This window comes from Mytilus galloprovincialis, chromosome 3 (genome assembly GCF_965363235.1).
Source record: "Mytilus galloprovincialis chromosome 3, xbMytGall1.hap1.1, whole genome shotgun sequence".
Classification (NCBI taxonomy): Eukaryota; Metazoa; Mollusca; class Bivalvia; order Mytilida; family Mytilidae; genus Mytilus; species Mytilus galloprovincialis.
This window is the reverse complement of record NC_134840.1, coordinates 33,534,250-33,606,338: the sequence shown is the minus strand read 5'-3', so window position 1 is coordinate 33,606,338 and position 72,089 is coordinate 33,534,250. Positions and strand designations below refer to the sequence as shown.

Sequence of the window (72,089 nt, the reverse complement as noted above, 5' to 3'; positions counted from 1 at the left end):
CTCTCTATTTGTAACCCTCGAATTAGGCTTTCAAATCTAATTAAAATTAAAACCTTGCTTTCTAACCAATCTATTCATGTACCGGAACGTCAGTTTTTTTTTTTTATTTAGTACGAAAATCTACAGTACCGTTATACACATGCATGTTGTTTGCTTGGAGTCCCCGTCCGAAAAGAAAGAAATAGCCTAACTCCAAGATACTATATTCCTGCATCACTGGATTTTTACCACGCGTGGAGCTTACATTAGAATAAATACTGAATATGGAAAGTGAAACTGCAATTCAAAACATAAAGTCCAAAGGCACAAATAAGAAAAGAAGGTTTTTTTTCGGCAAAGGGTGCCGGGGTTATTCTCTCTGTGTACAAAATATACATAAAAAGTTTGTCACTGCCCCTTTTCTGTTTTATGAGTTCTTACCCTGAGTTTTCAATCTGTTACTGGAGAAAGAAAGAAAGACCATTCACAATTTGTCTTATATTTGTTTTTCTCTTTTTGAATTGAATAAAAAAATAATAAACCTTTCAAATGTAGAGTTCATAAGATAAAAATATTCCCTGTGGAACACCTCCTCTCCCCTTTTTTTGCTCTCTATTTTCAATTCTCGAATTAGGCTTTCCAATCTTATTAAAATTAAAACCTTGCTTTCTAACCAATCTATTCATGTACCGGAACGTCAGTTTTTTTATTTAATACGAAAATCTACAGTACCGTTATACACATGCATGTTGTTTGCTTGGAGTCCCCGTCTGAAATGAAAGAAATAGCCTAACTTCAAGATACTGCATTCCTGCATCACGTGATTTTTACCACGCGTGGAGCTTACATTAGAATAAATACCAGTATGGAAAGTGAAACTGCAATTCAAAACATAAAGTCCAAAGGCACAAATAAGATATGAAGAGTTTTTTTCGGCAAAGGGTGCCGCGGTAATTCTCTCTGTGTACAAAATATACATGAAATATTTGCCACTGCCCCTTTTCTGTTTTATGAATTCTTACCCTGAGTTTTCTATCTGTTACTGGAGAAAGAAAGAAAGACCATTCACAATTTGTCTTACATTTGTTTTTCTCTTTTTTAATTAAATAAAAATAATAAACCTTTCAAATATAGAGTTCATAAGATAAAAATATTCCCTAAGGAACACCTTCTATCCCTTTTTTGTGCTCTCTATTTTCAACCCTCGAATTAGACTTTTCAATCTAATTAAAATCAAAACCTTGCTTTCTTACCAATCTAATCATGTACCGGAACGTCAGCTTTCTTTATTTAATACGAAAATCTACAGTGCCGTTATACACATGCATGTTGTTTGCTTAGAGTCCCCGTCCGAAAAGAAAGAAATAGCCTAACTCCAAGATACTATATTCCTGCATCACTGGATTTTTACCACGCGTGGAGCTTACATTAGAATAAATTCCGAATATGGAAAGTGAAACTGCAATTCAAAACATAAAGTTCAAAGGCACAAATAAGAAAAGAAGGGTTTTTTTTCGGCAAAGGGTGCCGGGGTTATTCTCTCTGTGTACAAAATATACATGAAATATTTGCCACTGCCCCTTTTCTGTTCTATGAATTCTTACCCTGAATTTTCTATCTGTTACATGCCAAGAAATCCTCGCTAAAAATATCAGTCTACCTCCTACTTCACCCATTAGTAGTTAATTATTTGATTTCATTCAACAAATCAATTTATGACCTTCATGTACGTGTCGCTTAGAACACGACCATATACCAAATGGTCAATATTAATCATCCATGTAATTTGCTCTATAAGGTGTTTGCAGAATTTCAACGGAGGCAATTTCTTGGCATGAGAGAAAGAAAGAAAGACAATTCAGAATTTGTCTTACATTTGTTTTTCTCTTTTTTAACGAAATAAAAAAAATAATAAACCTTTCAAATATAGAGTTCATAAGATAAAAATATTCCCTGTGGAACACCTCCTCCCCCCTTTTTTGTGCTCTCTATTTGTAACCCTCGAATTAGGCTTTCCAATCTAATTAAAATTAAAACCTTGCTTTCTAACCAATCTATTCATGTACCGGAACGTCAGATTTCTTTATTTAATACAAAAATCTACAGTACCGTTATACACATGCATGTTGTTTGCTTGGAGTCCCCGTCCGAAATGAAAGAAATAGGCTAACTTCAAGATACTGTATTCCTGCATCACCTGATTTTTACCACGCGTGGAGCTTACATTAGAATAAATACCAGTATGGAAAGTGAAACTGCAATTCAAAACATAAAGTCCAAAGGCACAAATTAGACAAGAAGAGTTTTTTCGGCAAAGGGTGCCGGGGTTATTCTCTCTGTGTACAAAATATACATGAAAAATTTGTCACTGTCCCTTTTCTGTTTGATGAGTTCTTACCCTGAGCTTTCTATCTGTTTCTGGAGAAAGAAAAAAAGACCATTCACAATTTGTTTTACATTTGTTTTTTTCTTTTTTAATTAAATAAAAAAAATAATAAACCTTTCAAATGTAGAGTTCATAAGATAAAAATATTCCCTGTGGAACACCTGCTCCCCCCTTTTTTGTGCTCCCTATTTGTAACCCTCGAATTAGGCTTTCCAATCTAATTAAAATTAAAACCTTGCTTTCTAACCAATCTATTCATGTACCGGAACGTCAGATTTCTTTATGTAATACAAAAATCTACAGTACCGTTATACACATGCATGTTGTTTGCTAGGAGTCCCCGTCCGAAATGAAAGAAATAGCCTAACTTCAAGATACTGTATTCCTGCATCACGTGATTTTTACCACGCGTGGAGCTTACATTAGAATAAATACCGAATATGAAAAGTGAAACTGCAATTCAAAACATAAAGTCCAAAGGCACAAATAAGAAAAGAAGGTTTTTTTTCGGCAAAGGGTGCCGGGGTTATTCTCTCTGTGTACAAAATATACATGAACTAGTCAAAACATTTACTAAATTTTATCATCGGTATAAAGACATCATTCGTAAATATAGCTCAACATGCAGACTTCTTATAAGTTCAGGTATTTCACATCCAATTTTTTATGGAAATATTCTTTATAAAGCACAAAGGTGTCAGTATTCACCTCAGAAACTTAAAAAACCTTTGAATAGACTTATTAAGAAGGGATATAATTACGATACTGTTGTCAAGTCATTAAAGATTGCATATTTTGGCGTTAATATTGAGTCACTGATAAGGTCTTTGCGTCGGAACTAAACACATTTATTCTAAAAACAGTTGTTGGCATGACACGGGTTATGTTCTTCTCATATATGTTATGATGGTATGATACTAAACCCCTAACGGGAAGGATTGTGCCTGATGTACATATGATGAAATCATAATCTTTCAGTCAGTTTAATTGAAGTCTGGAGCTGGCATGTCAGTTAACTGCTAGTAGTCTGTTGTTATTTATGTATTATTGTCATTTTGTTTATTTTCTTTGGTTACATCTTCTGACATCAGACTCGGACTTCTCTTGAACTGAATTTTAATGTGCGTATTGTTATGCGTTTACTTTTCTACATTGGTTAGAGGTATAGGGGGAGGGTTGAGATCTCACAAAAATGTTTAACCCCGCCGCATTTTTGCGCCTGTCCCAAGTCAGGAGCCTCTGGCCTTTGTTAGTCTTGTATTATTTTAATTTTAGTTTCTTGTGTACAATTTGGAAATTAGTATGGCGTTCATTATCACTGAACTAGTATATATATTTGTTTAGGGGCCAGCTGAAGGACGCCTCCGGGTGCGGGAATTTCTCGCTACATTGAAGACCTGTTGGTGACCTTCTGCTGTTGTTTTTTATTTGGTCGGGTTGTCTCTTTAACACATTCCCCATTTCCATTCTCAATTTTATGAAATATTTGCCACTGCCCCTTTTCTGTTCTATGAATTCTTACCCTGAGTTTAGTATTTGTTACACGTCAAGAAATCCTCGCTACAAATTCCGGTCTACCCCCTACGGCACCCTTTAGTAGTTAAATATTTGATTTCATTAAACAAATCAATTCATAACCTTCATGTACGTGTCGCTTAGAACACGCCCATATACCAAATGGTACCGGAGAAAGAAAGAAAGACCATTCACAATTTGTCTTACATATGTTTTTCTCTTTTTTAATTAAATAAAAAAAATAAAAAACCTTTTAAATGTAGAGTTCATAAGATAAAAATATTCCCTATCGAACACCTCCTCCCCCCTTTGTTTGTGCTCTCTATTTTCAACCCTCAAATTAGATTTTCCAATCTAATTAAAATTAAACCTTGCTTTCTTACCAATCTTTTCATGTACCGGAACGTCAGCTTTCTGTATTTAATACGAAAATCTACAGTGCCGTTATACACATGCATGTTGTTTGCCTGGAGTCGCCGTCCGAAAAGAAAGAAATAGCCCAACTCCAAGATACTATATTCCTGCATCACGTGGTTTTTACCACGCGTTGACCTTACATTAGAATACATACCGAATATGGAAAGTGAAACTGCAATTCAAAACATAAAGTCCAAAGGCACAAATCAGAAAAGAAGGTTTTTTTCGGCATAGGGTGCCTGGGTAATTCTCTCTGTGTACAAAATATACATGTAATATTTGCCACTGCCCCTTTGGTGTTCTATGAATTCTTACCCTCAGTTTTCTATCTGTTACATGCCAAGAAATCCTCGCTAAAAATTCCGGTCTTCCTCCTACATCACCCATTAGTAGTTAAATATTTAATTTCATTCAACAAATCAATTTATGACCTCCATGTACGTGTCGCTTAGAACACGCCCATATACCAAATGGTCAATATTAATCATCCATGTAATCTGCTCTATGGGGTCTTTGCAGAATTTCAACGGAGGCAATTTCTAAGCATTGGAGAAAAAAAGAAAGACCATTCACAATTTGTGGTAAATTTTTTTTTTCTCTTTTTTAATTAAATAAAAAAATAATAAACCTTTCAAATGTAGAGTTCATAAGATAAGAATATTCCCTGTGGAACACCTCCTCCCCCCTTATTTTGTGCTCTCTATTTTCAACCCTCGAATTAGGCTTTCTAATCTAATTAAAATTAAAACCTTGCTTTCTAACTAATATATTCATGTACCGGAACGTCAGCTTTCTTTTTTTTATTTGATACGAAAATCTACAGTGCCGTTATACACATGCATGTTGTTTGCTTGGAGTCCCCGTCCGAAAAGTAAGAAATAGCCTAACTCCAAGATACCATATTCCTGCATCACGTGATTTTTACCACGCGTGGAGCTTACATTAGAATAAATACCGAATATGGAAAGTGAAACTGCAATTCAAAACATTAAGTCCAAAGGCACAAATAAGAAAAGAAGGGTTTTTTTCGGCAAAGGGTGTCGGGGTAATTCTCTCTGTGTACAAAATATACATGAAATATTTGCCACTGCCCCTTTTCTGTTTGATGAATTCTTACCCTGAGTTTTATATCTGTTACCGGAGAAAGAAAGAAGGAAAGACCATTCACAATTTGTCTTACATTTGTTTTTTTTTTTCTTTTTTAATTAAATTTAAAAAAAAACCTTTTAAATGTAGAGTTCATAAGATGAAAATATTCCCTGTGGAACTCCTCCTCCCCATTTTTGTTTTCTTCTTTCTATTTTCAACCCTCGAATTAGGCTTTCCAATCAAATAAAAATTAAAACCTTGATTTTTCACCAATCTATTCATGTACAGGAACGTCAGCTTTCTTTATCTAATTCGAAAATCTACAGTGACGTTATACACATGCATGTTGTTTGCTTGGAGTCCCCGTCCGAAAAGAAAGAAATAGCCCAACTCCAAGATACTATATTCCTGCATCACGTGGTTTTTACCACGCGTTGAGCTTACATTAGAATACATACCGAATATTGAAAGTGAAACTGCAATTCAAAACATAAAGCCCAAAGGCACAAATAAGAAAAGAAGGTTTTTTTTCGGCAAAAGGTGCTGGGGTTTTTCTCTCTGTGTACAAAATATGCATGAAATATTTGCAACTGCCCCTTTTCTGTTATATGAATTCTTACCCTGAGTTTTCTATCTGTTACTTGAGAAAGAAAGAAAGACCATTTACAATTTTTCTTACATTTGTTTTTCTCTTTTTTAATTAAATAATAAAAAAAAAAAAACCTTTCAAATGTAGAGTTCATAAGATAAAAATATTCCCTGTGGAACACCTCCTCTCCCCCTTTTTTTTTGTGCTCTCTATTTTCAACCCTCGAATTAGGCTTTCCAATCTAATTAAAACCTTGCTTTCTTACCAATCTATTCATGTACCGGAACGTCAGCTTTCTTTATTTAATACGAAAATCTACAGTGCCGTTATACACATGCATGTTGTTTGCTTGGAGTCCCCGTCCGAAAAGAAAGAAATAGCCTAACTCCAAGATACTATATTCCTGCATCACGTAATTTTTACCAAACGAGGAGCTTACATTAGAATAAATACCGAATATGGAAAGTGAAACTGCAATTCAAAAACATAAAGTCCAAAGGCACAATTAAGAAAAGAAGGGTTTTTTTTCGGCAAAGGGTGCCGCGGTAATTCTCTCTGTGTGCAAAATATACATGAAATATTTGCCACTGCCCCTTTTCTGTTCTATGAATTTTTATCCTGAGTTTTCTATCTGTTACATGCCAAGAAATCCTCGCTATAAATTCCGGTCAACCTCCTATGGCACCCATTAGTAGTTAAATATTTGATTGCATTCAACAAATCAATTTATGACCTTCATGTACGTGTCGTTTAGAACACGGCCATATATCAAATGGTCAATATTAATCATCCATGTAATTTTCTCTATGGGGTGTTTGCAGAATTTTAACGGAGGCAATTTCTTTGCATATTTTTTAACCGAAAAATGCGAAAATAAACTGGTTCTAATCATGTAATTTTTCTCATTTTTCTACCTTAACTGCATTTTGGAATGCTTTCTTCAAATCTCAAATAAAAAATATATGTCACCGTGCTGGATATAAAGATAAACGCAATTAATATTAAAAATTGCGTTCCCTTTTGGTAACCTCGCCTTTATCGCGGCATTTCACGACGTCGCTGGCAGACAATTTTGACGTCTCCTGCCAATTATCTCTTCAATAGTCCAATCGATTTGTGCAGATTTTTGACAAAATTGCTCAGATTGTGGTAAAAGCATGAAATTTGGCATAGTAGTAGTATATGTCATGGACAACATTTTTAGCTATGGACCCAATCTGAAAATTGAAATTGGCGGAAATGGCGGCCATTTTAAAATGGCGGCCGTTTGATCTCAATAGATTAATAATAGAAAATCATGAAAATGATATTAGAAAAGATATTGACATGAAATCTGGTTGATAGAATAACAGTGCTGAATCCAATTGTCTTGTAGAACAAAAGTTTTGGAAATATTACCCATATTGAATGGCGGACATCTTGAAAAATCTTTCTTTTTTTAAGCCAAAATATGTAGTCATTATTCGATATAATAAAAAAAAATGTATTGTGGAAGATATATACAAATGTATTTGTTTGAGCTATATAAACAGGATAAAAAGCTAGTCTAACCCCTCCCCGAGTTATTCTTCTGTTTTGTAGCAGGTACAAAATCATTTAAACGCAAACACGAAGAGGATCATAAAATAAACTATTACTCTGAAAGCAATATTCATGCAACCGCTTGTTCAACATAGAATAACAGTAGAATTTTATTTTATACGTAGAAATAAAGTAAGAAAATATGTGTATACCTGTCGTTTATAATAGTTGGCTGATTACTCATTAACTGGATAATTCGTTTTGTTGATATTTTTCATTTGAAACCACTTTCAAAAACCTTGATTGCAGACATAATGAATTTTATATCATACAAGTAATGTTATAAGAACATCAACTGCTCAAATGTTCTCAATTGACATTAACAATATCTAACAATAAATGAAATGTACATGTACATGTTTTGTCAAACCACACTCTTTTTTGGTAGTCATCTTGAATGATGGCCATTTTAAAAACATGAATTTCTAATATATATCATTATTCGCTAATCTTATTAATTCACTGTTTGCATTCATACTTTTTTTACTAATTTATATTGAATATTCACAAAGAGGCCAGATAAGGCATGCGTTTTGTTTACAAAATTAAGATATCAGTATCAAAATTTCTGTTACTTACACGTTTGCTTAAGTAACTTCTTTTTTAAACAGAAATTACGTATATATTATATAATTTATGACCGAAAGTGTTTTTTTGGAAAAGATCAAAATTATAGATTTTGAAAACACTGGAACTAGATATAAGAAAAACATAATGGGCAATTAGACTGGAAGGAATGTGTTAAACGGCAAGAGAGGACGTGTAAGGGTTTGCAATGCCAAGCAGATACAAACAGAACAGTCATAGACGTTTGAGCTGACAATCACTCTTTTGATGCAAGCATACGAAGATGTTGGGTCTTGAATTGGTTTTCCTTTGGCTCAATTCGAAACAGTTGAATGACGGCTATTGAACTGCAGACGCACTCCAGAATCACAAGGCAAAATGGCACACAAACCTTGTCAAACAAATTTTCAGACCTCAAAATATTTCATCAGCAAAAGGGAAAACATACGTCTGATGTTGAAGATCAGTTGACAATTGAAAGAAAACAATAAGTAACCAGACACTGTAAAGTGGAACTGGATAAAAAAGAACAATGACTGCAATGTATTTTTTTCTGTGGTGATGTATCTGAAAATCTCCATGATACATCAAAATTTTCAAATCGACAAAAATAGGACATGACTGTGCACTTGTACTACAAGACATATTCCTTTAGCCAAAGTAAGAGCTGGAGGTGCCAAATCAGTAGTATCATGCTTGATGATTGATGAAACTTGACAAGATAGCAAATAGGCAGAATAAAAGACACACAAAGAAAGCCAGGTATCCTTGGAGTTGTGCTTTTCTAAATAATGAAATACATTGATGGCACACGGTCCGGAAGAAGTATTGTACCAGTCTCCAAGCTCGCAGATCACGATAAATTGTACAGTAAACGCCTAGAAGATCTTGGAGTTATCATGGAAGGAAGAACTGATACAATGCAGTTAACAAAATTGGAATGTAGCTGCTATAGGGTATCTATAAGCATGCAAGCAAGATAAATTAGTGCTCTTGATTTTCAACAAATGTAATCGTGCAGCTCTGAAACAGACCTAATAAAAAAAGGTAAAAATGAAGGCATAACCATTGCCATAGCAGGCAAAATATATATGCTTGATATTAAGAATAACTTTACAGGGACACTCAATAACAGCTGTTGACACGAATAAGTTCAACAGATATAAGTTTCCTTAGTAAGAATGATACAGGATGGCCAAACATCAAGACACAGTCCAGAAATATCGTTGAGTGGCAGACAAGACTTACCATTTCTCAGCTATAATAGTTCAATTGTGCAACTCGTCGTTGAAAGGATATAACTGCAACTTATCAGTCCTCAGATAGAGAGTAAGATGTAAGATGTCTCAAAGATTGTGGAACTGATTCATTTGCAAAGCCTACATTGAATGTCCCTTTTAACCTTTTTATAGTAACAAGCTCTTCAATCTTTTCTAGTTACTTTGACTCATCATCACGGCTAAAAGACATGGCCTGTTACAGAACTTCCCCAACATATTCGTTGAGAATCCGGAGAAAGACACAACCTTTCATGTGTGCTTGCATATCATCTATGGCAGCTAGTATTAAATTTTTCAGAAGTGTTATATTAATCATTCATTCCATGACAACTCATATTTACTAAGAACGTTTACTGTACAATTTACCAATATCTTCAATTTCAAATATTAAAACAATATCTGTTCCATATTGTGAGCCGTCACTGTTTTCTATTAATTTGGCGAGCCCCATTCCATGGATAACAGATTCTTGACTTTTTTTCTGTGTCTCGAATTCTGTCTAATTGCCCTGTCGTGCAATTTCGAACAAACATTTAGCATGATATCTGCTCCTGAAATATTAATCTTCAGCACTGAGTCTTGATAAAAGAACAATGGTTAGTAGTTCAAGTGACAGTCACGTACTATATTGTCGATGCTTCATGATGATAGTCAGATACCTCATCACTATGGAAAAAAAAATCCTGCAATCATATTGTTCTTGTTAATTCATCACAATTTTCAATCCGTGACTCATCTTAGACTTTTTTTCGTTTTTCCTGACAAAATATATTTTGATTTTAAGATTTGCTTTGACAGGATAAGTACTTTTTGTCTTGTGATTCTCCCATTACATTGCCTTCATCAACTTGTAACAGTTGTATGCTTACAGAAAATGACTGATCACCAGCTCAAAAGTCTATGTCTGCTCTTTTTGTATTTGATTGACATTGTAAATCCTCATGTGTCCTCTCTTGGCGTTACGGAATTCAACATACAGTGGTCATAACTTATATTGTATATATGCATTTTTATGGTAAAAAAGTAACTAAGCCCTACATGCTAAACTGCAATTAGAAGAATTTACGCATATTTTCTAGATACATTTATTAGTTAACATATGCATGCCTTATTTCAGCACTTGGTAAATATATCCTATATAAATAGCAACAGTCATATAAATAAATGATAAAAAAACTAGTTGTAAATGCATATAAAACTTAGTATTAATTCCAAAAACAATTTAGGAAAGCGAATAATGATATATTTGAAATTTACGTTTCCAAAATGGCCACCATTCAAGATGGCCACCTAATACTTCAATAGTCCTCAGTTGATATCATTTGTCATAAAATATACGAAAGTTTATCAAAATTGGTAATGTAATATATTTTTCATATTATTTTTTTTAAATTTTTAATTTTTTGGACATGCTTTCAAAATGGCCGCCCAGAGCCGCCATTTTGATTTTCTGAATTGGGTCCATAGCTATAAATGTTAGTTATGACCTCAACTAACACTCTGCCAAATTTTATGCTTTTACCACAATCTGAGCAATTGTTTCACAAATCGACTGGACTACAAGTTATCTGCGACATTTTAGATGTATATATAATTCTTATAAAAAGCTACCTATAAATTAATAATATTGTTTTCTGAAATAAAATCATGTGAATGATGAATACCTCTTTATATATAAGACCTCAAGACTGACTTTGTAAAGGAGGCTTATTTATCAATTATATTTATTATTTATCAAGATTTTAGTATAAGAAGAGCTATATGTAAAATGAGAATAAGTGCTCATGATCTTAGAATTGAGAAAGATAGATATAGTAAAAAAATACATAGAGAGAATTCAACGTCTATGTCATCACTGCTTATCACATGGATCAAATTCTATTGAAGAAGAGACCCATTATACAGCAAATTGTCCATTATATAATGAACAGAGGAAATTATTATTTGATAAAGTTATCACTTGTTCTAATTTTAAAGAACTACCTAATGATAAGAAATATGTCTGGCTGTTCTCAAATGAGCATTTACCAACTCTCATGTGCCTAGGAAATTACATTATTAAAGATTTAGAAATAAGATCCAGATGAAAACAAAATATATGAAATAATATAATATTTTATTGTTATAAGATTTAATATAATTGCTATATGAAACACATGTTGTGTCAGGCTCCGATCCTGTCCATAACGTTATAGTATGGTATTAGTTTTGTGTTTTGCTTTTTCCAATCATAGTGTGTTGTAAAATGATGCCCTTTATGAGTTCTTGATTAGATTAATAAAATTCTTATCTTTATCTTATATAATAGTGGTCCAATAAAGGTAACAGTAGTATACCGCTGTTCGAAACTCATAAATCGATAGAAAAAAACAAATCCGGATTACAAACTAAAACTGACGGAAACGCATTATATATAAGAGGAGACCAACGACACAACATTAAAATGTAACACACGCAGAAACGAACTAAGCATTAGTCAAAATCCGATGATAATAACAAATGTAACATCAAAACTAAATACATGAATTTGGGATAGAAAAGTACCGTGACACACACAGAAACGAACTATTATATAACAATGGAAATATTCCTGAATTGGTACAGGACATTTTTTAAAGAAAAAAATATTGGGTTGAACCTGGTTTTACGGCATGCCAAACCTACCGCTTTAATTGCAATTTTAAATATAACATTCAAATGACAACAAAACATTATAGGACTACAGTACAAATAAAAAGGAAAACATATTGGACAAAGAATCACACGAATAATAGATAACAAAAGGCACCTGGTTTAAAATTTAATACGCCAGAAGTGAGTTTCGTACACACAAGACTTACTAGTGACGCCAAGATACAAAAGTTCGAAGCCTAAACAAGTACAAAATTGAACAGCACACAGGACCAAAAATTCAAAAAAGTTGTGCCAAATACGGGAAGTAAGAAAAAAATCTCAAGAAAAGTTAATGTTTTTTACGGATTTTAAATTTAAAGACTCTTGGCAATTTAGAACTTGACTTGCAGGTACATGTACTGTATACACTCGTGTATTGTTTTTATACGCGCGTTTGTGTGACGTATTATGGTAAATCGTTGTCCGTCTGTCCGTCCATCCGTCCGACTTTCCGTCCGTCGTCAACATGTCGGAGATTAACTTGAAAACGCTTTTACCAATTTACATAAAACTTTGGGACATTGTTTTTATCTATTGACGTGAGCTCCCTTATGTTTTTGATATAAATATTATATTTTAAATTTCCAAGTATTGTAGTTTTATTTATTGAAAAGACGTTTTGCAGTTTTCGGAAATGCTTTCACCAATTTGCCAAAATAAATGGAAATTGTGTATATCTATTGACATAAATACCCTCCTGGTATTTCTATAAATTTCAGACGTTTTTTACGTTTCCGAGTTATGGGATTTTATTCATTAAAAAAGGGGAAATTTTTCAGTTATCAAACAATTATAACTCAAAAATGCGTTCAGACGTTTTCATGACACTTTGGTGAATTGTTTATATCTATTGACGTAAGCTCCTTTTTGATATATGACATTGAGAAGTCATTGAACTTTATTCTTCAAAAACACGACGTGCCTATCATGCGCTCATTGCGCAGCTTTTTATTTAACTTGTCAGAAAAAAATTCATATAAAGCAGAATCTTCAAACTGCTTAAAGGAGGTTTTTACCAGACAGAGAAATTATACTATAATTTCGAAATTTTTCATAATTTTTCATTTGGCAAAAACGATTGAAAGGATTGAGCATGTTACCTATACATTCCCCATAAGTTTGGGTTAGTTTTTGTTCTTTTTATTCTTCTCCCAACGTTCAACACTATACCCTCCTAAATTAAGATTAAAAAACAAGTCACTTCTTATAGCATTTATAATCTTAACCTATCATATACCTTCTCCTATTTAATGGATTTATTGATTTACTTTTTTTTGGGGGGGAGGGGGCAAGTTGCGATTAAAATCCAAATACTTCATACTCCTCTTATAGCGTAATTGTAAAGGTAAATAACTACATTTATTTTTGTTCATTGTGCGGCGCGTTGTGGGGTACAAAACTATCGGATGTCCGTTCCTTTTTCTGTCCTCCCAGTTTATTAGATTTTTTAATTGTTCAATTCTTGCCAGATTTTATAAAACTTAGACACGTTCGAAAATAAGAACCTATCAGCTACTTCTTAAAAGATTATTGACATTTTGGATAAACTGATTATATTGGAAAATTGCTTTGTATTTGCTGTCAATCCATCATTTATCTAATATATTTGTAAAAAATTTAAAGAAAAAAAGTTAGTTATTGCCCTTTGTAGGATAAAATACGTGCAATGCGGAGGCACTTTGTTCTTTTATTAAAGTTGTATCATTTTGATATAATCGGCATACCATTATTTAATTAACATCACTAAATGAAATTAGTTGTTCCGTTAGGAAATTTACTTCTTCATGTACCAAAACCTTCGGTATCAATTTTTTTTTTAAAGTATTGGTTTTTTGCGCTGTAATACAATGTCCGAAAATTAAATTCAAATCAAATTTTTATCATTAATGATGAATGACTATAAAAATGATAATTGGCATGCATTATGTTATAAAACAAAAAGGTCAGTCATATTGAGATCACTGAACTATACGATATTTTTTTGAAGATTTTATCGGATGGCTTTAAATGTATATATATAGGGAAGAACAAATAATTTGCTTTCCCAGATTTAACATTAACACTGGACACTTTTAATTTGCGAAACACTCATTTGCAAATCCGCCGCCGCCTCAAATAAGAGCTACAATGTCATGAATATAACCAAAATGTGCGGAATTACAAGGGATTCAATTTACTCTTTGATTTCAGATAGAGAGGCATTTGAAAAAATGGTAAAAGTCAACATGGCGGACAGTATATTTAAATCAGCCCAAAATCGAAGGCGGGTGTGTAAAAAGGTGTTATAATCATGCTACTACCATTATATTCGGCACAAACATTTGTTATGTGCTACTTTTGGATATATTTATAGATTATAAGTCTTTTAAAGCCATACTTCCGGCAAAATCCAATATGACAGACGTTGTACTAAAGTAAGCGTATTTATGTGTGGGGGCTATTGAAATGTGTTTGAATGTATTGCTATTGTTATCATATTGAACAGGAACCTTTCTTTGGTGCTTCTGCTGGATACAATATATAGGTTATATGTCTTTTAAATCACATCTTCCGGCAATATCCAATATGGCGGACATATAAATATCAATTTTTAATTTTAATATCCAATTTTTCAAAATGTTAAAAAAAAGTGGGTTTTTTTGCGCCGGTAAAGCCCAGGTCACAACGAACCCACGACACAGCGACACGTGATACGTTCGTCGTGCAACATATTTTCGCTTTATTAAAAAGAAAACAATTCGGCAGGAATGAAAGTTTGGAAAAACATACCGTCTGCCATTTAAAGAGGATGGCTATTCCACCGGAACGAATACGTTTGGTCCTGCTAAATAGGCGCCTTGCTGGACTCCAACAAGAGCAAAATATGGTCCTGTTATAGCGTTGATTCGAGCCCGTGAACAGTATAGGAACCAGTGACAATTATGATATAAACTTATACGAACAACGTCGTTTACTTTTACCAAACTTATCATGACACTGAACAATATTGAAAACAAATGGCAAATGGCACGCAATAAATCTTACTTTCTTTATATATATACTAGTAGTTCGGAGTCAAAAGCGCGAGTGACACACGACTGTTGTGCGACAGTCGCACGACAGTGACACGACAGTAACACGCGCATCCGATGACATGAAAACCTGAAAAAAGGCCCAAAACAACTCACGATTGTCGTACGACTGTTGCACGACCAACTTGCGACAAACCCACAACAGTTCAATTACAATTTTTTTTCTGTCGTGTAATCATCGTGGAACCATCGTGGACATGTCGTAACTGGTGTGACTACTCGATATATATTTTTGACCTTTTGCACGACAGTGCACGACAGTGCCACGACAACTATTTTAAAGATCTTCCACGACAAAAAATCGTACGATCTGTTGTGACCGGGGCTTAACTAAACTTTTGGCTTTTGGCTTGAAGTTAACTACTAATTCACTATTCTGTTTAAAATGTTTTAATACAAAGTTAAAGTATCCTCGATGTAGAGTTTTAGAAAGGTTAGTTACGGTGACCTATAGTTTATAATTTCGGTATCGTTTTGGTAACATGTGGAGAGTTGTCTCATTGGCAATCATACCACATCTTCTTTTTTTTTTATAGTTAAACAAATTAAAGTCACCTAAGTACTAAAACATCTTTGTATACTACAGTAACTAATTTATGGCCGCAAATACATGTTTATTCACAATCCTCACCCCAAGCGCATTAAGCAGTGCACGGGTGACCTGATTTTCTACATTTTCAAAGACTGTGGAATCTTTTCTTGCATCCATAATGAAGAAATTCCTGACAAGATGAAGAGGCCTCACAAAGAGTTGTCCAAAGGGGTTCCCATGGATCATATTTTCCCCTTCGCCATTCATAAGCATCTGGATTAGTTAGCATATGAACCAATTCCAAGCTTGTTACTCATTCACATCCGCCATGATATATTGTACATTTTACATGCTATAAAAGACTAGACCGAGTCGAGGGAATAGCCTCAATTAGTCTTCCCTCTTCCAAAAACAAATGTTTTCTTGCTTCGTTTATGTCATCTGATAATTTGTTCGATCTTACAGTAAAACCCATATTGTTCTATCAATGACATTATCAAATACATATCTGGTGATGTTGGCTGATCAATCATCATTATAAATGCTAAAGTCACATCTTCAAACGCCAGTTATGTCACCAACACAAGTCTTTTTTTCCTTTTTTAGCAAACGTGTTATCCCTCCATGCCTAGTGTACTTGAAAGGTCATGAATAGATATATATCTAAAACTTTTCCCACTCCCAAATGCAAGCCAAAGTTTATCTGCCCCTGTATCTCAAGGAATTATTTTATGAAGTCTTGGATGCTTATGGTAATTATAGCAACAAATGCCTAGGATGTTCTATATTATTCACCAAATGATGATGTGTCAAGTGTAGCACCATGTTTACATGCAGAGGTTGACACTAGAATCATGATGCTTGTATCTGATGCAGTGAAACACGGACTTAAATGAGTCATGAATCGAACAGTCGTTACTGATGATGCTGTCATTACTGTTTCGCTTATCCTTGACATGGGGTAGACGAACTTTGGTTTGTGTTTGGGAGGGCAAACAGCTTTGGATAAATAGCTATACATGACCTTTCCAATGCACATGGCAATGAGTGATCACATGCCTTTACCTGTTATGATACGGTTCTCTGTTTGCTTGAAAAGGAAAAATGACTACGTGGGAGACATTGATGGCATTTAAAGATGTGACTTTAAAATTAAGAATGCCAATTTATCAGCCTTAATCACCGTGGTTTTACTGTAAGATCGCACAAACTTCCAGATGGGGCTAAAGAAGCAAGAAAATAACCATTTGCGAAAAAAGAAAGGCTAATTGAGGCTATTCCCTCAACTTAATCTAGTCTATTACACCATGTAAAACGTGCAACGTAAACTTAAGCAGATGTTTAGGGGTCGAGCTTGGAAATGGTTTTTATACTATGCAGTCCATCCTCTAATGGATAGGGCAGGGACACAGAGAATCAATAGGAACCCTTTTTTTTTAAACTCTTACCGAGACCTCATCATCTTGTTGGGAGCTTTCATATTGTGGATGTAAAAAAAAACGATGCCGCTGTCGTTGTAAATGTAGAAAATCTGGTCTTCTGTGCATTGCTTTGTGTGCTTGTGGTACATATTGTGAATAAACATGTATTTGTGGCCAAATAGTAGTAATTTTAAAAATGATTTAGTGACTTTTGTTTTAATCAATCTATTCAAAACTTTACATCTATGGATGAGGACTCATCTTGGAATTTACGCCAAATTGTTTTGTGTTAATTTTTTATTAAAACATTTAAAACAAAATAGAGAATTAGTGGTTTTGAGGATAACTTCAATAATGCATTTCCCTCAGTTTTAGTTTGTTACCCCGATTTTTATTTTTTGTCCATGGATTTATGAGTTTTGAACAGCGGTATACTACTATTGTCTTTATTTAAAGCGACAAGCACATTTTTTTTTTTTACACTGTGATAAAAGTGGAATATTGAATTGAAATAAAAAATCGATATTTCTATGTCCGCCAGAAAGGTTCCTGAACAATATAATGATAGTAGTAATACGTTAAAACACATTTCAACTTCCATCCCTAAAAAATAAGCTTATTTCATTACAATGTCCGCCATATTGGATTTTACCGGAAGTAGGGTTTTCGAAGACATATTATCTATAAGATATATCCAAAATAAGTACAAAACAATGTCTTTTCCCCAAATATGGTGATAGTTGCATGATAATAACACATTTGACGGGTGCCGTATACGGTGCAGGAAATGGTTACCCTTCCGGAGCACCTGATTTCACTCCCGGTTTTTAGGGGAGTTCGTGTTGTTTATTATTTATTATTTATAGTACGGTGACAAGTAAGGTAAATTTAAAAATTTAATGGACCGAAATACCTCACGGCTAATTTTGGTCTTATTTTGAAGATAAATATAATACCCTTCGATTAAGGCATGTCGTCGAATGCCAAAGTGGTGCAGATTTGTGATAATTTTTGGACAATTTGGACAATTTTTCGGTAGTCCCTCATGATATCTGAGAAAAAAATTCAATGGAAGCAAACTCTGGGGATGCTGTACAAATTCAGCTTGTAATATTTATATCATATTGACATAGATTAGTGCTGTTGATCCCCCTCAGCCAACATTGAAGAAAATGATAAAGATTACAAAAATTATCGATAAAAAATATTCATATTTAATATTCAGCTTTGCAATTCTATATAACAATATATAAAGATATTTTTGGGAAAATTTTGTTAAGATAACACAAGGAATAAAAGGGAAGTTAGTACTGTAAAGTTTACACCCGGTCCATGATTCAATGTAAAAATGATGAAATTCATTATTACTTTTTTAAATAAAAAATAATGTTAAAATTATAAAAATAGTCTTGATGCATAAATGTCAGCATGAACACGATAGTATATGAAGTTTTATTTATAACAATAGGTCAACCAGTGCAAGAGTAATAGCATTTTGAAAATGCTTGACGATGTGCGTCCCCCTTTTTATAAAACAACACAAACAACAAATAATAAAGAGTAAACTTTTGACTTTAACTGTTTTAAGGTAGCACTACAATCTAACAATGATTTTTTTAAGATATTTTTGTTATTACTTAATTTTGAAGTAAGTATTATTCTGCATAGTTTGTAAAAATCCCAAAGTCATTATCATATCACAACAGGGAGTAAATTGATAATGAACTTATGTAAATATAAGCACATGGTTATTAATCTAAATATATAGGCATTTTGGGAGGGGCTTATATGTCAATCATCTGTTGATACCAGTGTCCAGCTGTTAATCCCTTATATTTCATTGTTTTGCAACAAAAAATATTTATATAACATGGAAGTGAACAGAGAAAAAGAAATAATCTAAAGGGAAAAAATATACCAAAAATTAAAAACAAATACTATGGAAAAGAGTGGGAAAGTATTTTTGAAAGCCTCTGACTGCCTGTATAAATTTCTCCTCTTTGGTCTCCTTCATTTGAATACAGTTTTATGCATTTTAACTATTTTTCAGTTTACGTGTAATTTTTCAGTTCCATTGAATTAAAAGATCATGTGGGAAAGTGTGTTTTCTAGAAGACGTTGGTCTTGATCTTTTTATGAACATGTTTTTTTTTATGCACACTTTTAATGTTCTAGCTAATTTTAGACATAGTTTAAATCCTTTTTTTTTTTTAATTCAAAAGAAAATTATTCTTTATATATAGAAAAAAATAATGTTAAACATTGATTATATGCAGCTGGTCAATCCTGTTATTCCTTTATCTTAGACTGTCTGGAAAGAGGTGGAGCTTTGTCTATATTTAATTACTACATCACAGATGTTGGTCTAATCTGTGACGTCAAACTCCCGCCAAATGCCAAATTAGTGTTGAGCAGTTCACATATAATGCAAAATTTACAGCATTAGAGCATCAAAGACACAAAGTGTGTGGTTCTATTGATATAGCAATGGTATCAGAACACTCCTGGTGTGTTCCAAGTGGAATGTTTGTATTTATATTGACTTTATATGGGTTCTAAGGGGAAAATTCAGAATTTAGGTCATTTCTCAGAACAATTTTTCATGAGAATTGTAAGGAAAAAATGAAAATAGAAATTTTATGGGTACCCCCTTTGGCTTGACTTTGATATATGTGATTAAAGGGTGTATTTTCTATAATACCGTTTCCCAGTATTTGGATAATTTGTTTCTAAATGAATTTATAGGTCTCCAAAGATGAAAGGTGAAATGAGGTTTGGCACCCAGCAGTTTAATCAATATATCTTCTTACTGGAGACACGGTTTTGGAGATTGTATAAGGTTGATTAAAAGGATGCAAATAAAGCTTTACTATCATTTGACATGACTGTGCCATTTTCATTGAAGTTGGAAGACCACTGTTTTGGCAATTAATGAGTTATATTTTCAGATTAATAAAAACCAAAAATATATTTATATATAGATTAAGAAAGAGTTATATTTCAGCTTTAAAATGAGTTAAAGATTTTAAAAATCCATTGAGTGGTTTTGGAGAATTAATCTTTAAAGACTGTTGATTGGTGTCAGAAAATTCTGACTGTAGGGCTACCTTAAAGCACTATATATATCTATAAACACGATTCACAGATATTTTGATTAAAATGAAGATATTTATGTATATTTCAGTAGAGGTTCCGAAAGCCAAGATGGAGGTTGGTTAAATCTAGCTCCGGTAAAAAGTATAGTAAACACCTTATTTTCGGGCTTAAATTTACGTTAAAGTTTAATATGATCATCCTGTGGACCCCGGCCCCCGGGTAGCTTGTAGTCCTGTTACCCGTATTACTGCTGGAAACAAAGATATAAAGGAGTTATCATCAAAATTTTCTAGTTTGACCTTTAACCTGACAAAGAAACGTCACAACACTATAGGATTCCAAAAAAGTGCTCACAACAAATTATTATACTACCAAGAGCGTGAACTATTCTCTACTATTAACATTGACCGTTAATTATAACAATCATTGTTATTAATTAAAGATAAAATATCAATTTAAAGATGTCGCTTGAGGAAACTTCAAAACTATTGACGGAAAGTCAAAAGATTTTTAACGAGAGTGATGATGTTAGTATAAATACACCAGTGATGTTGAACATGCTTCTTCGTATTGTTTCATCTATTGACGGCAGACTGAAATCCATCGAAACATCAGTTGAGTCCGTAAAAGATTTGAGGAAGGACCTTCTCCTCATGTCCTCGCATGTTAGAGAACTTGAAACTTCGGTTACAGATATTGTAAAGTCGCAAAAGCAGTTAGAGACTAGTTGCCAAGTGCTAAGCGATCTTTTTGACGATGTCAAGGAGAAAAGCAACAAACGAAACGAGGTGCTCAGTCAACATGCGGCCCAGTTGATCAAGCACTCAGATGAAGTCAGAAAAGTCAACAACGATTCCGAAAAAATGTTGCGCAAAATACAAAATCTTGAAAAACAGTTAGGAAACACCAAATCGAACACGCAACAACATGATACAAGTAAAATACAAACTTTGCAAAATACTGTTCTAGATCTTCAATGTCGTTCTATGAAGAACAACTTAATATTCAAAAATTTGGAAGAACAACATACGGAAGATGTCGAGCAAAAACTCCGTACCTTCATATATGAACAATTAGGTATAGAACACGATATCGAATTTGGTAACGTTCACCGGTTCGGTAAACGCTCTAGGAACAATCCGAGGCCTATCGTGGCGCGTTTTCTATACCACAATGACCTCAAGATGGTGCTTGATAATGCCAGATGGCTAAAAAAGACACCCTACAGTATTCATCAACAGTTTCCGAGTGAAATAGAAGATCGTCGTAGGAAGTTATATCCTATCCAGAAGGAAGCCAAATACTCGGGTAAACATACTGTACTTGTCCGTGATAAACTCTTTATAGACGGCAAACAATATATCCTTGATGAAAGCATGGAACATGATGATATGAGAAGTGATAACCCTAGAAGTGATAATCCTTACAGTTATCGCAATTCTCTTTTGACCACGCCAAAAGATACGGACAGGCCGTACAAAAGGATGAGACGCTAAGATTCATCCCCACCAGTGAATGGCAATGGCGTCTAGCATAGCCATGGAGTACATTATACTACTGAATTTTATGACAATGTAATAAATAAAAATACCAATAGTTGTTTATCTGAAAATATAAACTGTATTGCTAATCCCATACTTGATAATGACAATATACTTGTACATAACTCACAGGTTAAACCTAATGAAAATGATGACCAGTGTGAAAGTAGACGATCATGTGACATAGACAAAAGGTCGTACTTTGAATTGTGTAATGATTTAAATGTAACAGACCATTTTACTGCAGTTGAAATATACAATTTATTTTCAGAAATCATTGCTAATTTCTATTCAGATTTTTTAAATGATGATTTATACGACAGAGATTTAAATAGTTCATATTGCTATGACACTAGTGGTCGTTCACCGAGTGTAAATAGTACCTTTAACAGTAATCATGTCATTAATGATGTTAATATTTTATGTTTAAACTGTTGTGGCATAAAGTCCAGAATGCGATATCCAGAATTTGAAAATATAATTAAAAAGCACGATATCGTATGTTTTGTTGAGACGAAAACGGACGATATTGATGTCATAAATTTTCCTGGTTTTCACTTTAAAATGAAAAACAGAAAAACGGTGACTAGCAGACGATCAGGGGGTATTATAGTTGGTTATACAGAAAATTTAAAGAACATGATAGAAATTAAAGAAACAGATTGTAAATACGTTCTGTGGTTTCAAGTAAACGGGAAAGTTTTTAATTTAGACAAACCCGTTGCTTTTGGTGTTGTTTACATTCCTCCGGAATATACTAAGTATTCATCAGATGAAGCGATAAATCAGATTGAACAAGAATACTTAAAAACGCTTTTCAAATTATTCAAATTATATATGCCTTTTAGGCGACTTTAATGCCAGAACAGGTTGTGATGATGATTTTGTAATTATTGATGAAAATGAACATCGTGATAATAATTTATCTGATTTTATCGAAAATCCCGTTAATGCTCTTAAAGATCTGTCTTTCCCTATTAAACGTGTAAACATGGATAAAGGAAAAAATAGATATGGAAATATGCTGTTGAATTTTTGTAAAGGTAACGGCGTTTTCATACTAAATGGGAGAATGGGAAGGGATCAAAATATAGGGCGATTTACTTGTCGTAATGCCAGTGTCGTTGATTATTGTATCAGCAGTCCTGGACTTCTAAAATCATTTAAGGACTTTGAGGTTTTAGATTCAAGTAAATTATTGTCAGATGTTCATAATCCTATTTCTGTCACTTTTTATTGTAATAAAAATGTGGTAAATGACCATGCAGAAAATGTTGATTGTAATAGTCATGATTATAGTATTAATGAATGGGTGTTTTTATAATGGCCCTGTTATATGTCCAAGGTCTGTAATAATGGTCGAGGAAGTCTGTAATGGCCCGAGGCAACGCCGAGGGCTATTACAGACATCCAAGGCCATTATTACTTGACCGAGGACATTTAACAGGGCCATTATAAAAACACCCATTTCTTAATACATTTATTAACCAACTGAACAAAAGTATATGTGTTGCTGCTAACTTGATGTACTGTCTTACTCTTTTAATGACAGTTTAGTTTGAACAAAATAATTTGTACTTCACCATTATAAAGCTTTAAAATATACCAAACATCCAAGATATTAAGTTGAAAGAGATATGTGTTAAAAAACAGGATGAACAGTGATCCCTTTATATGGTTCTTTAATGTTGGTTACTGGTTACTAAATTAAATAAAACACAAAAAGGTATTATACTCTTTACAACTTAGTTTTATTAACTTTATCAAAAACCCAAACAGGGCTTAATACAGACAAACTGGGCATTAATACAGGGCCATTACAGAAAAAACAGGGCCATTACAGAAAAAACAGGGCCATTACAGAAAAACATGGCCATTACAGAAAAAACAGGGCCATTACAGAAAAACAGGGCCATTACAGAAAAAAACAGGGCCATTACAGAAAAACAGGGCCATTACAGAAAATATGTAATTTTTAATAAACAGTCACTTTTGGCAATAATGCACTTAGTTGGTTAATAAAACACTGTTAAGAAAATAAATAGATGGGACTCTGAAAAAATAAAAGATTTTCAAAATAATATTGATGGTGAAAAAATTGTGGAATTAGAATACAAACTTTGCAATACTGATTTGAATGATGTTAATAAAAATGTAATTAATACATTTATAGGTGATTTATGTAACATTTTTGTCAGGTGTGGACAAGCTACTTTTGGTATCTCTTCCGTAAAACGGAATAAAAATAAAGGTGAAAGTGGAAATAAAAATAAACCATGGTTTGATGTGGAATGTAAATTTGCGCGCCAAAATTATAGAAAATCAGAGATACGATTTAAGTCTAAAAATAGTTGCCAAAACCATTTAGACATGTTAAATGCCGAAAAAGTTTATAAGAAGGTTCTCGATAACAAAAACAGAAAGTTTAGAAATGATCTTTCACACAAAATTCAAAATTTGCGTGGCAACAATCCGAAAGAATTTTGGAAAATTTTAAATAAAGGAAAAAGGAAAAAGCAACCCGATATTGATATAGGAAAATTACACGATTTTTTCAAAAACTTGAACGCTGCACCGGAAGATGATCAAAGTGCGTTTTCCCGACATTGATCCCATGCAAAGTGAGCAGCTAAAGAAAAATATAAATTCGCCTTTTTCGCAAGATGAAATTCTTCGGTGCATTAAGAAACTGAAGAATGACAAAGCTTGTGGAGAAGACGAAATTATAAATGAATACATAAAATCCACATCTACCCAGTTTATTTGTATTTATGAGAAACTTTTTAATATTATATTCGACAAAGGCTTAATTCCACAAAGTTGGCTTATTGGCACTATTAAACCTGTATATAAAAATAAAGGCGACTCTAAAGATCCAAAGAACTATAGACCCATCACTATTGTTAGTTGCTTGGGAAAATTATTTACTGGAATACTAAATAAAAGATTAAATGATTTTTCAGATGAATTTATTATCATACAAGAAAACCAGAGTGGTTTTCGTCAAAAGTATTCTACTACAGATAATATATTTACCTTATATTCTTTTTTTGAATTGTTGAAATGTAAGAAGAAGAAGTTATATTGTGCCTTTGTAGATTTTGAGAAGGCATTTGATACTGTATGGCGAGATGGTTTGTTTTATAAAATGCTATTGAATAATATGAATGGTAAGATGTATAATGTAATATTGAATATGTACAGTGATATTAAATCTCGTATATCATATAATTATTGTAATTCGGAATACTTTGCTTGTGATAATGGCGTACGACAAGGGGAAAACTTATCACCTTTCCTATTTTCATTATTTTTGAATGACTTAGAAAATTTCTTAGTCAGTAAAAATATCACAGGACTTCAAACTATTTCAGAAGATCTGGAAAGAGAATTGGAAATATACTTAAAGTTTTTTATAATTTTGTACGCAGATGACACGGTATTGCTGGCCGAAACAGCACAGGACCTGCAGACTCAACTCAATGCCTTTCATGATTATTGTAAGGTTTGGAAATTGAAAGTAAACGTTGACAAAACCAAAGCTTTAGTGTTTGGTTTTGGACGTTTGCCAAAAAATCTCAGATTTTCTTACGATAACACTAACATTGAGCACCCGATGCAACTGAGGTTATCCTATTAAATAGATCTTATGTTAGTGGGGTTACGTTGTTCAATAGAGGGTATGGTATACCATGTTAACACATGTTAGGGGGTTATTCTATTGAAATAGAGAAACACAGTATTATAGCCATGCTAGTATATGGTATGGGGTTATCTTATTCAAGTAAAATAACACAGCAATGATACAAGTTTTGCATATGGTATGGAGTTATATTGTTCTAATAGGGTAAAACGGTACAACGATGTTGAAGCCAATAATTTTTTTTTATCCTACATCCGGAAATTAAAACTGCGGCCTAAAAACCATATACCATGAGACTAACACGTTATTTGATTTATTATTGTTGATCTTATATTGTTATAGGGTAATTGCATGAATATTGGGGAATATTGTCCCGAGTAGAGTATAGATTATAAAGATGGTACGTTTGATGGAACTTCCAAATATACAGCCGAGACCGCATTCGATCAAAAATCGTAGTTGAAAAGCATTAGAAAATATCGAAAATGATTATTTTTTATAAAGATACGCATCACTCTGAAATCACCTACTTATGGAAAATGTGTGATAAAATTACTTAGATAAGTTCACAATAATTTATTCGAAGGTAAAAAGATAAGCACTGTTCCCTAATATAATATGCCGGATACAATAGAAATACTAATGACCATCATATACTATATGTATAAATGCTTTATTAATAACAACTATAAGAGAGAAGATGTGGTATGATTGCCAATGAGACAACTCTCCACAAGAGACCTAAATGACACAGAAATTAACAACTATAGGTCACAGTACGGCCTTCAACAATAAGCAAAGCCCATACCGCATAGTCAGCTATAAAAGGCCCCGAAATGACAATGTAAAACAATTCAAACGAGAAAACTAACGGCCTTATTTATATATATAAAAAAATGAACGAAAATAAATATGTAACACATAAACAAACGACTCCTGACTTGGGACAGACACATACAAATAAAATTGAGAATGGAAATGGGGAATATGTCAAAGAGACAACAACCCGACCATAGAGCAGACAACAGCAGAAGGTCACCAACAGGTCTTCAATGTTTATTTTCCAATCAAAATTCAAGGTGGCTATAGTGACAAATCTAAATCGGTGACCCCCAATTTTTTTCCATCATATATTGTTCCTCAAATCATGAAATACCTTCACACAATTATTTTAGGGGGAAATCACTGGTAGAACTGAATAAGTTGTTAAAGGCTTTTTCAAAGTTTAGGACTACTTTATCTTAGGAAAGGATTTATGTGGGTGAAATGACCTTGGAAAATAGTTTTATTCCCAGCATTTTCATCAAATGAGCATTTAGTGTTTCAACCTAAATAATAATCTCAAGCTGATCTATTAAAAGATGACGCGGCGACAGTTTTCTGTATGGAAATTTTCGTCAGAAAAGCAGAATGCTAATTTTTATATCATTTTATGTCAGTAATGACAGCTAGTATATCGGAGGTTTCTCTCTAAGCAAGTACAAATTTTCAGAGACAAGTTGTTGTCTCCATGGTTACTTGTAAACAGTCAAGTTTTTGAATGATATACTTATGTCGACCCCCGCAACACACCGTGTTTTGTTTTTTTGGTATTTGTGTTTTTGCTTTTTTGCTTATTATCTGAAACTGAGACTATTATAACACATAACCTCAGTCTTAAAAGGCGAGATCATCGGACTCACCGTTGCACACACTTTCACATAGAAGATCATCAAGTTGAACTATATGTAAAAGACAAAGAAATAGCTCGTAGAACGTTTGAAGAGGGCACAACCAATATATAAACTCAATGATAATGACACTCTCAAACATACTATTACAAATTTAACAATTACTAATCTAGTATAACTGATCTTTAACCCCCCTTTATAGATGAACCATATTTTCATATGTAAAACAGGTGCTCTCTTTATATAAAGTACTGCTTCTCCTTCCACCATTGGGCATCTAACCATAGTTACATGCTCAGCTCTGCTTCAAGTGCTCTCTATTTTACTATCCACACCGATATGTGTCCACACTTGTAAATTTTTAATTTTTTTTCGGAAAATACTCATTTCCATTCGGAACTTAGCTAGATCTACCACGATGTTGATGATGGGGCGCGGCCATTATCTCTGGAACACACAGTAGGTAACCAAACATTTTCAATGTAAATCTATCCTATTCTAAAAGATAAATCCCACAGTTATAGGGATGAAACTTTAACAAGCAATACAAGTACATTAATCAGGAGTAATAGGGAGTTATATATATATAGCTAGTGGAGAAGAAGATAAAATTGTATAAAAAAATCAGTTAATCTATTTTGGAGTTCTTGTCCCCTTTATAATGCTTTTTATCAGTTTTTAACTGTGACCACGATATGTTTAGGAGCTAGGTTAAAAGTTTACTGAGTTGGAAAATGGATCAGCATGACAATATGTATATTATTTTTGACTGAAATTTCGAGAAAAGTCTATAAACCTGTTTTGGAGTTATTGCCCCTGAAATAATATAAATTTCCAGTTTTTTAGCTTTTTCCATGAAAAAATAGGAGCTCAGGTGAAAATTGAACATGTAAAAAGGTTCAACCTAACAAGATGAATATATATCCTAAAAAATTAGTGAATATTTGGTCCAGGTGTCAACTTATATTTGAAGTTCCACTGGAAACTTTGTTATAAACAATGTCATAATATCTATACCTGTAGGAACACATATTCTATACCATTTATTCCGGTCGGAACATATACTGTAATTTTTATTCCTCTGGAAATAATATTCCAGAATATTTTTCCTTTCGGAACTTAAATTTATATGAAGGAACTTCTATTCCGTGACACCCCCTGTTTCGATATAATCTCTTTATCAACTTGTACTATACTTTTATTCACACATTTTTTGTTTTTATTTTGAAAACATTTTTTAAATATATACATTAATTTAAAGAGAATAATTGGCATGTCGGTGATTACCAATGAGACAACTCTCCACAATAAATGACATAGAAACTAATAACTATAGGTCACTAACACTGTACAGCCTTCAACAATAAGAAAAGTCTTTTAAAATGCATAGTCCGCTATGTCATGTATGTTGATTTTTTACTTCTTTTTTTCAGTTTTGGCTGTTATCTGAAAGTTATACATGTTACAGGAGCTTAAAGCTAAACCTGTAAATTGCAAAAAAATATATAAAAGTCTGAATTAGCAAACTGGTGATTTTATTCTTCAGGTGAACAATACAGGCACAGATATAACTCTTCTTTGTCTTTTTAAAAATTGTTGTGTCTATTTTTGATTGCCATATTTGCATCTTCTCCCCCTTTTTTACATCCTTCAATGAATATCATGATTCTTAATAGTTAATTTCTTTCCTTCCATATTAAAATAAGGAGATGTGGTTGATGATTGCTAGTGAGACAACTATCCACATGAGTTCAAATGAAGGGGATGTTAAACCATATACCATGTATACATGTTGCCTTCAGCATTGAGAAAAACTTGTTATACATGTACCATTTGGTTGGCTATAACAGCATTGTACCAACATGAAAAATGTAAACTAATGTGAACTTTAGAGAAAACTTGTGGTCTGATCGATAATAGTTTGACAACCATTTAAAAAATCTGATTTTCATGTTATTATATAAAACATCACTAACATGTTAAATGACAGGGACTTGTAAAACATTGAATGAGTGATATGAGTAAGTTACAGTAATCATGTTCATTGAACAAAAAATATATAGTTCTGTTACCATTCATACATTTGACTGATGAAAAACTTGACAGTAACATTCAGTGAATGGTATAAAAGTTAACAACTACATTTGTATGGGTCACTAGATATATAAGAAGATGTTATATGAATACCAATTAAACAACTCTCCATCCAAGTCACTATTTTTAAAAGTAAATCATTATAGGTCAAAGTACTATAACTTCAACATGGAGCCTTGGCTTACACCAAACAGCAAGCTATAAAGGGCCCCAAAAATGACAAGTGTGAAACCATTCAAATAGAAAAACCAACAGTCTAATCTATATAAAAATCGAGAAAGACTTATGAACCTCATCAACAAATGGCAACCACTAAACATCATGTTCCTGACTAGTAAAGGTGCAAACAAATGCAGCTGGATTGAACGTTTTGATAGGTACCAACCTTCACCCTTATCTGAAACAATCACAACATAGACAGACACTGAACATATGTGTAATGCCTTCAACAATGAACAAAACCCATGCCATGCATAGTTAACTTAAAAAGGCCCTGAAATACAAAACAATGTAAAACAATTCTAAATTACCTGATTTATGTATAAAACAAAATAAATGAAAGAATAGATGTAAAAGACATTTATTTAACCAGGTTTGTTTATTATGTCCAATATATATTAAATATGATAAAACAAAGATTTTTTTACACTACAAACATGTATTTTAGATTTGATGTCATTTATATCCTACATTTGTACATGTGATTTACAAAATTTGATCTTTTCTAGTATTAATTGAGAGTTGTTTACTCGAAACACATGAAATTCAGGAAAGGCACTTTAAAATCTGCTTTATGATAGAGTCTAAGTACGATAAAAGATGTAAATGAGTGAACATGGTGAAAATATAAATGAAAATATTTATTTTTCACTATATATTGGTGGATACCCCCATTTTATAATGGCCTCCCATGAACACCAAGTATGTTTAAATTGATCATCCCTAATACCTAATGGAAAAAAGCATACCTAACCTTTACTTGTTTCAAGCTTAAAATTTACCTCAAAGGAAAATTTACTCATTCAAATTTTATGAAAACATTGTGTTCATACATTAGTTCCACTACATCTTTTAGGAGAGATCTTGAAACTAATTTGTATAAATTGAAATCTTTATCATACATTTCAGGTCAACCTTCTCATTTATATTGGCAGAATATATAATTATTATTAACTGACGAAAAATAAAGGAACTGTTGAAAATGCATGGAGAAATTTGTTGGGCAAGGACAGACATAAAGCTTAACATCAGAAAACCTCTGGATTCTCGGAACTGTTTATCACATTGACATTATCAACATGATCAAATCAGATAGGTTTTAAAAAAGTATATATTGTAAAAGACTTTACACCTTTCACAAAATATCTTACTACTAAAAATGCTAGCAAGTATTGAAATGTTCCTGACACGCAATTATTATCATACCCCTTATCTTGAAAAGATGGGGCATTTATTAATGCACATGATTGTCAGTATGCTGTCTGTCCACCATTCAAAATTTTAGTTTTATGATGATGATTACAGTATCACTTGACCAAATCTGATGAAATTGAAACATCTTGGATAATACTTTATACTGGTCAAGTTTGATTATGATAGCTTTGATGTTTATTGTTCAAGATTTATGACTAAATATGCCCCTTATATAATTATCCACGACCACCTTGAAAGTTTTTTTTAAATCTCTTGCCAAATTTTTTTTAAGTTCTTAAAGAACACAATGCAAGTTGGTTCATGAATGACAGATCAAATTAATTTTGACATTTACTGTTTTAAGAGTTATTACCCTTATTTACCTAAAAATTCAGATTGATTTTGTGTTTCTTGTTGATAATGCACCATTTGAAAAAATCTTTTTTCAATTTTATTATAATTTAACACAAGCATGACAAGTGCGGAAACTTAAAATACAGGTCACATTCAATTGTGATTTTGGTTTGTGGCAACTACAGTAAGGGTGTTTTTGCAACCAGGGGTACCTGTGATCACTTGATCACCTAGACTGACAATTTCGAGTTTCTAGTAAAAACTTTTATGAAATGGATAGTAATTTTTTAGTTTTTTAACAGTTATATTCATGTACATTACAGTTTGTACCTATGAAATGTCAAAAAAAAAGAAAACCAACAATAGAACAAAAGTCCTATATTTCTGTTCATGTATAGTGGAATTTAAACTAAACTACATTGTATCTTCATATACATGTATATATATAACACATGAGGTATAGTCTTACCGGTACTTTGGATACCATGCTTTTGTGTCTTCCACTACTAATGGGAGCTGTTGGGTGTGTGTATGATTAATGGAAGAAACCACCAATCACAACAAAACTAAAATGAAACTTATTTCTCTTATTTTTTTGTGTTTATTTATAAATAAATAACTCCATATCTTAATTTTTTAAAGAAAATCGTAATGTATTTAATAGTTTTCTGAAAGTTGTATGTTTATTGATGGTAACAACTTAACATCATATATGTAAACCAACTTATTTTTCAGGGATAGTAGATTTTGTGTAAAGCCCTTTTCAGCTGAATTAGCAGCAGTTTATTCTTGTGTTTTCAACCAAAATGCTATTGATTTCTGTTAGGAAAGACCCCAATTTTAGTTAATCCTGACAATTTTCATTCCAATTAAATGCCTTCGTTGGGTTGAGCAATATCAAATAACCTAGTGGCTTTTTCTTCCCTGCTTTACCTCTGACAGACAACATATGTGTCTTTTCTTTCTTTCTTAAACTCACAAAAGTTTCAAAAGTAATAGTCTACAAAAATAAGTTGGTGTACAGTTTTGTAGATTTAGGATCTTCTTTAAATTATACATTTATTACACACTTTTTAATTACAGTGATATATTATATAATGGAAAGTTAAAGCTGGAAGTAAGGTGCATACCATGAAAGTACCTGACAAGTGGACTTACAAGATCTGGTGTAAGAACATTTGTGAATTGTTGAAGAAGCACAATAAAAGAAGTCCATGAAGTTTTTGAAGATCTTGTTGTCAGGTTAATTTCAAGCCATCCCTTTCATGCTTTACACATTTGTTTGCCTTAATTGATATATCCCCATTGATTGACATATAACTTGATACCAGCTAAAACACAAGTCACCTAAAATTGGATTGCCATCAAATATTAACTTGTTGAAATAGTGTACATGGCTTTGTGCTTTGAACAATTAGTCCAATTAAAACTTTCAACAGGTTGTCAACTATATTAAGCAAACATATTCAACAAGTGACAAATAATATCAAAAATATTTTAACACCCTCAGCACTTTTATAATATGTACAATATCAGAATTATTAAAATTTATGTTATTTGTCCAATGATTTAACAAAAAAATTTATGAGGTTCAGTAGTTTGATTGATTTGAAATAAGATATCAAATATCAGAATGTCAACTGAAGAAAATGTAGAGAGTGCACAGAAAATTTATAAGAAAATGTAAAGAATGCACAGACAAAATAAGAAAATATATGGATTCACAGAAACAATAGTTGTATAATCATGTATATAGGAATAATAGGTATAATATTAAGACTTCTAATTCTGGATACTTTTTTTTTTTTTTGCAGAAATCAGAGATGTATTGAATAGATTTTAAATCTGACACAAAATAATCTAATAGAATTATTTTATTTTTTTCAGTATCTGACTTCATTGGTAGATGTAATTGAACAGTTTAATAAACCAGCTCCAGCAAATCTAGATCATTGTTCCAATACTCCAGCAAAAAGATTTATCATTAGAATTCCAGGAAGTCGCAACAAATTTATTTTATGGTTTGATCCTAAACACTATCATCATTGCAATTGGTTTAATATTATACCAGGCTCTTGAGTCTGAGGAAAGGAATGTTATTTTCCTTAGTTTACTGTTAAAATAGAGAACCTGAATAATGAAAAGAAGCTTTTTTTTGGCATGTGATAGTAATTATACCCCACGCAACGGGTTGCGGAGGGTATAATGTTTTTGACCCGTCTGTCCGTCCGTCAGTCCGTCCGTCAGTCCTGTTTCTTGTCATCACAACTCCTCTCAAACCACACAATAGAATTTCACGAAATCTTTTCAGATAATAAGGACATACTATGTAGTTATGCATATCGACGGGAAATTGCGATTCAATTTTTTTTCTAGGAGTTACGCCCCTTTGAACTTATTGACTTTAATGTACTACTGCAACAGTTTGTCATCGCAACTTCTCTCAAACCACACAGCAGAATTTCACGAAACCTTTTCAGATAATAAGGACATACTATGTAGTTGTGCATATCGATGGGAAATTGCGATTCAATTTTTTTTCTAGGAGTTACGCCCCTTTGAACTTATTTGCCTCACTATACTGTTGACTCCTCTCGCTTGGAATTTATGTACTACTGCAACAGTTTGTCATCGCAACTCCTCTCAAACTACACAACAGAATTTCATGAAAGCTTTTCAGATAATAAGGACATACTATGTAGTTGTGCATATCGACGGGAAATTGCGATTCAATTTTTTTTCTAGGAGTTACACCTCTTTGAACTTATTTGCCTCACTATACTGTTGACTCCTTTCGCTTGGAATTTAAATTCCCCAAAAATACTGAACAGTAGTTATTTTATTGAAGTTGTATGCTGGGTTTACCCTGCGTCCGTTTTCTTCTTGCCACGCCTTTGGCTAATGCTTTAAGTGGTTTTCATGAAACTTTGATGAATTATTTATTTCTATTGAAATGAGCTACCTTTCGTTTGATAGAAATTTTAGATTTTACTTTTCCTAGCTATGGGGATTTTTTTTTTTAACAAAAAGGGGGATTTTCCTGTTTTCGGACAAGAATTCATAAGTGCTTTGAGCAGTTTCATGGAACTTTGATGACTGCTTTATTTCTATTGATGTGAGCTCCCTTAAGCTTTTTTTTTTATAAATTTCTGATATGAAATATAGGCATTATGGAATGTTATAAATGAGAGGCATATAATGTGCTCATTGCACTGCTGTATATTTAACTAGTTCATTGTAAATTCTATTTCTCAAATTAGGTTTGTGTGTTACATCTTTTTTATTGTTTTTTTTTCTTAAAAGTTCCTCTTGTTCATTTTTCTCTTACTTATTTAATTGTATTTTATTGTATACTTTAAGTTTTTAATCAATTGTAACCTGTTGACTATTTTTTTTAAACATCATTTATGGCATTTAACTATATTTATTGTATATTTTAATTATTTTGTTGTGACGGTTTTTTTGTTGTTGTAAACTTTGATATGTGAGAAACTGTGAGTGAATAAATGTCCGTTGTTTCATTGTCAATGTCGCATGTTTTGTATCTTTAAGTAGAAATCAGGTATTCTTAAAACGAAACATTTATTTAATCTGAACTTCCAACCTCATTTAGTTTCCACATTTATGAAATTTATATCAAAGTTTTATACATGTATCAGCAATGTCTCATCCAAATATATCTGTTTTCAGTGATTGTGATGAATTTTATATTATATATCTGTTTTCTTTAAAATATGTAGAACTAGGTATCTAGTTTTCTTGTATGAAGTAAAATGTTATGTTACGTTAATTTCAAGGTTAATTATTTTAACTTTGATATTTATTTTTTTCACTATGAAATCAAAAATACTTGACATATTGAATATGTTTTTATTATGGAAAATTTTAGTACAATATTTTTTTTAGTTCATGTTAATTAAGTTTATAACAGTTTATTATTATTACTAGTTTACTTAAAGGCACACATTGTATGCAACAAGAGCAACACAATATAGTATACAAAATGATAAATTGGTCAATAAATATGACAAGAGAAGAAAAAACACAACCCTTTTATCACTAGGGGTGGGAAAGAGGTTTTAATTATTTGTGAAATATGGTCAGGATAGTACTAGCATAGGACAAAAAATTTCCAGATAGATATAGTATTAGTATTATATATAGTGTTTATGTACTTTGCATTGAAGCTAATATTGACCTGGTTTTACGAATCAGGTTTGTCAGTTCTGTTCCGCTTACACTTTTCCATTGTTTTGATGTCAGACTATTTCATGGGCAAAAACTCAATCAATACTTATAAGTGTCATATTTTATGCTTCAGTCAGAAATGAGAATTATATTTATTGTTGCTTTAAGGGTATTATATGTGTTAGGATTATGTTTTCTATTGAAGATTTGGGAGTGATGTTTAATGAGTATTTCTGATGGTATATATGCTACGTAGAAATTAAATTTTTAGTTGCCTTTTCAATAAAGCAATCATTTACTATTATGAAGTTTTTGTGTTTGTTGCCAATCTCAAATGGTTTTAACAGCAAAAGCAGAACAGTAGTAAAAAAAAACAAATTGACCACAGCAAGTATTCTAGTAATTAAAGTAATAAGTAAAAAGCTGCTTTGGTCATGATGTTCATAATGGCACCATCTTCCCTATTTTGATGATTAAAAAATCTTGTATTTCCTTGATGTCATTAACAATTTGTGTACAAGTCAAATACAACTTCCAGTTGCTTGTTAACAGTAAAGAATACTACCACAGCAGAGTTGATCAAACAGGATTTTTCTGAATATAATTTCTGAATTTACAGTATATGAAATTAGGGTTTTCAAACCACTCCTTTTTTAAGTGAATGGTTCAAGAATGAATCTTGTAATATATATTATCTGCACATCAATGAAACAAAGCCATGATCAGCTAGCAAAGAAATTAATTTCTCATACAGATAAAATATCGAATAAGTGATTAATGTAGGTAAATTTTTAGGACAACTTACTCTTTTAACATGTTTATGACTGCAAACATTTGCAATCATAAAATGGTATGGCTATTTAAATGATGTTTAAAAGAAAAATCAAAGTCTTTGATTCTTGGGATTATGAAAAATGCTGGATCTAACTGCACATTTAGATTTCGGACCCCATTGGTCCATATTAAAGTCCAAAGGATCCAAATTGTTTGATTTCAACAAATATTTAATATGTGGTGTCCCTCAAGATGCTGAATCTAAAGAGAATTTAGACATTGATTTTTGAATTAACTGGTCCATATTGAGGTCTGAAGGGTCCAAAATTGAAGATAAATGGACTTCATCAAAAATTGAAATCTTTGGATTGTTAGATATATTGAATTAAAACTTGTGTTTAGATTTGTGATTTTGGGCCAAATTTTCAACAAAAAATTAAAATATTGGGTCCATTTGATATGTTGAATCTTATTGTGAAATAAGACTTTAATTTTTGGGCTTACTGAGCAAATTTATGGCAAGCCGTTTTGCTATTTATTATAACTTCATTAAATCTCATAAACTTTATTAGATATCTTATAAAGTTTATAAAATATATAGTTTATAATGTATATTATATAGTTTATAAGATATATTATATAGTTTATGAGATACCTTAAATAGTTTATGAGATATCTTATATAGTTTATAAGATATCTCATATAATTTTTATAAGAAATCTCATATAATTTTCTTTATAAGATATCTCATATACTTTTAAATATATCTTTTAAAGTATTATTAGATATCTTGTAAACTATATTTTTTTTTATATAATATATGAGATGTTTTATAAGATATCTCCTTAAATATACAAGATATCTTATATAATATTACATGAGATTTCTTGAAATTCTAATAAATAGTACGCCTCCGGGTGCGGGAATTTCTCGCTACATTGAAGACCTGTTGGTGACCCTCTGCTGTTGTTTTTTATTTGGTCGTGTGTTGTCTCTTTGACACATTCCCCATTTCTATTCTCAATTTTATTTTAAAACAGTTTGCCATACATATTGGTCCGTTTTGAGGTCCAACAGGTCCTAAAATTAAATTTTGTATGATGAACACAAGGTGTTTTGTTATATTGTGAATCCATGGACCTGTATGTTTCTGCTGAATCTAACCATATATTTATAGGTAAATGAGATAAGATGTGGTATGATTGCCAGCAAGACAACTCTGTTCAAGAGGCAAAAATGTCGCAGTCATTAACAACTATAGGTCAACTTGCAGCTTTTTTACAAGGTTAAAAACCCACAAAAACTGAATAATCAGCTATAAAAGGACACCAAATTACAAATGTGAAACAATTCAAAGGAGAAAACTTACAGCCAATGTATGTTAAAAATAATGAACGAAAAACAAATATGTTAAAACAGCAATAAACGGCAGCCATTGAATTAAAGGCTCCTGACTGGGACAGCCACATACGAAATGTGGCGGAGATGAAATAGTTGGATGGCGCAAAACCCTCTCCTACCATGAGACATTGGTACAACAGCACAAAACAATGCACTATAAAATATAACAAGCAACAACCATTCATTTTAGCTCCTTCCTTACTTGGAACAGGCACATACAAAATGTGGTGGGGTTAAACTAGTTTGAATGCTCCAACATTTCCCCTAACAAACTATATAAAAATCAGTTGGAGAATGGCTTAACTCATCAGATGGGTCAAAATAAAAATATAGAATCTTAACAAAAACACAATGTTTCCAATTTCAAAATTCTTAGACCACACTCATTTGCGGTCAGAAACCTATGCTGTCAAATATTAAATCCCAATTCAAATTAAGAACTGTATCAAGATTAAATGATGTGTATAGTTTCCCCAACTGTTCAGTGTTCGATAAGGAACAAATGTTCCATGGTGCAACGAAGCTAAGTTTTATGCAAAATATATGACATAACCAGTTTACTGTGTATCTATTTACCAGCATTACCATCATTCTAGTATACGCTAGATTGAGTGATCATTGATTGCTTAAGTCCAGTGGCAAAAATTTCATGCATGCGAGACATAGTTTGTTGTTTGCTTTAGTCTAGTGGCAAATATTTCTGCACGTGAGACATAGTTTGTTGTTTACTTTAGTCCAGTGGCAAATATTTCTGCACGTGAGACATAGTTTGTTGTTTACTTTAGTCCAGTGGCAAATATTTCATGCATGTGAGACAGAGTTTGTTGTTTGCCTTATACCAGTGGCAAATATTTCATGTATGTGAGACATTGTTTGTTGTTTGCTTTAGTCAAGTGGCAAATATTTCATGCATGTGAGACATAGTTTGCTGTTTGCTTTAGGTCACGGTCAAATATTTCATGCATGTTTGAGACAAGAAAACTATGCGTACAATAGGTAGGTCGTGTAACTGCTATATTCGGTCTATCTAAAAGAATGGACAGAAAACATATTTTTTTACATTCTATAAGACGGAATGATCTTGTCCTTTATTGAAACTTCGTAATAACTCTGTTACATAGGGTCTATACCCATCGAATAACTTTGTCGCATTGGAGTCTTTTTTAGAGCCTATTTTTATCTAATAAATCAGATGATTCATTGTATAAAAGCTATATCCATCAAATATCTCTGTCTCAGGGTTTATAATTCTCAAATAACTCTGTCTCGTATACCCATCGAATAACTTTGTCTCGTTGGTGAGCGAATGTTGTATAGGGTCTAAAACCCGGCCTCGAAAAATTGGTGTATGAACGTAATATAGGGGCTATATTCGTCGAATAACCCGGTCTAAATGGTATATGGACGTTATAGAGCTTATAGCCATCGAATAACGTTATCTCATAAGTGTATGAATTTTGTATAGAGCCTATACTTATCGAATAACATAAGTTTCATTTGTGTATGAACACTATACAGGGTTTATACTTCTCAAATAACTCTGTCTCAAATACCCATCGGATAACTTTGTCTCGTTGATGTATGCATGTTGTATAGAGCCTTTTCTTAATGAATATCTCAGTCTCATTGATGTATGAACACTATACAGGGTCCATACTTCTCAAAAAGTGTCTCATCGGTGTATGAACGACGGGTTATATAGCCATCTAATAACAACCCTGTCTCATTGGTATATGAACGTTATATAGAGCTTATAACCATCGAATAAAGCTATCTCATTAGTGTATGAACGTTGTATAGAGCCTATACTTATCGAAGGACTCAGTCTCATTGGTGAATGAACACTAAACATGGTTAATACTTCTCAAATACCTTTGTCTCACAGTTGTATGCACCACGTTACATAGGATCTATACCCATCGAATAACTTTGTCTCATTGGTGTATACACGTTGTATAGGGTTTATACCCATCGAATAACTTTGTCTCATTGGTGTATACACGTTGTATAGGGTTTATACCCATCGAATAACTTTGTCTCGTTGGTGTATGGACATTATATAGAGCCTATACTTATCAAATAACTCTGATTCGTTGATTTATGAACGTTGTATAGAGTATATGTAATTATATACCCTTGAATAACTCTGTCTCATGTGTATGTGTATGAACGTTAAATACATTGTAGGGTCTATACACATCTTATAACTCTGTTTCATAGGTATATACAACATGTATGAAGGGTCTATACCAACCGAATAACTGTCTCATTGGAATATGAACTCTAGATATCGAATTGATCGGTCTAATATATAGGTGTATGAACCTTATTTACCCATAGCGCCGTCTCATTGGTGTATGAACGTTGTATAGGGTTTTTATATATCGAATAACTATGTCTCATTGGTGTATTCATGAACGTTATACAGAAAATATACTTATCGAAAAATAAAAGTAATGAAATTATGCATTTCAAATAAAGTTGTCTTTCAGTGCGTCGTTTTACCTACGTTACCACAGTCTAGTAACCGCTAAATTGATTGATTGCTGTTTGCTTTGCGTCCAGTAACAAATATTTCATTCATGTTCAGAACGAGATCATATTAGCGATCACTTCTATAGTAAGGGTAACCTCTAGACTCTGTCCGTCCAACAAACTATTTACGTCCAGTGGCAAGTATTGCATTCATGTTCAAATTAACAGCGAATACAATAGTAAGGTCATATAACCGTAGGACTCCGTCTGTCAAATTGACTAGAAATAAAATCAATTTTCGGCTTCTACTTGACGAAATCATTTTTTGATTTGGTCTGCAGCTTGGTATTAATATTGTAGCCAGTAAATAAGTACATCCGACGTGCAGCCACTTAAATGTCCGTCTGAATACCTTTATATGTGTAAGAACTGTATCCATACCATCATGTTACAAATATATTTTATGAACGATGGTGTCCGCCTGTTTCAATGATTTATTATATACGAAATGAATCCAAAACAATGACATTACTGACTGTATGCAAAAACCACAGAAAATAATCACGCAAGTACCATAGCAAAACTTACAGACTGTACGTAGGTACCACAGACTATACACTACTTAGACCGTATCTAAGAACAACCGACAAAACTTACAGACTGTACCTAATAAACACAGACAATACTTACAGACTGATCTAAGAACCACAAACAATACTTACACTGTATCTTAGAACCACAGACAAAACTTACAAACTACATTAGAACCACAGACAATACTTAGACAGTATCTAAGAACCACAGACTATATTTTCAGACTGTATCTAAGAACCACATACAATACGTACAGACTGCATCTAAGAACCACAGACACTCCTATAATGCTGTATCTAAGAACCACGGACAATACTCAAAGACTTTGTCTAGGAACAACAGAAAAAACTTACAGACTTTTACAGGATCTAAGAACCACAGACAATACTTACAGACTGTATCTAAGAACCACAGACAATACTTTGACTGTATCTACGAACCACAGACAATACTTTGACTGTATCTAAGAACCACAAACAAAACTTACAGACTGTATATAAGAACCACAGACAAAACTTACAGACTGTATATAAGAACTACAGACTATATTTACAGACTGTACATCAGAACCAGAAAATATTTTCAGACTGTATCTAGGAACCAGACAATACGTACAGTCTGTATTTAAGAACCACAGACAATACTTTTATGCGGTATCTCAGAACCACGGTTAATACTTACAGACTGTATCTAAGAACCAGACAAAACTAGCTTACAGACTGTATCTAAGAGCCACAGACAATACTTACAGACTGTATCTAAGAACCACAGACAATACTTACAAACTGTAAATAAGAACCAGACAAAACTTACAGACTGTATATAAGAACCAGAGACAATACTTAAAGACTGTATCTAAGAACCACAGACAATACTTATAGACTGTATCTAAGAACCACAGACAAAACCTACAAACTGTTTCTAAGAACCACAGACAAAACTTACAGACTGTATCTAAGAACTACAGACTATATTTACAGACTGTACATCAGAACCAGAATATATTTTCAGACTGTATCTAGGAACCAGACAATACGTACAGACTGTATTTAAGAACCACAGACAATACTTTTATGCGGTATCTTAGTACCACGGTCAATACTTACAGACTGTATCTAGGAACAACAGTTTAAACTTGCAGACTGTATCTTAGAACCACTAAGACTTTGTCTAGGAACAACAGAAAACACTTACAGACTTTTACAGGATCTTAGAACCACAGACAATACTTACAGACTGTATCTAAGAACAACAGACAATACTTTGACTGTATCTACGAACCACAGACAATACTTTGGCTGTATCGAAGAACCACAGACAATACTTACAGACTGTATATAAGAACCATAGACAAAACTTACAGACTGTATATAAGAACCACAGACAATACTTACAGACTGTATATAAGAACCACAGACAAAACTTACAGACTGTATCTAAGAACCAGACAATACTTAAAGACTGTATCTAAGAACCACAGACAAAACTTACAGACTGTATCTTAGAACCAAAGACAAAACTTACAGACTGTATATAAGAACCACAGACAATACATAAAGACTGTATCTAAAAACCACAGACAATACTTTGACTGTATCTACGAACCACAGACAATACTTTAACTGTATCTAAGAACCACAGACAATTCTTAAAGACTGTATCTTAGAACCGCAGACAAAACGTACAGACTGTATCTAAGAGCCACAGACAATACTTACAGACTGTATCTAGGAACAACAGAAAATACTTATTGACTGTATCTAAGAACCACAGACAAAACATACAGACTGTATCTAGGAACAACAGACAAAACGTACAGACTGTATCTAGGAACAACAGACAAAACTTACAGACTGTATCTAAGAACAACAGACAATACTTACAGACTGTATCTACGAACCACAGACAAAACTTACAGACTGTATCTAGGAACAACAGACAATACTTATAGACTGTATATAAGAACCACAGACAATACTTACAGACTGTATCTACGAACCACAGACAAAACTTACAGACTGTATCTAGGAACAACAGACAATACTTATAGACTGTATATAAGAACCACAGACAATACTTACAGACTGTATCGAAGAACCACAGACAAAACTAATAGACTGTATCTAAGAACCACAGACAAAACTTACAGACTGTATCTAAAAACCACAGACAAAACTTACAGACTGTATATAAGAACAACAGACAATACTTACAGACTGTATATAAGAACCACAGACAATACTTACAGACTGTATATAAGAACCACAGACAATACTTACAGACTGTATATAAGAACCACAGACAATACTTACAGACTGTATATAAGAACCACAGACAAAACTTACAGACTATCTAAGAACCAGACAATACTTACAGACTGTATATAAGAACCAGACAATACTTACAGACTGTATATAAGAACCACAGACAATACTTACAGACTGTATCTAAGAACCACAGACAAAACTTACAGACTGTATATAAGAACCACAGACAATACTTACAGACTGTATCTAAGAACCACAGACAATACTTATAGACTGTATCTAAGAACCACAGACAAAACTTACAGACTGTATCTAAGAACCAGACAATACTTACAGACTGTATCTTAGAACCACAGACAAAACTTACAGACTGTATCTAAGAACCAGACAATACTTACAGACTGTATATAAGAACCACAGACAATTCTTAAAGACTCTATCTTAGAACCACAGACAAAACTTACAGACTGTATCTAAGAACCAGACAATACTTACAGACTGTATCTTAGAACCACAGACAAAACTTACAGACTGTATCTAAGAACCAGACAATACTTACAGACTGTATATAAGAACCACAGACAATTCTTAAAGACTCTATCTTAGAACCACAGACAAAACTTACAGACTGTATATAAGAACCATAGACAATACTTACAGACTGTATCTTAGAACCACAGACAAAACTTACAGACTGTATATAAGAACCAGAGACAATACTTACAGACTGTATCTAAGAACCACAGACAATACTTACAGACTGTATATAAGAACCACAGACAATACTTACAGACTGTATATAAGAACCACAGACAAAACTTACAGACTGTATCCAAAAACCAGACAATACTTACAGACTGTATATAAGAACCACAGACAATACTTACAGACTGTATCTAAGAACCACAGACAATACTTACAGACTGTATCGAAGAACCAGACAATACTTACAGACTGTATATAAGAACCACAGACAAAACTTACAGACTGTATCTAAGAACCAGACAATACTTATAGACTGTATCTAAGAACCACAGACAATACTTACAGACTGTATCTAAGAACCAGACAATACTTACAGACTGTATCTAAGAACCACAGACAAAACTTACAGACTGTATCTTAGAACCACAGACAAAACTTACAGACTGCATATAAGAACCACAGACAAAACTTACAGACTGCATATAAGAACCACAGACAATACTTTGACTGTATCTAAAAACCACAGACAATACTTTGACTGTATCTACGAACCACAGACAATACTTTAACTGTATCTAAGAACCACAGACAATTCTTAAAGACTGTATCTAAGAACCGCAGATAAAACGTACAGACTGTATCTAAGAACCACAGACAATACTTACAGACTGTATCTAGGAACAACAGAAAATACTTATTGACTGTATCTACGAACCACAGACAAAACTTACAGACTGTATCTAGGAACAACAGACAATACTTATAGACTGTATCTAAGAACCACAGACAAAACCTACAAACTGTTTCTAAGAACCACAGACAAAACTTACAGACTGTATCTAAGAACTACAGACTATATTTACAGACTGTACATCGGAACCAAACAATATTTTCAGACTGTATCTAGGAACCAGACAATATGTACAGACTGTATTTAAGAACCACAGACAATACTTTTATGCCGTATCTCAGAACCACGGTCAATACTTACAGACTGTATCTAGGAACAACAGTTTAAACTTGCAGACTGTATCTAGGAACAACAGTTTAAACTTGCAGACTGTATCTTAGAACCACTAAGAACCACAGACAAAGCTTACAGACTGTATCTTAACACCACAGACAATAAATACACAGTATCTAAGAACCACAGACAATTCTTACAGACTGTATCTAGGAACAACAGACAATATTTACAGACTGTATCTAAGAACAACAGACAATACTTACAGACAGTATCTAGGAACAACAGACAATACTTAAATACTGTATCTAGGAACAACAGACAATACTTACAGACAGTATATAGGAACAACAGACAAAACTTACAGACTGTATCTAGGAACAACAGAAAATACTTTAATACAGACAATATTTACAGACTGTATATAGGAACAACAGACAATACTTAAGACTGTATCTAGGAACAACAAACAATTCTTACAGACAGTATCTAGGAACATCAGACAATATTTACAGACTGTATCTAAGAACAACAGACAATACTTACAGACAGTATCTAGGAACAACAGACAATACTTACAGACTGTATCTAGGAACAACAGACAATACTTACAGACAGTATATAGGAACAACAGACAAAACTTACAGACTGTATTTAGGAACAACAGACAATACTTTAATACAGACAATATTTACAGACTGTATATAGGAACAACAGACAATACTTAAGACTGTATCTAGGAACAACAAACAATTCTTACAGATAGTATCTAGGAACAACAGACAATACTTACAGACAGTATCTAGGAACAACAGACAATACTTACAGACTGTATCTAAGATCCACAGACAATGCATATCAGGGTTTGCCATTTGTAAATTATTTGAATTTGCAGTGCAGTTGTCTAGTGTACATTTGCCTTGCATTTTTTATCATCCATATTTAACTCCTTGTTTCGTGTACATGCCTTATATCTTTTATTATTTATATTTTACCAATTGTCTTTTTTTCATTTACAAGTCTTACATCTGTCATTATCTATATTTAAATGAATTAGACTAATGTCTTTATTTATCTGCTTGTAAAGACAGTCTGTGCCAAAAACTTTTTCATTACTAGAAATCAAAACTTGTCCCTATATGACTCTATAAAATTTTGAAAATTTTCTCTAGTTTGAATCAATATTTACTAGTCTGGGTTATCGGACTAGTGGCTAACGGTGCTGACTACTTTAAAGATACAGTAAAAGTACATTTTATAGGCAAAAAAAATCATTTTTTATTTCTAAAAACAAACAAGAGTGCACACGCTGAAATGTCTCATATGCTTTACTGACCATTGATTTTATGGTCTTTTAGATTAAGGTTTCACTACAAGTATCACTGACAATTCATATTTTACATAGATCCTATAAGACACATATGCACATCTAACAACAATAATTCAATATACCAAATATATTTGACCTATTGCTTAATATAGTACTTGAAAAAAGACCAAAACACAACAAACTTAACATTGACCAATGAATCATAAAAATTAGATCAAGGTCAGATGAAATCTGCCAAACTGACATGTTCCCCTTTACTAGTCCAAATAATTATGACGTCTGGCAAGGCTATTTTAATTTTTTTTCTGGGACGCCTTCTCAAGGCTGAAAAAATTAAAATAGCCTTGCCAGACGTCATAATTATTTGGACTACCCCTTTACATACATAACATATAGTTGACCTGCTGCATCCAATATTTTATAAATAATGATAATAAATAAGCAAGTCGGCAAGATATACAAACAGAGACAACATTAGCTCTAATGAGATTTTAACCGACATAAGAATGGATCTAATCACAGAACTTTAAGGTCAAGGTCAAAAGAATCCGGTCTGACTGAAATGTAGATCTTTGAAAAAGACACACTGACAATATCTTAGAATCACAGGCAATTCATACATGTATACATGAAGACTCTTTTTAAGAAAACCATATAATTCACAGATTGTATCCTGTTCTAGTTTTACTTACAAAAAAATAGGTGAAAATAGTAAAGTCATCATTTAATAAAAAATAATTTCACACAAAAAGTCATGCTTAGCTACAATACTAAGTTCAATTCAGGCTTTGTGTTGCACTCAATTCCTTCTGTAAAGAGGAAATGAACTTTAAATATGATAGTTGAAGCAATTTTCTCTCCGTTTTCTATCTTTTGCTGTTTTATTTTCTATATGATGCAAGTTATATTTAAACTCAGTATCTATTACTGGAACAGCCTTCCTTTTAATAAACATATTGGATACAATCAAATCAATCAAAACATGTTTTATTAATTTTATTCTTTATTATAAAACTTTAAATTTTCTAAATTTGTATATATATATATATAGACAATAACTGTTTAGTGTCTTTAAATATCAGCTGTATTTGTACGAGGCTAGGAAACGAGGTGTATGCGAGCTTTTAGCGAGCTACTACACCTGTTTCGAGCCGAGTACAAATACAGCTGATATTTAAAGACACTAAACAGTTATTGTCTTTATCCTGCAATTAATTCTGTATATTGTTTGTGTTTTGAAAGACACAAAAACTAACTTATTTAGCATTTATTTTCGATTTGTAATCCCTTGAGGCCCGCGTAGTAATATCAAAATCACACATTACGCTGAAGACGGGTTCGCAAAAAAAGAATCTCGAATAGTCAACAATAATACATCGCTCAAGGTGAATAATTATTTATTTTAACATAACAACTAATTTCAACAGTAAAAACAAATAACAAAACATTGTCAAATTTGAAACAGAAGTGTACGAGTTGTCCTACGCTTCAGACTTGACATTCACTATTTATAAACATGCATGCTGAAATTGACATGGTCTATTTTGTAACACAATCATACACATTCAAGTTTTGAAATCGACAATTGTCATCGTCATTGGAATGCAACTGGAATACACATTCTGAGGTCACAAAGGTTCAAACAATACTCAGTCCGGCAGTGGGCGGAGCTTTAAAGCGATATCTGTATAGTATACAGATACAGCATAGCGATATCTGTAGGGCTGTATCTGTATAGTAGGACACCCAATTGCAGGATAAATAAATGTAAATGAAAACATTATCATAAATACCTAACAAGAAAATTATCTATAAGTTAGTGACATGCATAAAGCACAATTTATATTTATCATGCATAATATCATGGTACAAAACAAAATAGACAAAAAAGTAACCTATTAAAAAATATGGAGCAAGAGGGCACAAAGTGTTTTTGAGAGATTGTTTTTAATAGGAAGACAAATTCAATAGATATCTTTATATTATATTAATCTTTTATAGACCAAGTAAATTTATCAACAAATTTACAAGTTTCAAAAATTAATAATGAACAAACAATTTATCTTACAAAAAGACAATGTTTAATACATTTTCTTTTATACATTTAAATAATTATGAATGAATTAATTGTGACTTTTTGACTGAGGCTTGTTACTCTAAGTCCTATGGCTTCTTTTTGTTTTTCAACACATATTGTCAACAATCAACAAACATAAATATGATTAGTAAATTCCAGTTTATATATTCATCTAAATTTAAAGTACAATTATTTGCAACAATGAAGTATTAGCATATCATAATCATTATGTATGTTTTTCTGTACATGTATTTATGACATTTAAAAATCACGTTTTGAGGTACATTAAATTATATGATAAACACATCCTCTATGCAATGAAGACAATCCCAATAAAAATACTAAGATTTAGAACTAACCTTTATTATACAAAAAAAATCACTGTTGTGACACAAAGTTTTTTTTTTGTATGGACAAATGATGGAGTCTTAATAATTTGTTTATATTTTAGAAATTTATATTTATTTATGCCAAGACTCTCTAATCTTTTCAGAGAGGCATTCATAGTGGACAGTCCTTATGGCATATATTTTTTTCATAACTAAATATAATTGGGGTGGATTAATACTACACATATCAAGAAATAATAAAAACACAGGTCATACTTACAAGGTATTCAAGAATGACATCTTAATCCTAAGAAATAAAAAAACAAAACAAAGTAACCTTACTAAAAACCTTCAATAGTTGTCAATGGTACTCACGTAGGAAAAGGTATAAAAAAAACCAATTACAAGATATCTAAAAAGGAGCAATTACAAAACAGATCGGTATATTAGAACAATACATTACATAAATTTACATAACTCTATCGTAGTGGTAAAATATCAAACATAAGCTCAAAACTAAGTGCAATAAAACAAGTCTTCTCTGTTCTTTAAAGCCATTCTTGCCATTCACTCTTTGACACTTGTATGGCAAGCACTAAGAAGTCTTGATAAACCTAAAATAGAATTGTTTTCATGTAAAATTCACAAAAACTGGTTCAATTATTGAAAGAAACATACATAATAAAATGGAAAAAAAAGTTGAACTGTTCAGATCACATTCCAGATAACTGACTTTTCCAAAGATATATTAAGTCAAGTTGGAATGATGTCTTAGTTCTGGTTTTAGGCATGTTGCAAAAAATCTCTTTTTTGGTTTAAAATATTTTACAAAGTATAATGCAATATTATATGACTGGAACATCTTAAGCTCGAAAGTTGGATCAAGCTATCAAAAAATTAAGTGTGATAAAGTGTATTTAAATTAAAAAAAATATATCCTTTTAAAATAAAGGGCAGATAATTACATTGATTTGATAGGACACTTTGTGTTTTGTATTTATTTTTAAAGAACAGAAGGCTGCGGCCCCCTATTTTATTTGATGTTTCAAATGTTCTTATAATAAGTAATTCTCTGATTAAATTTAAATGTAATGCAACTGGGTGAGTATCACAACAATAAAAACTTGTATTCTAGTTACTAAAACATAGATATGTTAAGACTCCTGATTCACCTGTACTTTTGTGGAGATCTAACTTCGTAATATATGTAAAGAATATAACAAGGACTTTTGTGATCCTAGTTTGAAACAAGAGTGAACACAGAACAGCATGGATAGGATTTGCCATTCTGAGTGTATTGCATAAAACTGGGAGTCAACCCACTAAAGGATACCCCACCCCCATTCCAATTCATCTTCTGAAATATTTCAGACCAATATGATTTTCCTTCATGCACATTCCCAGGCGGTGTACTGCACTTGATATAAAATTTCAACAATATCGATAAAGCAGATAAGGAGAACATCCACTTATCTTACTAAACACTGTTGCATTATATTGCAACATTAAACAATCAAGATCCATTTCCCCCTTAAAATATTTCAGACCAGGATTATTTCCTCCATATACATTCTCTGGTGGTGTCAGTCTACTGTGTTAATTTACATCAATATCCATCAAGGCAATTAAACATAGTTGCACTTACAGGTCCTGTTGCCACTTATTGCAATATTAAACTAATTAGGTTCAATTATCTCCCTTGAAAATTATTGGATCTGGACTATTTCCTACAAACTAAGTAAATTCAATTATCTCCCTTGAAATATTTTAGACTGTGTAAAGTTTCATCTAATTGGTACATACATTACGGAGGAGTTAAGTTTACAAGACATATGAAACAGACAGACAGACAGACAGAGTGATTCATATAGTGGCGGATCCAGAACTTTTCCTAAGGGGGGGCTGACTGACCTAAGGGGGGGCCCACTCCAGTCATGCATCAGTGATTTCCTATATAATCAACCAAATTTTTCCCACAAAAAGGGGGGCCCGGGTCACCCAGCAACCCCCCTGGATCCGCCTATGGATTTGCTGAAAGTATTTTTGAGTTATTGTCCAATAACTGGAAAATTCCCCCTTTTGTAATGAATAAAACCCCATAACTCTGAACTATAAAATCTAAAATTTATATAATTCTAAAGGGAGCTTGCATCAATAGATATAAACAATTCACCAAAGTTCAATAAGAGCTGCTGAAAGTATTTTTGAGCTATTGTTTGAAAACTGGAAAATTCCCTTCTTTTTAATGAATAAAACCCTGTAAATGGGAAACACAAAAAATCTAAAATTTATAAAAATTGAAAGGGAGTTTATGTCAAAAGATATAAACAATTCACCAAAATTTCTTGCAAGTTGGTGAAAGTCTTTTTAAATGATTGTCAGAAAACTGGAAAATTCCCCTTTTTTTAATTAATAAAACCCTATAACTCAGAAACTTAAAATCTAAAATTTATAAAAATAAAGGATCTCACCGCAATAAATATAAACGATTCACCAAAGTTTTATTCAAATTGGTTTAAGCCTTTTTGAGTAAATGTCTGACATGTTGACGATGGACGGACAGACAACGGTATACCATAATATGTCATGTAACCAGGCCTATAACAATAACTGTGAAAAGACAGTTTTGTGTCATTTCTGAGTTGATTAAATTTTTCATAAGTTATCCCATGGAAACTGTTCATGGCAGCATGTCCAGTCTGCCTTACTTGAACAGAGTACTAACCAGTTTTCTATTGGTTAATAAAACATAAAATTTCAATGAAAATTATGTTAAAGATGAATTGAAACATTATCCAATATGCCTTAATTAAATGGATTTTGATGAAGTTGTTAAATTAAAGTGCTTGTTTTTCAGAGCAACTAATCCTAAATATACTTCAGTCTCAAACATAGCATTTTTTTGGGGTGATTGATACCATTGTAAGTCCTGGATTTCTTTCAACATCACCAGACAGCTGTAGGATTAACCTTTTGAAGTTCTTCCAGTACCTGCTTGCTAAAACCTTCACTATTGTTACTTCATTACATCCTGAAACAATAAACATATAGATATATATTTGTATCATATATGTAATATTAAAAACAGTAGTTTTATATATTTGATAAATAGCCTGCTGTTTAATATGTATTGCTCAACTTTGATGAGTACCCTTTATCACACTCCTACTCGGATTTCACCTTTGTGACAGTAGTGATTCATTAGGACAGGAAGCCATTTATTGAATTGCATCATTGTTTGGCATGTTATGTCACAGACATCAAGCGTTCATATTCTGGCACACGAAATGCAACTATAAAAAAGATCTCAATGAAATACCATACAAAACACACAAAAAATAAAAATAAACAAAATAATTCTATGAACAACATGACTCAAACTGTAAGGTAACACAGGTGCTTCCAATAAATAAATAAGCGTTTCTCTTTAACGCTTTCAAAACAGAAGTAAATCTCAGGTGCTAGGGGTCAGAAAGCAGTTGATATTTACTCTCCTGTTTAAATATATGATAAAGCGTACAAAACATGACGAAATCCGTATCACATGCCATACAAGATATCTTATATAGTTAAAAAGATATCTTATACAGTTTATAAGATATTTCATATAGTTTAGGAGATAATGATGATAAAATTGAGAATGTGTCAAAGAGACAACAACCCGAATATAGAACAGACAACAGACAACGTCAGAAGTCATTTCCACATCAGACTGTGCTGGCTACCCAAACTTTAGATACACCAAACCAGACCCTTTTCAGAAACATGCAATATGTGGTTTCATTTATACATTTCAATGTGTTCTACAAGGATCACCAGTACTATATACACCTTTCAAATAAAACTCAATTACCAAACTATATTCTATATATTTTGATATTTACACCTTATTTATGCCTATTCTGTTTTAAATACTTTCTACTTTCAAGTATGTTTTTTTTTCTGGCCCAATTTGGTGATGGTACATGTTTATATAAAGTCTATCCGAAATTTTTGGCTAAAAATTCTGCTCAAACCAATGCTTAGGGCGATCTTATACTTGCAGTGATTTTTTTTTGGCTCTGTGTTGAAGGCTTTACTGATAATAGTTATGAAAAAGTGCAATAAAGCCCTGATCCTTTGATTTTTGTGTGTGCTTATAGTGCCTTGAAAACAAATAAAATCCTGTGGACATCCATACTCTTATTATGGGAAGAAACATCCTACTATATCCTACTAAGCTGTATCTCAAAAACTGTAGGAGGAGAAAGCCGGAAAAAACAATGTACTCTTATAGAGAAAAACAGACAGTGGGATAGACAGGGTTAATTAATTGAGCCTTTACATTTTTTAACATTTAGTTTACCAAAAAAATAATGAGACAATTTTATGTCAAAAAAATAATGAGACAAATGTCAAAAAAATATAATAGGCACAACAACTGTGCAAAATGTTATTGGCCTAAGTGTTTTGGGGCTTATACAAGACAAATCTCATAATATGAGATTTCTTACAACAAAATATACGCTGAATTTCACATTAATATAATATACACATTGCACTCCTTCCTAAACATTTTGAACATATATATCAATAAAAACAAATACTGATTTTAAAGAATCACATTAAATTCCTTACAATACCAAATCCTTAAAAATAAGTTTTTCTCAGAGGATTTGCATTTATATGAGGTCAATATTGCAATACTTTTAGAAATTGTTGACTACGGTACATTTGGTTGTGGATTGAGAGTTGTCTCATTGATAACCAAACCACATCTTTTTTTTTATAAAGTATCATTCCTCCCTTTAAGATTATTATATGAAATAAATGGTGATATGATGTTGTCAACTACATAATATGGTAAACAGACTTTTTCTACTATTCTATAAAACTGAAAAAGTCTCACCCATAATTATAAAGACTATGTTATCCTTTAAAGTTTTGCTACAGATCATATCATCAATTGTTCTCTTAAGTAAGAACTTTATGTGCTTCACAATAAGCATGATTGACAGTTTGTCAAAGTAGCAATAAACATTACATTAGTCATACAAGAGAAAAGCATACCTTTCTTCTCAACATCAGAAATAGGACTAAAAAAAAAGCTTGATCACAATTGTTGTCTTTTCTTTGAGCACATAGACCAACTCTTTTTGGTACATATATCCCTATAAAAAGAAAGTTAAAATGGAGATTTTAGTTATCCCATAAGTTAACAATAAGTGAAAACAAATACATAATTTAACTAGGGTATGTAGAAAACCCTACATTAAACTTGCTCTACAAAACACTGTCAAGAATATTATTTTGTCTAGACCATTATTAGTTATTCCATGTGAAGGACAATTTTTTTTTTCAAAATAATATTGTAATACTAAACTCTAGTTACTAACTAAATAGTAACACATTATTCATTTTTTTTTAAATTAATTTCATTGAATAAACTGTTCTGCTTGTCCTTCTCCAAATAATAACTCCTGACATGAAGATGCATGTAAAACTAATAGAATAGGCTGGACAAAATGCTGGAGGTCATGCACATTAAGTTAAAAGGTAAATTGGGAATCTGTATACATGTACTGTCATAATATTATTGAACTATAACCCTTTTAATCAGTACAATAAAATAAAAATGTCTTCCATAATAAGTTAATATCCTTAATCATCTAAACATCTTCCTCTTATGTCAGCAGAAAATAATACAATTATTGATATAGCTATTCACATTCAAATCATGCAAAAAACTGTAAATATGGTTCATATGAACCAGTAATTCTATAGATTGAAATTGCCTTAGTACATCAGCACATGTATACAAGTATCTGAGTATGTTTTGAAAATGTAAAAGATTAGTTTCCCATGTAAACTTACTGGTGATTCAGTAAAAACAAACATTATTGAAGCAACAATATACCTGTAACCTGTCTCAAACCTATTTATATTAAATTTTTGCTTAAAAGTATCATAAACATCTCATATCACCTTGTAAGGGAAAAGTAAGAGTGTGTATTGAAACTGAATCAATGCCACTTTCCTCTTTTCGCTGGATGTTGAATCTTCCAGTCTAGTGTGTGGTCTGTTTCGGGCAAAAACTATCTAATCTTTGGTGGACTTTTAGTAAAGCAGATTCTTTTCATTCTACAATAAATAAACAAATTTCAATATATGTTCTATTTGTTTTACATGCAATGTATCAAGTTTCATTAAAACCATTCACATTGGATGTTTTGCTTGAAAGATACATTGTACTACAATAAGTCTTCAATTATCTCCCCTTTATAAATTATGACTCAAATAAATGGGGAATGTGTCAATGGGACATAGACGATGCACCCTAGGCATATCATATAAAGTTATAAAGGGACATAACTGAAGAAGAGTAAAATTGACCCTACCCAAATGTGCATGTTGATTTGTGGTGTCAGATCAGTATTGTGTATAAGTTTTATTACATTTGTTTGAGACTAACTTATGTTTGAGAAAGGAAGCAAAAATTCAGCATTTATTTCCATTTTTTATACTTATTACCACAAAATACTTTTGTTACACAGCATAGTTATGATCCATTTGTAAACTTTGGGAAGTACGGATGTGCAAAAGGATGTAGACATACAGGTGGACACGGGTAGAACTTTGTGCCCCCTCATCATTTCAAGGTATAAGAGGAAAAACTATGCAAGATGATCTCAAAACAGACAGACCAACATGTATCATTATTCCTATGTTATCGTAGTTTGTTGTGGTATTAGTTAAGAAATAGTTCATGGAAGCCAAAGATTGTTGGAAATTTACACATGGCCTTGGCTGAGATATTCAAATTTTATCCTGAGCGTTAGTTGATAAATACGGTCTTTACAAAATTGAAGTGAGGGTTGGTATTTTGTGTGTTTGGCTGTTCTTTTTTACTCCTTGTTAGATCAAGCTCAAACATTCTAATAAATCTGTAGCTTGCATGGATTATTTCGTGAATAACTGCTCGAGAAAACCTGTTTAATTTATTACTTCTCAATCCCAACATTTGACATCTTTAATTAACATGTGTTTCTCGTAAGCGACTGTCAAATTCAAAATTGACATTTCTTAACCAAAGAGCCGCCATGTTGACTTGCTGAAATCTGTAAAATGTTAGTATAATGCATTAAAATAGAAAATAAAACATATAAATACATCAGAAATGCATTTATCATACAAATTTCTATTGTTCACGTAATGGAAAACCTTCAACTCTAGCGTTTTCATTTGTATGACGTCATGTTTTGAAATGACTTGAATTCGCCAAAAATATTAATAGACTTTCGCGAATTTAATTTTATTTTGATATTGTTATTTCTCTGAACTCTTGGGCATTTATTTTTTATTATGCATCTGAAAAAGAATAAAAGTTCTTTTGTCTTTTTTAATTGCCATTTTTAAAACAATAAAATCGGCAAAGAGTTTGCAAAGAAGGTTACAATACATGTGGATTTACGTGGGAGGTATGATGTAACATCCATTATTATGTACATCTCTGAGTCTGTGCTAAGTATAGATATATTGAGAATTTTATCACGGTGTTGCATTTACTTTTCTACTTGGCTTGAGGTACCTGTCACAAGTCAGGAGCCTCTGGCTTTTGTTAGTCTTGTATGATTTTTAATTTTAGTTTCTTGTGCATAATTTGGAGTTTAGTATGACATCCATTATCACTGAACTAGTATATATATTTGTTTAGGAGCCAGCTGAAGGACGCCTCCGGGTGAGGGAGTTTTTCGATGCATTGAAGACCTATTGGTGACCTTCTGCTGTTGTCTGTTTTATGGTTGGGTTGTTGTCTCTTTGACACATTCCCCATTTCCATTCTCAATTTTATTGTTCTTACAGAAAGTTTCAATTACAGAGGCATCCTGGTTTCAAAACACTAGCGTGAACATTCCTTGGACGAAAACTTTATTGTTTACATCAATGCAGGATTCAAATACACCATAAATCCTCCAAATAAAGTACACTGGCGGAATCAAACCACTGTTACATAACCACATCCTTGCATTATAGGACTAGTTGCATGGTCTACAGTTAGCTATTCTATACCAGCTGAACCCTTATTATATTAAAATTAAGTTTTAGTGGCAGCGATTCATGCAACATAATTCTGCAAGTTTTGTGCAATAAACAGATAAACGTTCTGCAATATAATGTGGGTTTCTGGATCTCTGAGTGTGGTGTTATCAATAAATAAATAAACTAATATGTCTTGGTAAGCTTGCATTTAATGTAGCACCATTCTCATATTATCCCTGATAAACAAATGTATTTTTTCATGTTGTTTTGCCTTCAACTTTTGAGGGGGAAGTTTTTGCACTTGCAGTAAGACATATGTATTTCATTTTAATATTTTGGAGTAGATAGATATAACATTTCTCTATTAATCAACCTCATGAGAGCAGGTTTCTGTCTCCTGTTATAAATTGTCCCACTTTCTAGGCCAGAATTTAATTAATTTACGAGTCAAAGTGAAAGTGAAAGTGAAATTGACTAAACGGAAAATAAATTTCACAACTTCCGGTACAAACGTATGTATCAATTCCGGACAGTACATTTTGCTATCGGCCTCAGCTATGGGCTGACAGAGAGGTTGCGCGTTTTGCAGTTAAAAACTACGTCGTTAATCAATATAAACGTTTGACAAATATTTATGTTTAGCAAATATAACTCAATTTTTCATAACACGTTCAATTAGATTCATCGATCTGCGGGTGGGTTTTGGTTAAACAATTCAAGTTAATCAGTATTAGGGCAATTAAATGTGTTCCAGTTTAAACTAAAGACACTCGTTTAATATTCTACAATAAAACGTGCTTTAAGTCAAATCAAAAAGGGACGGGACGAGGAATGAGAATTATTGGAAATAAACCTTTGTAGTATGTCTCTGTATGTAGTAATATCAAGTAATATGTATAATTGTTTACAAGTATAAATGATCATAAATGCATTTAATTCTCAACTTACTTGAAACTTTATTTTACATGATGCAGCGTTAGTCGTACCATGACAAGATGCAAAAGTTTGGTCAATTATTGTAACAATGACCTCTACACTCTCTGTTTGCATGTGGCTTGAAAGTTATGGGGTATTGTTTTTTTGTATGATTATACAAGAAATACAATGATTGGTCAATGTTCAGCCTCTGTGTCATACCAAAATATCTGTGTTATTTACTTGAATAAGATAACCCCATACTCAGTTTATCCTATGTGCTAACATTGTATAATTTCTGTGTTACCCTTATTGAATAGTATAACTCCATACTATATGCTAAATTTGTATCATTACTGTGTAATCTTACTTGAATAGGATAACCCCATACCGTATACTAGCATGGTTATAATACGGTGTTACTCTATTTCCATAGAATAACCCCATAACATGTGTTAACATGGTATACCATATGGTCTATTGAACAACGTAACTCCACTAACATAAGATCTATTGAAGAGGATGACACGGGTTGCATCGGGTGCATTGAGATAGTAAAGCAGTGTAACTATTTGGGAATTATTTTTACTAAAACGGGGAATTTTAATATGACAAAAAAACATTTATTCGATAAGGCCTTAAAAGCCATGTACGAAGTCCTGAAAATGGGAAGGATGTATCAGCTTTCCATAAAATATCAGCTAGATCTTTTTGACAAAATTGTCAAGCCCATATTGTTTTATGGGTCTGAAGTATGGGGTTTTAGTAATAATGAGGTATTAGAAAAGATACATTTAAAATTCTGTAAATTACTTTTAAATCTGAAATCCTCAACACCAAACTATATGGTTTACGGGGAACTAGGTCGCCATCCGGTTGACATAGATATAAAAATTCGAGCAGTATTATTTTGGGCAAATTTGATATCCGGCAAACAAGCAAAGTTTTCCTGTATATTGTATCAACTTTCTCGCCATATGAATGTTCATTTTAACATGCAGACTAAATGGATTCTTTTTGTCAAAAAAATATTTCAAGATTGTGGTTTCTCATATATATGGGAAACACAAAATTTTAAAGATTGGTTAAAAACTGTTATAAAGCAAAGACTGTTAGACCAGTTTCTTCAGAATTGGAATTCTCTAATTCAAAATTCGTCAAAAGCTTTTAACTACAAAATTTTTAAGAAAAACTGGGAATTTGAGGAATATTTTAATATTTTGAACTTTAAAGATGCCGTTGTTCTTTGTCGATTTCGAACGACCAATCACAAATTGCCGATTGAAACAGGAAGGTGGCAAAATTTACTGAGAGAAAACCGTGTTTGCCATCTATGTAAAAATCGACAAATTGGTGACGAATATCACTATATATTGAAATGTACTTTTCTCGATCAAAAACGTACAGAGTATTTATCCTCCTATGTTGTACAACGACATAATACATTTAAATTTTCGGAACTTATGTCGAGTACACGAAAACCAGTCCTGAAGAAACTTTGTTTATTTATAAAAAATATTAATACTTGTGTTCGTCCTCCTGGCTAGTGACTTCTGTAACCTCTCTCCTTGTTTTGTTTTGTATATATTGTAAATAGTTATTGTTGTTATCTCTGTACTGATGTAATGCATTGGCTTTATGAGAATAAAGATAAAGATATATATAGTAACATTTGACATTATTATGCACGTCCGATGATTTGAAGTGTTTATGAAAAACTAACACATATTCAGAGAGATCTACTACGTTTGTATTAAGGTCACACTGAATGCATTATGACAAGAATGCATTGTTTGCCAGAACTTTTCGTCTATGTTAGCAATTTTTCGTTGGCTTGAACGCCATTGAAAAAAATTATTGAACCATAGTGCCATCACAGTTTCATATGTTAATGTGTAAGCTCTAACTCCGCGATTAAACTGCTTGCCTTGGAGAATCTGATTTACACTACAGTACATCCTGCATATGCATCTGGAAAGACCAAAAAATCACCAAGCCCAGCTAATGCTCATATTTTTTAAAATTTTTTAATGCTTTATGGGGTCCATCCATTTACTCGTGATACTTTTGCAGATGACAGAAATAAGAGATTATCTGTATTCTTTTCAAAAATGTTTTTGGCCTATGATTGTAGATCGTTTTACTGACACTTATCAAAATTTTGTAAAGGATTTAAGAGAATATAAAAAAATCCAAAAACTTTTTTGTGGCTGGATCACATGACAACAGTATTTTTGCAAAACAAGCTATTAACAGTCACGTGTTGGTACTGTTAGTTGATTTTAGTTAATGTTTATTTCATATGAAATGTATTAATCTTCTCGCAGCGGGATGATTTTGTCACGAAGAGTGATATGAGTTACAGATGAGTTTGAAATGGTATGTATGAAATTTATTTTATTAGATCGCTGGGAGCGATGTTTTTGGTCGCGCAGTGCGACAATAATTCACTCAGGGTGAATTGAGTAACAGTTGAGTTTAAACTGTTGTAATGTATGGACATTATTCATTAGGTCGCTGGGAGCGATGTGATTGGTTGCACAGTGCACCATGGGATGTTGTCGCAGGGAGCGATGTGATTGGCACAGTGCACCGGTTGCACAGTGCACCATGGAATGTTGTCGCTGGGAGCGATGTGATTGGTTGCACAGTGCACCATGGGATGTTGTCGCTGGGAGCGATGTGATTGGTTGCACAGTGCACCATGGAATGTTGTCGCTGGGAGCGATGTGATTGGTTGCACAGTGCACCATGGGATGTTGTATAAATAAATTAATATATAGAAAACAAAAGATTAAATATGAAGGCATTAATTTTTGCACATAATTCAATATATGTATATATTTGATTTGAAGATGAGACTTGTAATCATCATCAATTTTATATGTTTTATCATAAAATACCACAGTTTTGCTTTTATTTTATCAGCAGGTAGCATTTACTATAAAACGATCAGAGTTTTAGTACCTTATTGGAGACATTATGTCTGTGAGAATAATTTCTCAGATGCCACAATACGCTGGTGTAGGTATAAAAAGTAGCCCGTTTTATGTGAGATAAATCGGACAGTACCAAGAGTTCAACTTGGAGAGATTTTAAAACGCTAAGCAGTAATATTTTAAAGTCCGTACACATGGTACATAACATATTGAGTGGAAAACTTGTCTATTTTACACCGATAATCAAAATGTAACAAAGATAATAAGAAAATTAGTATAAAGTCGGAGCTTCCGACATAGCTGTAGACTTTGTTTTTTGTTGTTGTTGATATAATAGATATGAGATATATATATATGTTTAAATTTTTATAAATGTAACATTAAGGATCACACAGTGTGATAAGAAGTTGATGTATGTAGATATGAGATGTATATATGCTTAGACTTTCATGAGCTATGTTGCATTGTATAACATAAAGAATCACAGTGTGATTAGAAGTTGACGTATGTAGATATGAAATGTCTATATGTATAGAATTTCATGAGCTATGTTGCGCTGTGTAACATAAAGAATCACACAGTGTGATTAGAAGTTGATGTATATAGATATGAAATATGTATATATCTATAAAAGTTTAATGTTTATCTGATTAAGATACATGTACATGTATGTATGAAGTTTTGATTGTTTTCTTCTATTTACAGAATCAATGAAAACAGTTTGAGAAATTATTCAACGATTCAAGATTTGCAAAAGATTTGTCTGCATTACCATCTATTGCGGAAGCGTCCGGTTCAATATGTGCTATTTGACGTTCCGATTGTCGACTTTAAATTAATATTGGTCCAGTTTAGTGGTTAAAGATTTATCTTCAACAAGTACACACCCGTGATATCGCGGGTCCGTGACTGAATTAAAGTATATAACTATGCCTAAGCCTTATTTTAGTAATTGGTATTGTCATCTGATAAAGTCATGTCGATTATAAGATTCACAGTTTTCTCTGCTTTCAAATCTTTCTGTTTGAACCCGTCGACCTGGAACTTATCAATTATTGGAAATATTAATTATTTTGAAAACAAAAGGTCCAGGCTATCCAGGAATGGGGTATTTTTAATCAACAGCATTGTCCTATATTAGTTATCTTAGAAAGTCTTGCTGATTGCTGAATAAAGCTACAATAGGAAACAATTTGACAATGATTGAATTTAGTAGTGTCAGCCCTTTGATTATGACCCGTGTATATAGCAAAATCCTAAATACACCGTTTGGTGGTGCGCCTGTCAAATGCGGAACGTACAGATAAGGTAATAGCTAACAGGTGAATATACTATTGGTATCGGTATCGGATTAGACCCGGAACTTGTTAATTATTGGCAATATTAAATCTGTGGAAAACAAAAGGGTCTGGAGTGGCGTAATTTTTAATCTACACTATTGTCCTATATTAGTTCTATATAGAGTTGAATTCTTAGATTTGTCGTTTTTACCCGATGACGGCTGACAAATTGGACCTCGTAATTTTAGTATTATAGATAAGCAATATCTCAAAAGACTTTTTATATCGGCATCTTATTCTGAACTGTTTCATTTCCTTTGTTTCGATGTTACTGCGAGCAACTAATCCTATATCTGTGTTTGTCTTGTTTATAGCCTATTGAATTTAGAGATTAAATGCATTTTATTTCGTTTCGAGCCATAGAATGGAATGTGTTTTTACCATCAATAGTTTATAGATATAGGAAGATGTGGTGTGAGTGCCAATGAGACAACTCTCCATACAAATAACAATTTAAAAAGTAAACCATTATAGGTTAAAGTACGGCCTTCAACACGGAGCCTTGGCTCACACCGAACAGCAAGCTATAAAGGGCCCCAAAATTACTAGTGTAAAACCATTCAAACGGGAAAACCAACGGTCTAATCTATATAAACAAAACGAGAAACGAGAAACACGTATATATTACATAAACAAACGACAACTACTGTACATCAGATTCCTGACTTAGGACAGGTGCAAACATTTGCAGCGGGATTAAACGTTTTAATGGATCCAAACCTTCTCCCTTTTTCTGAAACAATAGCATAACATCACAACAAAGAAAAACATACGATAAAATATCAATTGGCAGACTTAACTCAATCAAAAAATTGATATCAACATTGTGAGACCCTTCTTGAATATAGCCTCCACCTGAAATTTTAGGACATATGCCACTGGTGATGTATGTTCCATTTTGAGATTTATAATTTCATGGTTTGCTGAACTGGTCAGAAATTGTCTAAGCTCAGGGTAAGACGCACAAAAGCCATGTGAATGTAATGTTTCAATAAGATTTTTCGAACTATATTCATGATGCATCTGAAGAGCCAATGATAAACTAAAAGGGGTGAACTGGTTTTTATGCAGAGATATCACACACTCGACTAAAGCAATACATTTCCTGGGAGTGAATTGTAATCATTCTCCATATGAAAATAGTTGTCATCTATTAATCTGGCAAGAAAGTTTATAAAAGAGGTAGGTATGAATTGTAAAGCCGTAGGGATAGAAACTTCCGAAGGAGATGGATAAAAGTCAGTCGAAATTTTGAACGATTGTAAACTGCTTCTCAAAATTTTTGCCGCATCAGGTAGGGTCTGATCTTCTTGATGTATGGAATCATATTCAAAACTGTTTTTCATCTCAGAAAATTTTAATTCCGCTTTTAAACTACTGGCTCAACGAATAGCCTCGGAAACACTGATAGAGCTACTGAAAATCATATTTAATTTACCCTGTTCTCTTTGAGTCTGAACAACAATGTGATCACCGTAGTGATTTTCTAGTTTATGTTGCAGTTTAGTTGTTGTATATCTACAGTAACTTCTAATTTCTTGTGAAAGAAAGGAACAATATGGCGTGTCTAGTAAATTCGACAAACAAAAACATATCATTGTGTAAAACTTCCGTCAGGTTCATGAAAGCAATGTCATGCTTCGACTCATTTGAAGCATAATCAGCAGGTTCCCTTTTCCAGTTCAGCATGTAGTTAGCAATGCCTGTTGAATGATACAGTGCCTTGTCCTTGAAGTTCTCCATAGAGAGTAAACTTACCATTGGATAGTCAACCTTGTCATTTGCGGCATTTAATATATTATCATCACATGCAAAAGACTCGACTCGCCGTAATTGCTTATCTCGCTTGTAGGACTTTTCTCTACAGAATAAACATTTAGACCAGTCTTATTGTAATATCGTTGAGCGTGTTTTAACGCAAGTTGATTCAATTACGGAATGGTTTGCACTCGATGTTGAGCATTGTTCTTACCCTATTTGAAATGTTTCAAATTTTTTTCTACTTGTAAAGGCTTTATAACACGACCTATGATATTTTATTTGTTCTATTGGAATCACTTCCGTTGACTCAAATTCATCATAAAGGCGGCGATAAACAATACCCCGTCTAACAGCTATTGCGTCTAAAAGAGTAGTTTTCACTTTTTCTGTTGCATTTGACAAATGTTCATGAGTAGATATTTGGCAAATAACGCATAATTCCCAATTACTATTAAGCCTACTCATTTTTGGAACTGAGTGAGCAAACTTAACAGGACTCGTGTCCATTATTTTCCGGATTATTTCGGTGGTGTACCAATGTGGTTTAAACTTAGTTTATTCAACAAAATCAACAGCAAATAAAACACCTAAAAAACACTAACACATAAAATCTATAACTAGACACAGACATTGATATAATTATGTCTTATTATAAATAAAAATAATGAAAATACACAGTTTTATTTTCTGTAAAAACACAGCGAATAACAAGTCAGTGGGAAATAGGAAAAGGGAAAGCAACAAGACTTATTGAGGTGAAAATCGAATAGTAAAACTGCTATTTGATCAGTATTATAAAACGGTCCGAAAAACTGAATTTGCATGCTTTTTCGAAATTTTAGGTTTTAAAACTTCTTGCATATTGATTATTATACTATATTTTGTGAAAATGTAACACTGGTGATATATATAAGAAATGTTATATACTTTGTCAGACGGTAACATTGTAAAAAATGACATAAACATTTGAAAATCGTCCATTCCACTTAATTTATATGTTCATATGATAAGAAAGTTTGATATCAAATTAAACCTGATACATTACTGCTTCATCTGATTACAACTTTTGTGATGATATCTTCATTTGTGAATAAGATATAAACGATCCCGTTTTTGAAAATGAAAACGAAAAAATTCGGAGTCACTTTTTATCGCAATTTTACAAAAAAAATGCACCGTTGGAAAACTCTACGACAGGGCTAAAATATAATGTTAACTCTATCTTTATGTGCATTTTCAGCCGTGATGTATTTCGGTCCATTAAACTCCTTAACTAAGCGACTTTTCCTGATTTGTCACTCTACTATTATAACTGTTGATATAAATGTCCTTTAGTTTTCAATTTGTGAGTCTTTATTTACTCCTTGGTTTTGATTGTTATTGTCTTTCACATACTAGCCTTCGATATTGAGCTGATTTAAGAAAACTGTCCGCCATTTGGGATTTTACCGGAAGTGAGAGAACAAATTTCAAATGCCTCCATATCTGAATTAATAGAGTAATAGTTGAGGAAGGTCTATGCCTAATTTCATGCTTGTAGCAGGATGTGCATAATTTGTCTGAAATATGCTTGTAGCCGCTGCACTAGTTTTATTAGTTTCATGGTCTATTATAGTGTTTAGATATTTGGGTGGTCATTGATACCCTCTATCATCATAAGCTCTTGCGCTCTACATTCTCGGTGGAATCCCCATATTTTTATTGATGGATCTAGAGAAACGGTGAAAAAGAGAGCTCAAGCTCTACCTAGAATAGGTGGTGATGAAATGAAACTGAGACTGACATGTTAAAAAGTTAGACAGAATTTAATTTACCCGATGACATTGAACCCGAGACAGACAAAGGTCAACCTCCTGTTCTGCCTAGAGCAGAATTATTTCCATCCCCAAGCACAAGTGGGTTAAATATACCTCCCCCATTAGACTCAAGACAAAGGAGAAGTCAGAGATTGATTAGGAAGAAACAAGCGTTTCATGAGCCTAATTTGTCGGCTAATGAGACAGTTGTTGAACCTCAGGGTGATACTCCTGGGCTTTATGGGGTTATAAAAAGGGCAAAACAAGATATGACCAGTCAAAATGTTTCAGCTATTCAGGCTACATTTAGAGGAAACTTTTCAAGATCCTCCAGACCCTCATAGATTATCAGAGACCAGAGCCATACATGCTAGATCTAGCAATGATAAAAGCAGTGTAAGGTCAGTTATGTCCAGATCAAAATCCTATGCTCCATCGGATAATATCTCGAGCTCTGAGGACAGTTGTCCTGATTCTGATGATGAAAGTTCAGGTAAAAGTTTATTAAATAGGTCAAAATCTAGGTCCAAGTCTGCTTTTGCTCACAATGTGAAATTGCCCACTTATACTGGTGAAGAAAAGGGAGGTTTGGTACAACAAATTTGAGGCTATTGCCTGCCTTGGTAAATGGAACGACAAGCGTATTCTTAGGGAGCTCCTTCTCCCATCTCTATGGGGCAGCAGGGGACTTTTGTTTTTTTATCAGATTTCTCAGAAAACTTTGTCTAGCTATGGTAAAGTAACAAAAGAAATGCAAAACAGATTTGGTGTAATTGAGACAAAAATAAACTACAAGGACCTATTTAATAGAAGAAACATAACACCAGGCGATACATCTGAAATTATGCTGCTGAGCTGAAGCGCATATTTGAAAAGGCATATATTTATAGGGATAGAAAAATAAGGCAAGAAGACCGTTGACAACGGTTCTGACTGGGTCTTTCAGACCATATAACCAGGGTTCTTGTAGAATTGTATAAAGATCCTAGTACAATAGAGGAATCTGTACATGACTTTATAATTATCATTGAGACTACTAATAGTCCTCAAGAGGAACAATCAAGAGGGGGAATTTAAGAAACAAGTAAACTCAAAAACAAGTCAAAGAAACCTGACTGGAATCGGGCAAATTAAATGGCAAAATGTAACAGAATGTGACTTTTACCGTTTGTTAGATTAGGTAAAACACAGTTAGAACAAGTACAGAAATTGTTCAAACAAATGTATAAAGAAAATCAGAAAGAAGAGAATCAAAATATAAGCAGTTACCAAAGAAATAAACCATTTGGTCTTAGCTTTAATAGATCAAACTATAAATATAGAAAATCCATGGTCCAAGAGTCAGTGTATCAGGTCAACAACCACCGGGTGATAGAAATTTCCTGTTTTTTTACTGTGGTAAACCAGGACATTATGCCCGAAATTGCTTTAGCAACCCTAAAAGACAACCAGACCAAAAGCTAAATGGTCAGAATTGGTCTGAAAGTAAACCTAGAGAGACTACCCCTTGGACATCTGATACAAAGTTTTGGAATAATAGACCTTTCCCTGATTTAGCTTTAAACTAGATTGGGTCAACCCCTATGACCAGGAGCTGACCCATCATTTTCAGGAAAAGGTCAATATTTGAATGTAGTGAATGGAGATGGATCACACGGCTAAAGTTAATAAAGAAGATTAAAAAGATGAACTTATTACTTCTCAAACTGAGACGAAAAATCCTTGTACCTACCGTGACGACAGTAAGAAACATGACTTGATCAATCCACCGGTTGTTTGACGTCAAGTACTTTGTAGTGATGGAGTTTATGTTAAAGGTCAGGTACAGGGCTTTGTGGGTAAATTTCACGGTGGATACAGGAGCTGCTCAAACAGTTTTGTCGAAACAAGCTTTCCAACAAATTCCAAAGTCCAAAAGACTCCTTCTGAAAAGTTCTTATGTGCTGGCCAGCGCCAATGGCAATTCTTTAGATGAGTTTGGGAAAGTTATTTTCAATGTTAAATCAATGGAATGAAATTTTAATATTGAATTAGTTTAAGCTAATATTGTAGATGAAGCTTTATTAGGTTTTGATGTACTAATGAAGGCAAAATATGGTCCTGCTAATCTTAAATTTAGAGATGGAATTATGCTGCTGGGGGGTACCCCAATTTCTTGCAAACAAATTGGCTGACCTGGAAAGTTAAAAAGTCAGGATAGCAGATAATTTTACTATACTTTCCCATAGAGAAATTTTAATAGATTTTTTTATTGATCTATTTGAAACTTATCAAAGTACTCAGTCTCAAGATTTTGTATTGGAATCCACTGCTGATATTTTACAGAAATTTCCTAATATTATGGCCCTAACTAATGTTAATTTAGAAAACAAAGATGTTACTTGTATTGTTAGAGTAATGAATCATTTTGATCAGCAATTTGAGTGGTATCAAGATACTGTACTTGGTGCTCATTAGTTTAAATACATTTATTTATAAGGGATTGGGAAACAAGTTTTGCAACTTATATTAATCCCTTTCCACTTTGGTGGATGTGAGTGCTTCCTGTAGCGGCATGAGGCTACTCATTTTCGAAGTCTACAAGGGTATCTTTTATGTGCAAGAGATATGACTCTCTCTTTACACGGGTCAGCCATTTATCTTCTCCTTCCGACGGACTATTATTGTTGCCTCAAGACCATACTCGCAAATGGTGACAAGGGAGAGCCGAAAATTCATCCCGAAACTGGAATCGAACCAGGAACCTTTGTGTTAGTAATCCGATGCCCTTACCACTACACCACGGCTCTCTTCACTTGGTGATGATGAACAGTTGACCACTGAGACTAGTCGGTAGTATTCATTCAAATATCTGACTGCTAATAATTCTTTATTAGTGATACAATTTTTGCGTTTAGTTTTGTGAAGGGTTCTACTACTATATATAAAAAAGAAGATGTGGTATGATTGCCAATGAGACAACTCTCCACAAGAGACCAAAATGACACAGAAATTAACAACTATAGGTCACCATACGGCCTTTAACAATAAGTAAAGCCCCTACCGCATAGTCAACTATAAAAGGCCCCGAAATGACAATGTTAAACAATTCAAACGAGAAAACTAACGGCCTTATTTATTTTAAAAAATGAAAGAATAGCTTCTTTCAAATTGAACGGTTTATTTCTGTGTCATTTTGGTCTCTTGTGGAGAGTTGTCTCATTGGCAATCATACCACATCTTCTTTTTTATATATAGTAGTGGAACCCTTCACAAAGTTGAACGCAATAATTGTATCACTGATAAAGAATTATTAGCAGTCAGATATTTTAATGAATACTACCGACAATATTTGATGGGTAGAAGTTTACCTGTTCGAACTAATTACCAAGCTTTAAATTGGCTTTTTTAGTCTGAAAGAACCCAAGGGTAGAATAGCTCGTTGGGTAGATATATTATCTCCCCTTGATTTAAGAGTGAAATATAGACCAGGTCCCAAACATGAAAATGGTCAAGATGCAGCAGCCCCCGTGATAGTGATTGTCCGGAGACATGTAATATTTAAAATGTGGTCCATGTGTAAAATGAGCAAAAAAGCTCTTGACATGGCTGATTCCATGAAAAATTTCTCAGATTTAGTAAAAGTTAAAAATTACAGAATTTAAATTCTGTAAAAACGAGAAACCAATCAGAACAAAAAAATACTTGGACTGTATGAAAGTCTGGTAATTCCATAATGCAATTAAAGTATTTTCAGGAGTCTGACAGTTATACTAAGGGCCTCAAGGAAGATTAGTTTAACTGAGTTTACCCTCTTTAAATAAAGAATTTATTATTATATATGATTATATAGGACAAATATTCAAAGGGAAAACAGAAGATGAAAGACCTTCCTGGAAAGAGTTTGAACTGTATAGGCCAGCCACCAGACAGTATTGACATTTATGGGATTCCCTTCAAATCAAAGATGGCGTACTATTTAAAGAACTTTTAAAACGTGATGGCAGTGGTCATCATCTTTAATTAATGACCATTAGTAAAATGAAAGATGAAGTCCTCAGTCGGATGCACAATTCCACAACATCTGGACATTAATGACATACAAAGACTAAGGAAAGATAAGTCCATAGATTTTTCTGGTTTGAAATAAAGGAAGAAATTTTCATTTGAATGTCCAAATGTGATCTATGTGAGGCAATAAAACCTTCAGTTCAACATGCTAGAGCTCCCCTTGCAGCAGGCTAACAGGATGACCTTTAGATAGGCTAGCAACTGATATATTTGGGCCTCTACCTGCTACTCCCAGAGATTATAGATATGTTTAGGCAATTTCGGATAATTTTACAAAATGGGTAGACAGCAGATACATGTGCATGTTTAATCCTTAATGGTGGCATTTGCAGCTATGACTGTCCCTTGTCCTTGCATTCTGACCAAGAACGAAGTTTTGAAAGTGAAATGTTTAAGGAACTATGTTCCTTACTAGAAATAAGGAAAACTAGAACGAGTGTTAGAAACCATAAAGGTAATTGACAAATTGAAAGATTCGATCGTAGTCTACTTGTCATGATTAAGTCTATCTATGTGGAGAACAAACAGAATGGGACTTAATCTTCGGTGTTTAGCAGATGCTTATACATTATTTCCTGATAAGTCAACTAGTCTTACACCAAATTGTCTTATGTTGGGCAGGGAGATTAGACTCCCATAAGAGGTTCCCATCTGGACCAGTCAATACACCAGCAATAACCTTCCGACACCTTGAGAGTTTGTCCATAACACAGAAGGCCGATTAGAAAAAGCCGATGTTGTCGCCAGAAAACATTTGGCAAACAATGCCAAAGTACAAATAATTACAACAATAAAGCCAATTTGGTTACCTACCAAGTTTTTGACAAGGTTTGGCACCTTCATTTGACCAGAAAAGTAGGCATAAGTCCAAAGCTGCAGCTTCTTCATATGGGACCCTGTCTTATAACTAGAATTGATTGACCTAAACTATTAAATCCAGCTGGATGTCACTGGAAATTGTAAAGTTGTCAATCATGACAAGTTGAATCTCTATCGGGAGGGAAATATCCCTAAATGGTTGAAATAGGTTGAACATTAAAAGATTTGAGGTAGTTCTGAAATACCTTTTATGCTGTTTTAAATACTTGAATATATTGACTGTACCAAATGTTATTCTGATGAGCTGAAACATATGTGTTCACATAATCAGTAAAATAAAATTTGTGTACAGATTGAATGTATATGAATAATGATTAATTAGTGTACAATTTGTTTGTAAACTTAAGAATGTTTTTTTAAAGAAAGCATATATGTCTTATGAATCAAGGAAAAGAAATTTATAAATAAAAAATGATGATGATATCAGATTAATAATTTTTTAATTAAAATTTTACAATTGATGAATCGTTCATAGTACTGTCAGATGATTATCTACCTTTTATAAACTATTGGATCATCTCCCTTTTCATTTCTCGCATAAGTATTGTTGTGTATTGGCTGCATAAATATTCAAATCCGTGGTTTGTGGATAATTTGATCTACAAATAGACAATTTCCTGTATCATGTTCCCACTGAGCCACTGATGACATAGTTTTTCAAAATATTATATAATAGTATAGTTTTTAATTCTAAAAACGCATAATTATATGCGAAGTTCGTTTTCTTCAACATTTCGAAATTCTCTACCATCTATAGTATATATGTTCAGTGAGTACTTTTAAGTAACTTTGTAATGATTATTAGATATATTTTCGATTAGTTAAGTTGGAATATAGTTAGATAAATTTTAGTTTGAATATAGTTAGAGAATATAGTTAGAGAAAGGCAGAAAGTTTACGATCTCGTAAAGGCATAAATTACAAGTCGCTGAATGATTATGGACTGCCAGCATTAAATTTGACAGATCCTGTTAAGATTTCCACACCAAGGAAAAAGTTGGAACTCACCACAGCAAGACTTTTAGACAAGGTAGTGGACGAGGACTTGGATTCTGACGAAGAGGGAAGTCGATCAGATGAAGAACTAGAACAGTTACGTAAGAAGTTGAAGAACACAGAAGATAATATACGAAAGAAGAAAGAGGAGGAGAAAACAGTCTTAAAAAAGAAAATAGAAGAAGGGGAAAAGGTGTTGAAGTCAATGAAAGGTGAGGATAGTACAATAGATGAGAAATTTAAATTAACTGATCTTAGAAAGATGGAAAGACTTAATTTAAAAGTTGATAAAAAATTGTCAGATATGGGGTTATTTGATAAACCTGAAATAAAAGGAGATGCTAGTAAAAAGAAAAGCAAACTTAAGATTAAACTTAGTTCAACAAGTTCAGGGAGTAGTTCTGATGATGGGGTAAATAGAAAAAAAAGTAAAAAAAGGGAACGGTGATAGAAAGAAATGTATAGCTGTTTCGGATAGTTCGACTGATTCTTCAGATTCGGGAGATGATTCTGAGAGTGAAAAGAAAAAGAAAAAGCGTAGTAAAAGAAAAATTAAATCTGGTATTCAGAGTAAGTCGTCTGATAAAGTCAAAAATCAATTGTTATGGCCTCATTCCGCTCTACAATATGAGCGGCGTTTTGCATTTGCGCCGATTTTTTACTTCATTTGTTCCGATTTTTTTTTTCATTTGCGCCGATTTTTTTTACAGGTAAATTACAGGTGAATAGATATTAGAAGAAGTGGTATGAGTGCCAATGAATGAACTCTCAATCCAAGTCATGTTCTTTTTCATTTATCATTATAGACCTCCTCAGTTAGCCACTTGTACAAATTTAATGAATTATCAATCATAACTTGTATATAACTGTTGTCCCCTGCTCACCACGGGTAGTGGAAGAAGTCCTACAAGATACATCTCCAGACTTTACATTGACTGTACCCGCTGTCTTTCGGACATCTACCACATGGTTATGCTCGTTCTGTGTTTTGACAATAGAATCCGTGGTGATTCTGGCTGTACACGATTTTATGGTACATTAGTAAAATGTGTTTCAGGACACTTATCATCCGATATGTATGGCCCTCGATGATTAGAATTGACTCCTCGACTCGTTTCAGTGTGCAATATGTCTATCATGTTACTATGAAGTTTCAGAACAATATGAATCAAAATTAACATAAATGAACAGCATGTGAGTATGTAAACGAATCAACTTCCTTTAAAAGTTTAGACATTAAATTGTTTACCGCGGGAGAGCTTGAAATTATCACAAGTCATGGTATTTCAGAAACAGAGAAATCGGGTAGATTAAATCTTTTAAAGAAAATTACTTACTATAGTAATATTTATGCTTGGAAAAGTCTTCTCGCCTTTTAT

At 32.8% G+C, this 72,089-nt stretch overlaps 1 protein-coding gene and 2 long non-coding RNA genes across 3 annotated transcripts; 2 read left to right on the top strand and 1 right to left on the bottom strand.

Moving 5' to 3' along the window:
* Positions 1-22,554: 22,554 nt before the first annotated feature.
* Positions 22,555-24,347, top strand: LOC143066246 (uncharacterized). The gene is made up of 2 exons (XM_076239237.1): positions 22,555-23,035; positions 23,761-24,347. Exons 1-2 carry the CDS (start codon positions 22,729-22,731, stop codon positions 24,345-24,347), a joined length of 894 nt encoding a protein of 297 aa, XP_076095352.1. The 5' UTR covers positions 22,555-22,728.
* A 3,962-nt stretch (positions 24,348-28,309) lies between these two features.
* On the top strand, positions 28,310-34,222 carry LOC143067774 (uncharacterized). Its single transcript, XR_012976025.1, has 4 exons — positions 28,310-28,596; positions 30,273-30,470; positions 31,995-32,153; positions 32,799-34,222. It is a non-coding gene; the product is annotated as an uncharacterized LOC143067774 (long non-coding RNA).
* Positions 34,223-48,114: 13,892 nt separating this feature from the next.
* On the bottom strand, positions 48,115-56,491 carry LOC143066386 (uncharacterized). The gene is made up of 5 exons (XR_012975590.1): positions 56,408-56,491; positions 53,980-54,135; positions 53,065-53,165; positions 50,934-51,046; positions 48,115-48,629 (listed from the first exon to the last, which is right to left on the bottom strand). It is a non-coding gene; the product is annotated as an uncharacterized LOC143066386 (long non-coding RNA).
* Between the last annotated feature and the right edge of the window lie 15,598 nt (positions 56,492-72,089).

Coding starts and splice junctions, on each gene's coding strand:
- LOC143066246 (XM_076239237.1), top strand. CDS start 22,729: ATGGATAAAGGAAAAAATAGATATGGAAATATGCTGTTGAATTTTTGT. Junction 23,036..23,760: donor TTGTAATAGTCATGATTATA/GTATTAATGAAT, acceptor TTGGTTAATAAA/ACACTGTTAAGAAAATAAAT.